This window comes from Triturus cristatus, chromosome 5_2 (assembly GCF_964204655.1).
Source record: "Triturus cristatus chromosome 5_2, aTriCri1.1, whole genome shotgun sequence".
Classification (NCBI taxonomy): domain Eukaryota; kingdom Metazoa; phylum Chordata; class Amphibia; order Caudata; family Salamandridae; genus Triturus; species Triturus cristatus.
Genome location: NC_140588.1, coordinates 347,560,594 through 347,632,682, shown reverse-complemented (window position 1 = coordinate 347,632,682; position 72,089 = coordinate 347,560,594). Strand labels below are relative to the sequence as shown.

Genomic DNA, 72,089 nt, shown 5'->3' with positions numbered 1-72,089 from the left:
CACAATCTCACATTCTACCATTATAGAATGAAAAGCGTAACAAAGATCACAATAATATATTCACCGGATTTTAATCTTAATTCCTGATAAAAAATATAGATTTACATTTTGGCATCATAAATATTGCGGAGTTACAGTCACATAGCAAGTGCGTCAGAAAATATCACACATTCCTTAGAAACATCAACCTTTCTAATTGCAAGAAAATCTTTTGTGTTCTAGCAATGCATTTGACATAAACCTAAAAAGCCGAAAACATGAATTCAGTAAGGCTTCTGACAAGTGCAGGCAGGGCATTTTTGTGAAAACCACTGTTGAATGTCAAACTTTGGTGTTTACAGAAAGACCCGAAGATCTAAGAAATATGTAGAAACTATAATTGCTGGAAAGTCAAGTTTTCTTTGATGTACTGATAACCTGTAATCAGTGGAAATTACTGACAAAATGTCAGTGATGGTGTTTGTACTGAAAATAGAAAATGTTCTGTTTGAAACGAAGGAATGGCTACACAAATATGTGCCACTTGGTATAGGGATTTGGAACAAGGTGAAATGTCATTGTGCCACTTTTATCTTGAAAGCATCTGCTTACTTCACAAAGATGGACCCACGGGCGGATATTAACACACAATAGGACAGCCAGTATTTGCCAAGGTAAAAACTGAGTTTAGTTAATTCATAATATCGTATTGTTGTTTATCGTGGTTTATAATCCTATCAAAGACAAAAAACATCAAAGGGAGCAATCAAAACATTGTTCTTTATGTTCCTAGTTGTGCATGAGATTGCTAAACATTTCCATAATCTATGTTTGCAATTTTGGCAATATGGAGTTCAATAAAAATGGTTCCCTTTAAATTGTTTTGCTGTCACCAGTGCAGCTTATATTACCTATCATTTTACTAACCCTAGCAATGAAGAGTGTTTTTAATCATACAAACTAGATGCAAAAATGATACATAGCATGGAGACACTTCATGCTGAGAATAAGCCCTTTCACATTCTGTACTGGGAACAGGACAGAAGGTTGCATGTCGAAATATGGAGCGCAAAAATAATGTGGTACCAGAATATTGGGTCCAAAATATTGATGACCAGAATATTGTGAAGGATAAGTGCATATAGGTAAGTAAAGATTTACTATTCTTACCTACACATCTAAATGCCTTGAAAGATAGGTCAACAAGGGACATATATATATTGAAGTGAGCAAGGGACCCACGTCTGGGCATACCCTGCCAACTTAGGGCAAAGAAAGCAAACACAAGGAGATAATGGACGGAGCGCTGAAACTTTTCAGACACTCACCCCCAGGGAAGACCTGGCTTGGCCGTTCGGGCTGGACTGTTCCCATAAGGAACAGGGTCAGGACTGATTTGCATATGGCTGGGTCTGAACTGAGGTGGTGAAGTAACCTAAAGAATGATGATGGATTAAACCCAGATCTGTGACTGAGGGTGAGTGTCTGAAAAGTTTCAGTGCTCCGTCCATCATCTCCTTGTGTTTGATATATATATATATGCATGTGTGTGCATATCTCTATTTATATATATACATATTTATGTGTGGGTTTATATAAGTATGTATGTATATATATGCTTCTATGTATACATATGTATGTATATATGTACATATATTTCCACACACTCTCCTGTGCGTATACCGCTGCCTGCTTCTCGAGGGTCGCGTCGCCTCTTTAGACCTCACAGGAGTAGGTCCCGTAACTTTACAACAATGATCCTTTACCCAAAAAGGATGACGCCTTGTGCAGCTGGCTCAAAACTTTTCTTTATTCCGGCCTTTTCTAACGCATTTCCGCTGACTTGCAGCCTTGCTCACCGATAATTAGAAGTAATGGGAGCCGCCATTTTAAACCATATTACATTGCGTGACACGTGAAAACTACAACAAAATAAACAGTGTAGACAGACTTGTAGTTCATCAAAGTGTTTCCCATATTCGCTTTTGCTCATATGCGTCTTCTTATTTATTTGTCAAAATTTTATAAACAATTCATTTTACAAGAGTAAACTAGATAACAAAAATTAATTTAAAATAATTTTTCATCGCGCATAATGCAATCATCATATTTACCGACCACCATAAGAGGTTGTGTCTAATTTAATTCCGATCTCTTCTGATGGCAAAATTACCCGTCACAATTATGTTGGGGTAGCGATTTCGGCATTATGGCCCAAGTGGTCAAGGTGTCCTGATTTCCAATTGAGCCCATGTGAGCTAGCTAGCTTTAATTGCATCATGTACATACTATAATTAGACCACATCCTTAATCTACAATCATGGAATACCTTAATCAACTACTCTGTCTATGAAGTGCATTAAAAACCATTAAACATCATCTTCATTTTACAGTCAAAATCGGCAGGATTCTGTCAATCATTATAACCATTGTTTCTTGATTTCAAATGCGTATACATGTCTTCTTCTACATAGAACCTTAGGGAACATCTAGTTAAAGCCTCTAGACCAACACCTCTTAAAGATGTAAGAGCTATGATGGGGTTGCCACCAGTACAGGGACATTTTAGATGTCAGAGCTGTGTGGTATGCCCGCAGACAAATGACTCCAAATTTACAACTATTGGAGATAAAAAACATGTGCAACTGACCTTCTCAAATTGCAACTCGAGGAATGTGATTTACTCAATTGAGTGTCCATGTAAAAAAACCTATATTGGCCAAACTACTCAAGCAGTTAAATTACGAATTCAGCAACACAAATCACGGATACGGTGTAAAATTCTCAGTGCCCCACTGGTCCAGCACTTTCTGGAACTGGGACACGAGGAAGACGAATTGAGGTGGACCGTCCTAACGGTCATGCGTCTCATGAATAAAGCTTTGTTACAAAACACCCTCAATCGCCTTGAAGCACGGTTGATTGAGAAGTATCGTACAGCTATTGATGGTTTAAATGACAGGGACGAAATATGGTCCTTGATACAATAAGGCCGGTAGAGTTGAAGATTTTCATGTAAGTTCAGGGAGGGTTAACTGACTCAGTCTGCCAATACCTGATTGGTGCAGTCACTGTGTAAATATGTACTTGTGTAAAAATTGTATATGTATAATTATATGTTCTGTTTAGAATGTGAGCCGCGATGTCTACAAGTTCTCTAACTCTGTTTTTCACATATGGGGTATAATGGTGGCGGTCCCCTTTATTATTTATAATTATTTTCTATTATTCATAATTATTTGGTTCCATTTAGAGTAGATTCGTTGTAGTTTGATTAGGCTTGCCGTTACGAACTAGCCACTTCACGCATTAGTTATTTATCGTTTCTAGTTAAGACCGTTGTTACATTTCGTTTAAGCATTTTTGCTCTTATTAATTTAATTTCATTTATTTTGCACATAATTGTTTTCACTTTTCATTTTCGTTTTTAATTGTCTAAATCGACTGACAGTGTTGTCCCTCACTAGGCAGAAAGCCATGTATATAACTTGTGGGCCTGTGCTCCCACTCCACTGTAAAATGGCCGACACTTTTCTCCCAATGGTGGGTGAACGCGTTAGTCCCTTGTCTTTGTCGATTGTTTGATATATGGCTCCGTGTACACTCCTGTGTACCTCGACTCGAAGTAGGACAGCGAATTTGGAGAGATGCCACGTAGACCGTAAAGAGAAAAAGAGAAGAGCCTTTAGGTAAGATAAGTTGGTGCCCAGGCACGTGTCGTGTAGATTTAGATTTAGTTCAGATTCATTGCTTTATCCCCGTGTGTTTATTTGTGCGTTTTTTCCTTATTGCAGCGTGCACATGACGGTGGATGTAATCCCCCACAGTGGACTCGACGTTAGTTTAGTGATATAACTTCTAAGCCAGGTACTCCTTTCGATTCTTTGGTCATTAGGTAGTCCTCAGCTGGAATTTATGTATTTCACTAGTTTAAGTGAGGTTCTCTTTACCTCTGTTTTCTTCTCCAGCAGTTATAGTCGGGCTAGGGGCAGACCTAAAAATAACCCCTCCATACTCCACCGCCTACTAGCAAGTTTATTCCATGCAGGATGTCCGGAGTAAAGGACAATAGCTAAGGTTGGTGTTGATCCTATCCGATTGCAGAATGAGAGAGCCTGTAGATTTAATACCTTTTTTATATATATGCTTTTGGGAAGCAGACACACGGGTGTAGAATAAGTTGTCCGTCTCATTGGGTGTACATACACACCTGCGTTAGTTGAGGAATTTGAATTTTTATTTTTTGTGTTATTCACGTCACTGCTGATTCGGTGTTTCTGTTGTGGTGGTGGAACTTTCTGCATGCTTCACAGGGAACGAGACCTGTATTTATACCGGCAAGGACAATCGTTTGGCCATATTGTATTGTATATGTCATTAGAGTTCATTATTATTTTTCTTCATGTAGAATGCTGCTGTTGTTTTTGTCCTGAAGAGGCCATAAGAAATATATCGGCTGAAACACGACCGTGTCGACAGTATCTTACAGAAGGACTGCAAATTAATTGAATTATTTGTGGATGTAACAGTCTCACATTGCTTCTTTTGAATTATTTGGAAAGTGATGTTCCTATACGCAATGTATGAACCTTCTGGGTAGTCCACACTATTTAAAGGTGGCTCCACAATAGGAAATATTTCATGGTGAACAGTAGCCTTAGTTTGCTTTTGTTTTAGAGATGTCATTTGTAAATATATGTTCCTTTTATATGCTCAATTATAAAATGGCTAAATAAGAAAATGTGAATATATACACATAAGACAGGATAATTAAAGGTATCCTTGTTAAAAATATTTCTCTATTGTTTCCTCCTTACCAATTTTTTCTAAATTGTGTTTCAGATACCCAGGTAATAGGAGGGTTATTGATGGGTATACCCCTAACCAATAGAATTCTTCTACATTGAGGTCTTCCGGTTGCTTAGTATTTAACTCAATAATATACCGGGATTCTAATGTTCGAGGCTTTTTTTTCTCGATTCCCACCTCGGTTCCCTTTTTCCACTGAATCTACCACATAGTAGGTAAAACCTGTTGTATCTTTGTTGTGAAACTTCTCAAAATGACGGGCCACCGGATAAGTCTGGTCCCCATTCTTGATTGCCCTCAGATGTTGAAGTATTCGTTTATGTACCTCCAAGATTGTGCTGCCTATGTACTGCAATCCACAAGGGCATTGCAGGACGTAGACAGCAAAATCTGTCTTACAGTTGAATTTTCCTCTGATCTTCCGCATTTCATGGGACAATTCTACTCCATAATGGTTGGTATTAGTTCCATGCCTACATGCCTTGCACTTGGTACACTTCAGGAACCCATCTTGCTTACTCAACCATCTTCCTTTCACTGTTTTTTTCTTCAGAGTGTTCTTTACCAAGGATTGCTTGAAAGATTCACACGTCTAAAGGTCACTACTGGTCTATGTGGAACTACCTTAACAAGTACTGGATCATTTTTTATTAAATGCCAACGGTGATTTAAAATACTCTTCAATTTATCTTGTTGCTTACCAAACGACACTGATTGTCTGTGTCCTTACTCTTTTCCTTTTTATTAAACAGGATATCCTCTCTTTTCTTTTTGGATGTTCTCAAAACTGCTGATTCTATCCATTCATCAGAATAACCTCTGCTTTTAAACCTTTTTACGAGGTTATCCAGTTCAGCTTTAGTTTCCACCTCTTCGCTACAATTTTGTTTAGTTCTTAAACATTCCCCAAAAGGAATAATTCTCTTTAAATTGGTGGGGTGGAAATTTGTTGCATGAAGCAACGTGTTTGCTGCAGTTGGTTTTCTGTAAAGCTTAGTTGCAATTTTCCCATCTTTGATGTACACTGTTAGATCTAAGAAATTAAGGCTGGTCTTGCATATCTCACTTGTGAAAGACAGGTTCAAAGCATTATTCTGGATTTGACTGAGAAACAACTTAACCTGTTCCTCCGACCCTTTCCATACTAGGAACAGGTCGTCTATCTAACGACTCCAGTGCATAATGTGCTCATCCCATTCTTTTTGATACTGCGTCCGGACCACCTGCGCCTCCCACCAGCCCATATGCGAATTCGCATAGCTGGGGGCGAAGCAGGTGCCCATGGCAGTACCTCATAGCTGGTGATAAAGATCTTCTCCAAACAAAAAATAATTGTTTGTTAGACATATTTCAACCATTTGTACAATCCTTTCTGTGTGTGCCCAGAGTCTTGTTGGTCTACTCGCCAGAAAATGTTTGATGGCTCTCAGCACATCTGTGTGCCTTACGCTGGTATATAAGGTGGTCACATCAATGGTGACCAACAGATAATCATGTTCCCAAGGGAGATCATAGATTCTCTTTAAGAAATCTCCTGTATCTGTCAAATAAGAGGATATTTATATATATATCTATATCTATATATATCTATATATATATATATATATATATATATATATATATATATATATATATATCCATATGTACGTTTCCCAACATTGGAGTGCGGCGCCTTCAATGTTGGGAAACGTACGTATGGATGTGTAGCGGCCTTCCCAGGTCGCGAAGGCACCCCTTCGCTGACCGAGCGTGTCCAGTGCTGTGATCAACATAGCACAGATGAAGCGTCTTGTCCGCTTTTGCATGGAAAATATAAAGCTGAGCACCAATATGCCAAGTCAATCAAACACCCAGTGGGGGATAGAATTTTATCAAAGGAGAACATGCGGCATCTACTAAAGTGTAAAATGAATGTAGAAAACTTCCAAGACCACAATGCACGCTTGGCATACGCCCTATTGGGCGGAACACAAAATACATCACAAGTGTAAGATTCACCATTGCTGCCTTTTCTTCACCAAAGCCAAAACCAGTGATCAAGGACGAACGTCGTCAGAAACGCGTATGGACTATTTTGGCAAATTCATCTATGATGTGACAGCGATTTTGTTTGCTCCGCTTTCCCTGCAAATAAAAAGGAAACTTACACGACTGTGTGCAGCGGCTTCAATGTTGGGAAACTTACGTATGGCTATATATATATATATATATATATACATATATATATATAAATTCTACTTTCTACAATTTTCACGGTTTTAGTTAGGGTGTCCTTAAGAGGAAAAACATAATTTTGCACGTTGCACATTTATACATTTTACACATTTAGCACTAGCAATTTTATGCAAAGGGGAGTTTTTAAGAAGAAGTAAAGACTTATGGTATATACCAATACTGTAACAATAACAACTACCTTTCACAATATTAATTAAATGATAGAATGATAATGACAATACAGGTATTTTAACCTGAACGTCAAAAAAGCTAGAGCAGTGAAGGGCTACAGTTTCCATTTTATTCAACAAAGGCGTTAGCAACTATCCTTCCCAACCATTACCTTACACTAGTAATCACAAGGTTCTTAGCATCGGAAAGGATAGTTACCGTACACTAAGATAGAAGACAATAGCGGACAAATCTTAGCTGCAACATCAGGCCAACCACTAGACAGTTGAAACAATCCCCAAACTGTCTTAGCCTGTTTACCATTGTCATGACAACAGTAATTTATCTGAGATTTAACTCTTGACTGGTAAATTTAGGATTGTACTGAAAGCGTAACCAAAAGGGTAACGATCAAACATTATCAAATGGTCCTTGATTGTATCTACATTTTGTTTTTTAAACAGAGGCTTTTAGGCTATGACAATTGGTTTTAACTATGAAATGCCACATTTGTTTTTAAACATCAATATATAATTATTTATTTATATATTATACCAACAATTCCAATGTTTACATGTAAAGGACAATTTTTTAACACGTCAAGTCTTTCTTCTGTGTCAATTTTTAAGAACACCCATGTATTGTCACTTTAAGAGAAAAACGGAAAGAGAGAAAAAAATGTATTTAAATCTACCTGTAACCTAAGAGCGCGTCATGTGATCAAGGCCTCAAGGGGTCGAAACGCGTCATGATGGTTGGTGTTGGAAGAGCTGAATAAACTTCAACTTTTGCACTACAACGTGGACTGTGCTCCGTTACCTAAACTGGTGGCAACAAGGATGCAAGCGGAGTGCTCCTGATATATATATATATATATATATATATATATATATATATATATATATATATATATATATATATATATATATATATATATATATATGTATATATAATTTTACAGAGACGTTATAGTTAAGCTCAGATTGAACTCGTACAAAAACTGTGCTATTCAGCAGTTATAGTTACCTTAGCTAACTATAAATCACGCCCCTACAATGCACTCCTTATGAGCTCACATATTACATCACTCATGACATGGTCAGTGATATCACTGGTGACATCACTGATGACATCATCCAATGATTGAGTGTTTTCTAGATGTTTTTGTATATATGCTAAGGTACTACAAAAGTTACATTAGTTTACTTTGTATACTACTGAGTGATTCCGAGTAGCTGTGTGGGTGACTTAGTAGCTGTGTGAGTGGCTGTATTGGTGAGTGAGTGGGTATGTCAATGGCTGTATGGGTGAGTGAGTGGGTGTGTCAGTGACTTTATGGGTCAGTGAGCGGGTGTCTGAATTACTGTATGAGTGAGTGACTGGGTGTGTAAGTGGCTGTATGGGTGAGTGAGTGGCTCTGTTGAGAGGCTGTATGGGTTAGTGAGTGGGTGAGTTGGTGGCTGTATTGGTGAATGCCTAGGTGTGTCAGAAGCTGTATGGGTGAGTGTGTGGCTGTGTGAATGGCTGTATGGGTGAGTGACTGGTTGTATAGCCTGGCTCTATGAAAGAGTGAGTGGGTGTGCGAGTGACTCTATGGATAAGTGAGTGGTTGTTTATGTACTTGTATGGGTCTGTGAATGGGTATGTGAGTGGTTGTGTGGGTGTGTTAGTGGGTGTATGAGAGGTTGTATGAGGTGTGAGTGGGTGTGTGAGTAGTTCTGTGGATGATGTCATCAGTGATGTCTTTTGAGAAGTCATCAGTGATGTCACTGCCCATGTCATGAGTGATTTAATAAACAGTGCATTGAGGGGCGTAACTTATAGTTAACCCAGGTAACCATAACTGCTGAATTTCACTGGCTTTGCACAAGTGAAATATGCGCCTAACAATAATGTCCTTGTAACCTTTGTTTTTTTCAGTGAATTTCTAAGGTTTTTTTATTCTATTTCCTAATTATAACATCCCGGTAACCTTTGGTTTTTGTTGTTGTGAATTTCTATGTTTTTTAAAGTTCTGTTTCCTAACTACAACATCCCTGTAACCTTTGTATTTTTTTAAGTGAATGTGTAAAGTTGTTTAATTTCATTTCCTAGCTGTAACCACTAACCTTTGACACAGAGTGTGTGAGTGAGTGAATGAGTGTCTGAGTGGGTGTATGAGTAGGTTTTTAAGTGGGTGTGAGGGAGTATGAGTGAGGCTGTAAGTGGGTATATCAGTGTCTGCGTGGGTCTGTGAGTTGGTGTGTGAGTCTCTGAGAGGGTCTGTGAGTCAGTGCATGAGTCTCTGAGTAGATCTGTGAGTGGGTGAGAGAGTATGATTGATTCTGTAAGTGGGTACATGAGTGTCTGACTGTGTCTGTGAGTGGGTGTACATGTCTGAGTTCATTTGTGAGGGAGTCATGTGTGAATGGGTCTGTGAGTGATTGTGAGAGTGTCTGAGTTGTTCTGTGAGTGGGTGCATAAGTGCCTGAGTGGGTTCTGCTTGTTTCCTGTAGTCCTGGGAGGAGCTCGTGGAGTTTCACTCTGCGGAATTCCACAGAGTTACCGAAAAACAACGCCAAGTTCCGCTGAGTTCCGTGAGGGGGCAGAGTATTACTCAGTTACCCCTAATGAAGTCCTATTGTTGCCTGTAGTAAGTCCCCCACAGTGGGATGGCTGAGACCTCGTCGGAAGCCTTGCCTCTATTCTCAACCACTCTGCAAAGAGGCCTTCTTGCGCCCCACTGGTTGGAGGATGAAATCCCCTTGGCTGCTAAGGGCCATTGAGGCCAAGAACCCCTATTTTAGCCAAAAGAAAGTCCCCCACAGTGGGATTGCTGAGACCTCGTCGAAAGCCCTGCCCCCTTTCTCAATCACTCTGCAAAACAGCCTCCTTGCACACTACTGGTTGGGGGATGAAGTCTAGGAGTGAGCAGGCCAGTAAACTCCGCTCCGCAGGCAGTTGATGGAGTTTTTTTAGAACTCCGCGTTCCAAGTGAACTGCGGAATGGCAAAACTCCACAAACTCTGCCAGTAGAGCTGAGTTTACCACCCACCCCTAGTTTTCTGCCTCTGTTCTGCTCATTTCTGACCTTTATTTTGCCTCTTTATGCTTGTTGCTGACCTTTATTTTCCTCTTTCTGCTAGTTTCTGACCTGTATTTTGACTCTTTATGCTTGTTTCTGACCTTTCTCTTGCCTCTTTATGCTTGTTTCTGTTCTTTATTTTGCTTCTTACTGCTCATTTCTGACCTTTATTCTGCCTCCTGGTGCTTGAATCTGACCTATATTCTGCCTATTTCTGCTAGTTTGTAACCTCTATTCTGCCTCTTTCTGCTTGTTTCTCACCTTTATCATGCCTCTTTCTACTCGTTTTTGACCTTTATTCTGCCTCTTTCTGCTCATTTCACACATTTATTTTGTTTTTTCTGCTCATTGCTGACCTTTATTCTGCCTCTTTCTGCTTGTTTCTGACCTTTATTTTGCCTCTTTTTGCTTGTTTCGCAACTTTATTTTGACTCTTTCTGCTCGTTGCTGACCTTTAATCTGCCTCTTTCCACTAATTTCTGACTTTTATTCTGCCTTTTTCTGCTCATTGCTGACCTTTATTCTGCCTTTTTCTGCTTGTTTCTGACCATTATTTTGCCTCTTTCTCATCTTTTTCCCCGGGACCATGGGAGAAGCCTTAAGGCCCTCGCAGTCTCAGACGGCTGCCCGCCTCCTGCAGGTGCCAGCATTGCTCTCACAGACAGGGAGCAGTCAAACATGCAGCTCCCTGTCTGTGAAAGCTATCCTTTCATCTGTTTCCCTGTCCTCTTGACACCGTGCAGGGAAACAGGTGAAAACTCCGCTCTCAGCAAGCGGGAATGGTTTCACAGCTCTCGCTTGCTGAGAGTGGAGTTTGTGTTTGCTCTGACTTGGCAAGAGCTGTCAAAGCTCCAGCTAAGTCAGAGCAAACAGCTATGCACCCCGGGACATAGCAGGAGCCAGCCCTGGTGAGGGAGTGGCGGACCCCAGGGCTATTATTGGCTCTAGGAGGGGCCCCATTCTTTGATCTACCTGGGCCGGCCCCAGGGAGGTAGTGGTCCGCAATGCCATATATGGCCTGGGAGGGGGGTTGCGTGGCCCCTCTCCCATTTAAAAAAAAGAAATATTTGGACCCAGGGAGATGGTGGCCTCCGAGCCTTAAAGGGGGTCTGCAGGGCCCCTCTATTAGGTGTTATCTAGCCTCAGGGAAGTGGTGGTCCCTGGGGCTTGGGGGGGTCTGTGTGGCCTCCCCATCAATCTTTCTTCAGACCGGGGTCTTATAAAGCCCATGGAGAGAGGCCACGTGCACCCCCCTCCTTTTTAGCAATAAAGCCAAGAGGTGATGGTCCCCAGGGCTCAATGATACTTAGGAGGAGCGCACATTGCCCTCTTCTTTTTTATTAAAATGCCCCCGTACCTGGCCCACCTGGAGGCTGTATTCAAAACAAGCGTGGGAGCCCACAATATTAATGTTAAAAGATGTTCTTGTGATTCTATTCTAATACTACTTGCCGCCGGGCCCAGACTTTCTGCACATCTCATCACACCAATTTAGAATAGGGACCCCCTAAAGTATTCTATTAGTTGACACTGCAGACAACATTTTCATTTTCTGATCAACCATGTTAAGCATATTAACACATGCAATAAACAATGCAAATATGATATAAGGTGTCAGAAAGCATTAAGCCTGTCCTCTAGATCCAACAGGAGAGTTGCAGACTTCCACCCCTCTTCGCATCCCTTATCAACCCCACACAGTAAAACTAAGTGGGCTAATAGTAAAAATGGGAAAAGAGGATTGGGATAAGACCAAAAACAGAGACACTGGATATCACCACTCTGACTTGTCACTCTGCTGGGAAATTACTTCTGCAGCTCAAATACAAACATGATAGCTATAATAGGCTGTCATTGAAGTGAGCATTTCACCTCAAGAGTAAATAAGATATACCACAAACATTTCACTAAATAAATATCTCTGTGTTCTTGAAGTAAAGATCATATTTCTGAAACTGAAGGATACCAAGATCCAGTACCTAACTAATGTTGAACAACCATCTGCCTCAACTCATAAGGGAACTTAAGATCCAGTTCCACACTAATGTTGAACAACCATCTGCCTCAACTGATAAGGGGACTACCATCTACTTCATTAACATGACTCTCCTGAAATGGTAGGGTTATGATTTAAATGGAATAGTTGAGCAACTGTAAAGCAATTAACTTTCATCAGTATTCTGTGATTCCCATATCTAGGAACATATATACATATCATCTGATAGACATCTTTTGTACCTTTCACATAATCATATAAACATATCAAGAATACTCAGATGTTCTTTGAGCAATTATACTTCCCGTTCCTTCACAAAAATGACTTCAGCTTATTTGTAAAACAGTCTCTGTTAAACCTATACTTGTAAAATCAAATTTTCAAAATAGTTCAAAGTTCACTTTCTTCCAACACTATTTGTTTTGAGAAACTCATCTCTGAATTTCAAACTGCCCTCAAGTAACTTTTGTGAATGCTGAGATCTTCAAAGAAAAACAAAATTCAAAGCTCAAGGTCCTGGATGCAGCAACATTGTAGCATTATCGCCTATAAAGAATATCATGAAACAGGAGAAAAGTTATACCCTATGATCTATAATGGCCGCTGCTATCCTCAATGCTGTGAGAGGTCAAAGATTCCTGGGAAATCTAGCTTCCTTGTCAGGTGCTGTCACACTGCGAGTTCAACACTGATGCAAAGCCTTTTGCCAGGCAGTGTCGACATTCAATGTCTATCAGGAGCCCTTTCTTCCTTGGAATGAACTCAGTGCAAGTATGTTTGGAGTGTTACACCCTTTCCCTTCTGAGCCTTAATTGTTAAGCTACGCATTGTTAGACCTGTTAGCCTTAGGGTGGTCTTCCGCCAAACCTTTTCCTGCATGCCTCTAATTTTGCTGAATTCATTTTTGTTGCCCTTAGTGCTCTGTGCGCTTTATCACACTGCTAACCAGTGCTAATGTGCTTGTGCTGTCTCCCCTAAACATGATTTGCTTATACCTAATTGGCCTAATTAATTTACTTGTAAGTCCCTTTATTGCAAAGTGGTATACCATATAACCAGGGCCTGTAGATTAAATGCTCCCAGTGAGCCTGCAGCACTTTATTGTGCCACCAACCTAAGTAGCGCTCTAACACTTATCTCAGGCCTATCGCAGCCTGAATGCAGCCTGAACGCAGTGTCAACTTTGCTGTGTCAATAAAAAGGCAGGACTTGTACTTTTAAAGTTTTACATGTACTGTTAGTGAAAAACTCCCAAATGTGTTCTTTAACTGTGAGGCCTACCCCTCTCATATGATAACATTGGGGATTCCTTATCACATTTATTAAGCTGTAATTTCTAACTGAGTGGAGATCGATCTGTCTTGTTTGGTACCTATGGACTTGTGTTGATAAATCCTCTTTAATGACGAAGTCGAATTTATTAATACAATTTCAAATATTCCACTTTTAGAAAGTTGGCATTTTTCAGTACAATTTTGAACCTGTGGATACTCTGTCAAGAAGAAGGACTGCTGTGCTGCTGAAGGGCTTTCACTTTGCTGGACTGCTGTTCTGGAAGAACTGCCTTCTTGCTGTGCTGACCTGCTGCACTCCTTGCCTGACTCAGAAGGACTAGACCTATGTTACTTGATCCCAGAACCCAGAGTGACTCTAAGGGCTAGCTGGTTGGCCTCCTGATCTGAAGTCTCAGGGACATAAAAGACTTACAAGTACCTGAACTCTGCCATCTGTTAGTTTGAACTGCCAAGTGGTGCCACCACAATCCTGGACCCTTGGAAGGAAGTCCTATGCTGGTGCTCCAGCAGAACCAATGCATCGTCGCTGCGGAGACAGAACCGGTGCATCGCCCCCACTGTGTGTGTTGAAACCAATGCATTCCCGATACTGGGAAGATCAGAACTGGTGCGGAGGAAGAGTGGTTGGTGCACTGTTGCATGGACCAGAACCGACACATTGCTGCAGCTGTGTGGCCCAGAGTGTCCACTCTGCCTTCGTCACTACCACTGCGCAACGCTCTACCAAGTCAAGTCCTTGCATCCCCAATGACAGCCTCGGCATCACTGCCAAGAACTCTGCATTGCAGCAACCCGCTCTACAGAGCTGACAGATAGTCGCTGTTGCTCTGCCAGGACCAATGCATTGCCGCCACTGTGTGGATCGATACCGGCTCATCACCTTTCTGCACTCTGCATCCTCGTCAGGATCTTCGACGTAACTCAGACTAAGGTACTTTTACTCAATGGGACAAACCTGGTCCCTGTAGCCTGCCCATGCTCCATCGCTGTTGACCTGAACTTTTGACTTTGTCCCAGTCCAGCATGACCAGATATCCCTTGCTGGCACTTTGTGCTTTTTGGCCCTATTTTCACTGACATCTTAAAAAATCAATATTTCTGGTTATACTTAATGGATTTTGGTTGTTTTGGTATCATATGATCTATTTAAAAAGAATCTTTTTTTCTAAATTGTTCTGAGAGGTTTCTTGTGTTGTGTTTTCACTTTAGTACTGTTTGTGTGCTGCATAAATACTTTACACATTCCCTCTAAGTTAAGCCTGACTGCTTGTGTGCCAAACAAACCAGGATAAGTATTGGTTAATTTAGTTTCTTTTTGTGGCTTAGCCTGCAAGGGATTGTGGCTGTTCATTGACCAGGACCCACACCCCAGTCAACTACAAGCCAATTTCACACACACATCAATACAGAAGGACACATATGGTGCTGGATAGACTTCAACTAACTTTTTAGAAGTGGTTTGTGGATATTACTGAATGTCTGAGAGAAATTCATGAATGTTTGTGAATTTTACTAGAGGCGGCTCCTCCGCAATGGCAGAGGAGCATCACCCCACTGGCTCAGGGCCGGCAGATGAAAAATAAAAAGTTATTTTATTATTGTTTACTTTTTCATCTGCTGACTGGGATAGCGTTTGAAGAGAGGGGCTGGCTGGGCTGGGGCATGGGAGGGGGGAGGAAGAGTGGTTGGTGCACTTTTAAGTGCACATGTCAGTTTTGCTGGTCATCTCAGGCCAGTCAGACTGACATGTGCATTTAGGTTTCTCCAACCCAGCTGTATTGCACAGCGGGGTTCGAGAAACAGCACAGACTCCCTGTGCCTGAGCTGCGTTAATCCAGCCCACTCAGGCCAATCCCCATGCTGCCCTCATGCTTGAGAGCAGCGCAGCGATTGAATGGAGAGTCCATGATGCTGGCCCAGGGCCTGCTGGGACCAGGAACAGAGGAGCACGAGGCGGACGGCAGCATCAGGTAAGTCTTTTATTTTTTACATTTATTTTTTACCCCCTGCTGCGTGCTCCCCCTGCGCACTCTCCCCAGCCTCCTCCACCCACCCTACCACGAACTGTGTCAGCTGCCACTGGGTTTTACTGAACTGGTCTTGTTGCCCAGATCTCCTGGAGTCTTTTTCCTGGATCATGAGTCTCAAACGGAAGTTCCAGAACTTTGAGCAGGTTCCAATTTTAGAACAGATACTATTATAGAAGAAAATCAAACAATAACATCACAATGGAGAAGAGGAAGAAAGTACAGTGGGCTGTAGTGGAATCAGTGGGGTGGTGGTAATTCTCTTTTGCAAGAATAAATATAGTATAGTGCATCAGTTTGTTATCCAGATAAGAGGGTACATTGACATTTATAGTAATATAGCTCAGTAGACTAATGCCCCTGCTGCAAATATCTCATTGGAACTTGTAGCTCAGATGTTTGCATTTTGCAAATATGACTCAGTCTTTCATCCTTTTGATGACTAGAAAATAAGTAATTTATAAATACATAACTCCGAGATCATATGATAGGATGATAAGATCTGTCAATCTTTATGTCTGGGGCATAATCAGCTCATGGTGCAGCCTTTCATCTTACTGAGCTAACTAACCTATGAAACAAGGAGGCTTGCGATGTTGCAGTGGGGAAGATCTCATGGCTAGCATGTATATCCAAAAAGCATAACTGTAATGTGTCGTAGGTCACGTGTGGCACATTCAGCCAGACCTGGTCTTTTAGCCTACAGTATTTCTCAAGCTAAGATTTATAAATTCATATTTTAAATGGCAAATGGGAAACTGCAAGCACCGGAATGCAACAGGTAAATAGCAAATGGACTACCTGCAGTTCCAACACCATATTACTGTTGTCTCTAGTTTGATTGGAGTTTGTGTTGATGATTTTTAATTGAAACCAGGGAGTTACATTCTCTCACAAAAAAAGTGCAACAGCAGCTGAAAGCAGCGAACGACAATTGACAATTATTTTCCCTGTGAAATGCTGGATACATGGAGTTTCAAGCCCACTGGTCACAGTTATCACAACCTTCATTTTTCCAAAGGCCAAGAAGCTTGCTGTGTACGCTCGCGCACTAGTCAGAATTTCACCGCAATTTAGGTGTTAACGACGTATTTTTGGAATTCAAGCCTAAATATTTATGAACAACACCATTGCTAAAGCTAAATTACTAGTGCTTAGTGATCAGTGAAACCAGGAATAAGGACACACTTGTTGATGGAAATATAAATGAGTTTATTGCACTCACTGTTAGTTCATATGGTAGTTATCTGCCAAAACACTCAGCTTACCCCACATTTCTGCTAATAAATGTCTGGCTTTACTCTCTATATTAAAGAAAGGGCAAAGAATTGCTAAGTAATGGTGCGTGGTAATTGCCCGTATGTAGATGTCTGCATAGAAAATTTGTGGAGCCAAGAGTCTGCTAGAGCACTGACGACTGGCAATTACTGCAACCTTTGCTTTATGCAAGCATTGTCAAAGAAAAGATATCAGGCCTTGACAAGATGGTGCGTTATTTTTTTTGAAAGCCCATACCACAAAATAGAATAAAAAAAATGCAGCTGCCTATCCAAACAAAGGAGGTACCATTTTTTTCAGGAGACTTAGGGGAATGCTGGGAGGAAGGAAGTTTGTGGCTCCCTGCAGATTCCATACCTTTCCATCACGGAAATGTGAGGAAAATGTGCTTTTTAGTCTAAGTTTGAGGTTTGCAAGGGATTATGGGTACAACAACCTGGTGAGAGCCATGCAAGTCACCGGACTCTGGATTCCCCTAGGTGTCTAGTTTTAAAAAATGTACAGGTTTGCTATGTTTCCCTCGTTGCCGGCTGAGCTTGGACCCAAAATCGACAGCTACCCACTTTGCAAAGAAAGAGTCAGTTATGAGTGGAAAAATGTGATGTATCCATGTTGCGTTTTCGGCTGTTCCCTGTTGGGGTACTAGACCTACTCGCAAAGTGAGGTACCATTTTTGTCAGGAAACTTAGGGGAATGCTGGGTGGAAGGAAGTTTGTGGCTCCCCGTAGATTCCAGAAATTTTCATCACAGTATGTGAGGAAAATGTGTTTTTTAGTCAAAGGTTTAGGTTTGCAAGGGATTCTGAGTACAAAAACCTGGTTAAAGCCACGCAAGTCACCCCACCATGGTTTCCCCCAGGCATCTAGTTGTCAAAAAAGTGCAATTTTGCTACGTTTCTTGAGCTAGGTTCCAAAATCCACAGCAACCCACTTTGCAAACCAAATGTTCAGTTATGAGTAGAAAAATGTGATGTATCCATGTTGCTGTTTTAGGCCATTTCCTGTTGCAGGCGCTATGCCTACCCACAAACGTCAGGTACTATTTTGATCGGGAGACTTAGGGAAATGCCGGGTGGAAGAAAGATTGTGGCCTCCTGCACATTCCAGAACTTTGCATCACAGAAATGTGAGGAAAATGTCTTTTTTTAGTCAAAGTTTGTGGTTTGTAAGGGATTCTGAGTAAAATAATACCTGGTGAGATCCACACAAGCCATCCCCACCTCCACACTAGATTCCCCAGATATCTAGTTTTTAAAAATGTGCAAGTGTGCTAGGTTTCCCTAGATGGCAGCTCAGCTTGGTCCCAAAATCCACAGCTACCCACTTTGCAAAAAAAGGGTCAGTTATGAGTGGAAAAATGTGATGTATCCATGTTGTGTTTTGGGCCGTTTCCTGTTGCAGGCACTAAGCCTACCACACAAATGAGGTACCATTTTTATCAAGAAACTTATGTGAATGCTGGGTAGTAGGAAGTTTCTGGCTCCCCACAGATTCCAGAACTTCCCATCACAGAAATGTGAGGAAAATATGTTTTCTTAGTCAAAGTTTGAGGTTTGCAACGTATTCTGGGTACAAAAACATGGTGATAGCCGCACAAGTCACAACACCATGGATTCCCCCAGTTGTCTAGCTTTAAAACATTTACAGGTTTGCTAGATTTTCGTAGGCTGAGCTAGGGTTCAAAATCCATAGCTACCCACATTGGAAAAAAGGGTCAGTTTTCAGTGGAAAATGTGATCCGTCCATGTTGCATTTTGGCCCGTTTCCTGTCGCGAGCACTAGGTCTACCCACACAAGTGAGGTACCATTTTATTAGAAGACATGTGGGAACATAGAATAGTTGAACATATATTATTACTAATTGGATTTCTCTGCCTTTGTGCCTTCCAATGTAAGCCAGCATGTAAGAAGAAATCATATGCTAGTACGGGTACCTACAAATTCAGAGATGTACATATTAGCACTGCTCCTGAACCCCATATCTTTTGCCCATTCCGGAAATACATAAGCTTCTTTGAAACCCTTTATTCACTCAGCACATTTCAGCATATGAATTGGTCTATACCGCGTACACGTTGAAAAACCATTGTACTAAACAGCTCAGTTGTTGGCTCTGGGTTACTTGGGTTTGTGGCAAACCTACAAACCATATAAACCCCACAACCAGAGGGGCCTAGCACACATAATGAAATCATGCTTTTGTAATTGGCCATCGTGATAAAAAGTTAAAGATGAAAACGTTGTCACAAATGGCCGTTTTTTCCTACTCATTACCAATGATTCTTTATTTCAACAGTTAATTTCTTTGGGAAAACCTTGAGGGATCTACACATATAACCCCGTACTGATTTTCTTTTCGTCTACTTTTCAGAAATCTATAGCTGTCTTGGATCATTCATGGGTTTCATGTTGTTTTTCAGCACAACATGAGAGTAGGTTGAGAAACACAAAAAAAAAAGATAATGAGCAACCTCATTGAATAATGCCAGAACTGTGGTAAAAATGAATAGATTTGTTATTCAGCTCTGCATGTTCCTGAAATCTAGGAAAATGGTGACAGCAACCCATTCATTATGGGAAAAAACATACACTTTTATCCAGAGCACCTTTTGACTATTTTCCCACAAATCCTCAAAATTTTGCTAGATTTGCCTATTTTCTCGGTCCCCTCTGGCGGAATCCACAAACCATGGGCTCCTTTAGAAACCCACAGAATTTTAGAAAGAATGATGCATATTTGGTGTGGATAAATTATGTGGAAAAAAGTTATGGAGCTCTAAGCGCAAACTACCCCAAATAGCCAAAACAAAGGCTCAGTACTGAGGGGAAAGGGCCCAGCAGTTAAGGGGTTAATTCCAATGCGGCAATATGTTTTTACACAATAAATGAGAGACAATATTTATGTCAGACAATATTTGGCAACAATATGCAGGTACTATGTCAATGATGTATTCATAAGTGATCAAGAGATGTAGGAATTACCATATAAGCATCACAATAACAATGTTAGTTCCCAGGCAGCACTTGGTCACCTCTTTTCTTAAGCCAATAAAATGTAATTGTGAGAAGTTGGGTTGCTGTTGGACTAGGGGGTAAACCCTGGTCAAGCCACAACCACTATCCTTGTCATGTTAACCCCTTCCATGCGGGGCGGATTCCCCCGCTGTGCTGACCGTTACCTGCGCGGGCGTGGTCATGACGGAACGGTTCCGTCATGAGCACAGCTCAACCGACGCTCATGACGGAACCGTTCCGTCATGAGCGTCGAAGGGGTTAAGGCACAAGCAAATACCAAATTAACCTGTGCTCAACCCCTTAGTAGCTTGGCAGAGAGCAGTCAGGCTTAACTCTGAGGCAATGTGTAAACTATTTGTTCAAAACTTCAAACAGGAAAACAGTGAAAACACATCAAAAAAGGAGCCCACAACAGATTTAGAAAAATAAAGTAATTTTTTTATAAATAAAACAAGACTAAAAAAACAAAAATCTGATCAGTGAAAATAGCGCCAAAAAGCACAAAGCCCCAATAGGGAATATCTGGTCATACCACACTGGGACAAATTTACAAGTTAAGGCTGACAGCGATGGGACGTGGGCCAGCTATAGGGACTCAGTTAGGCCCCCTGAACAAAGTATCTTATATCCTGGTTGCGGAGCAATGTGTGGATCCTGGTCAAAGATGTGCCGCGCAGCTAAAGTGATACATCGGTACCGAGATGCACGAGGCCGCGGAGTGAGATCCAGTTGCGGCAGCATCGATGATCCCGTCAACCGGACTTGTGATGCGAAGTCCTGATGTCAGGGTAGTGGTGTGCAGCTGGTGATGCGTGGCTTCTGAGGATGTGCGAGGCTGCAATGCGGAGTCCGTCATCGAGGCTGCTATTGACGAGAGATATGATGTCCTGAGCTATGGATGCGCCGCGCTGTCGGAGTGATGCATCGGTTCAGAGGACTGCAGGGGCGAGCAGGTCTTTGCAAAAAGGTCCAATCCATGCAGCAGCGGCTATATGTCGGTTCTGCTTGGGAATGCACCGCTCAGTCGAGAAGATGTGTTGGTTCGGCTGACAAGCACCTGAGGCCCACTTCCACTGGTCTAGGACTGGGCACCACTTGGCGGGGTTGACTCACAGATGACAGAGTCCAGGTGCAGGTGCAAGCTTGTTGGAAGCCTTTTATATCCCTGAGGCTTCAGATCTGGAGGCCAGTCAACAAGCCCTAAGATTCACTCTGGGTTCCAGATTCAAGTGATGCAGGTCCAGTCCTTTTCACCCAGGCAAAAGAGCAGCAGGCAGTAGGTCAGCACAGCAAAGCAGGAGTCCAGCAGAGTTGCAGTCCAGGCAGAGTAGCAGTCCTTCAGCAGTACAACAGATCCTTCTTTCTGGCAGAGTATCCACAGATCCATGAGTATACTAAAGTGGTGGTGTCTGAGGCCCTTCTTTTAAGCACAGTTGTGCCTTTGAAGTGGGGAGAAGCTTCAAGAGGTTTGCCTTTGGAGTTATCAGATGCTCTGCCTTCCCTGCCTTGGCTCCAGACTAACTACAGGGGGTATGCACCCCTTTGTGTGGAGATATGACACAGCCTATTCAGGTGTAAGTGAGACTGGGCCCAGCTCCTCCCTCCCATCCTGCCAGTGATTGCCCATTCAGTCGCACCTAAGCTCCGAATGTGTGGGTCTGTATAACCCAACTGCCAACCACGCCCAGTCATGTGACCAGAGATAGGATGCAGGCACAAAATGGCTAAGGCAAGAAAATGCCAACTTCCTAAAAGTGGCATTTTTAGAATAGTGATTTAAAATCCGACTTTATCATGTTAGGATTTTAAATTAGAACACCAAACATGAACTGGTCATCTCATCCCATTTGTATATAACACTTATAAAATGCAATAAGGCAACAATAATGTTATCCTATGGGAGAGATAGGCCTTGCAGTAGTGAAAAACGAATTCAAGAGTAAACTTCAAAGTACATATCCAAATTTTTAAATACAATACATCCTGCTCTCTGGTCAGTCCGGGGCCTAACCTAGGGGTGACCTATATGTATTAAAAAGTAAGGTTTGAGCCTGGCAAATGATTGATTTTGCCAGGTCTACATGATAGTTTAATCTGCACACACAGGCTCTGCAATGGCAGTCCGGAGACATATTTAAAGGGCTTCTTAAGTGAGTGGCACAATCAGTGCTGAAGGCCCATTAGTAGCATTTTATTTACAGGTCCTGGGCACAGGTAGTGCCACTTTACTAGAGACCTATTAGTAAATAAATATGCCAATTGTGTATGAGCCAATATTACCACATTTAGAGGAGAAAGCACATGCACTTTAGCACTGGTTACTAGCAGCAAAGTATGCAGAGTCCTAAAACCAACAAAAACAAATTCAGCAAAAAGCAGGCGGAAGAAGGCAAAAAGTTTGTTGATGACGCTGCAAAAAGGGCCATTTCCAAAAGTAATTATAGAGCCTCATTCTGGCTAGAAGAAAAGCCCTCACAGTTTGTTGCATTCATTAATACTATTATAAATTACCGCAATAATATGATGCATTTCTGCCACAAATATGCACGGCTGAGAAACTAAACTCAAAATTTAAGACCAGCACACACAATGCACTGTAGTTTCCAATATCCCTACATTTCAAAACAGTTGTTAGACAAAAACATTTGTAGTCAACTCTGTTTTACGGGAAGTCGATACCATAGTGATAATTTATCTAAAAAACTATCACAAAGTTCATATCTAGCTCAGAAGCATGCCTGAGCGTTTTCCAGCCGTACTTTCGCTGGAGTGCTTAATTTGCAAAAGTATATCTGCAGGGACCTAAAGTTTTGGTCACAAGCCTGTCGCTAGTGCTGCCGAATGATGGTGTTACAGATCATTAAGGCTGTCTAGTCTCTATTCCACGTCATGTTTCCCTCATCCACCACAACACAGTTGGTGTCCTTTTATTTCAGCCTTGCAGATTCTTTTCCATCACTGCTTTCTCCCCTTGTCACTGGTTTTTAATATTTCTGTTCTTCCTTCTTTCGCCATGTCCTCTCTTTTTCTGTACCACTGCGTTACAGTCTTATGATTAAAAATATGTCCAAGTCCCTAAAAATGAGTGCTGGTGCACACCTGCAGGACCTCACAAATTAAACAATGATCCACTGCTTAGAAAGAAAAGTGGGAAATCCTCTTGAGATATATACACAGTAGCTTTCCTTCTACAGGACTCTCAATGATGTCAATTCTCATTGGTGGATCTTTTAAGGAGCCACACAGAATGGAACAGCATCTGATTCCCTTCTCACAGCCATCTTTATAACCCCATCTTCGCAGGAATGCTTATCAGCAGCCAGCGTCATTGGACCTAGAACCTCAACATGTCAATAATCCTTCCCATATAGCAGTAGGCATTTAATGAACTATGAATTATAGGAATAATTCCTGGCTGCTGCGCTCTGTATAAACTCTCTGTGTTACTTAAGTTTTTACAGCACTAGCTCCCTGATGTGAGTCTGGAGCCTGCGGGACCGACTGGCGCCAGGATCGTGTAGCTGCACCACAGAGACTAAGGCTCGTAGTGGCCCAAGCGTTTCCACCACTGTGCCGAACCTTAGTTGGGACAATGGTGCTTATAGGATTGGTAAGGGTATTTGTGCTTGGTCTAACAGTAGATGACATATGACCATGGGCAGCTATTCAATAATAGGAATGTGGGCAGGGATGGACGAAATAAGGCTTCGGAGCTCAGAAATGGCCATTTTCGAATGGTAATTTTTATTCCTGTCACATAAACATAAGAAATTAACAATGTCTCTTGTTATTGACTTTTATTGACTTCTTAGCGCGTCATGAGTTTTAACCCATTTGTTTCTTTCCACCACTGAAAAATGCCCAGGTAAGTTTATGTTTCGTGGTGGAAGATTTATTTTCTCTATTTCTACTTGCTTTGCCTTTCCAACTCTTTTCTCTGCTTTTCCTCTTCTCTTTCACATCCTCATGTGTCACGCTGATCATGGTTCTCTCTGGTTTCTCTGGTGCTCTCTCTTAAAGGAGAAGAAAACCCTGTAAGTAGAAATTTGGAAACCAGTCGAGTAACCCAAAAGACCCACTGGGTGTATAATAGTGAAAAGAAACAGTTATTCTCTCATTTGCTACAGGTAATAACAAAATATTCTCCAATCTAACTCTATATGCTTCCTTTCAGGTATACTATTTAAGTTCTTGGAGCCCAAAAACCATCAAGGAGAAGGAAAGACTTGATGGACAGTCATCCGTGTAATTTGTCGACACCGTAAAGGAAACTGAGAGGGAACGGAAAGAAGAAAGACAAAAAAATAAAATTGCGCGCAAACTTCTGTTAGACTAAATTGTCTGGCAAACAATCAGTCACCCGGGATGATGCAGTTCTCCTGAACTGCGGGGATATAAAACTTAGGTGGGTGGTGACAAATGCATCAAGCATTGGCATAGCCAATAGGTCTTGCTTTTGGGACCGCATAAGTGTTTAGCCTTGCAGCACATTATGGACAGAGCTAGCATTCTCCTTGCTAAATGAGGTAATCACTCTTCCTTAAGGGCAAAACTCACTGCCTGCCTTAGACTGTGGAAGGACCGATTGTCCTCCCCCTTGCTGAAGTACTCTCCACGCGCAGTAACTCCAAGACAGAAGCTTGCACTGAGCTAGAAGCACCCGGATGCCTACCTCCTTGTAGTCCTTAAACACTTCCTTCATCTGTTGAGGCCCCCAGTGGTCTGGCGGAAGAAAAGCAAGTGGGAGAAAGCAGGCAAGAAAAGGCAGTATAGTCAGCACAGGAGAAAGGATAGCGGTGAAAAGGTGAAAAAAAGAGACAAAGGGCCATATGTAGGTAGCTAAATACCGGTCGGTAACGGCCGAAAATCGTTAAATTTCCCGTTACCGACCGGTATTTAGGCAATTGAGATGTAGGAGGCTGGATTTAAGGATTCGATAATTTACCGAATCGTTATTTTAAGGAATCGGTAAAATACTGAATCGGTAAATTACCGAATCCTTAAATCCTATGTAGGGAGCACTCAAGTGAGTGCATTTTGGTTTTAAGGAACTACAGGTTGGTGGTAAATACCGAATACCTTTTAAAAAGCAATTTTGTGCTTTTCTAGAAATGCCATGTGGCAGACATACATGCCCTTAGGGCATGTATGTGCGCCACATGTGCACACATGCACGATTCAGGGGTGCAACAGGGTGTCAATGTGACACCCTGCCACCCTTGAATATGCTCCCCCTTTTACTGAATCGGTATTTACCGAATCGGTAATTGTGAATGGCTTCCCATTCATTCCTATGGGCCTGCAGGCCCATAGGAATGAATAGGAAGGTATTCCTTATTACCGATTCGGTAAATACCGAATCGGTAATAACGAATATTACCGAATCGGTAAAAGGTACCGATTTTTTACCTACATTCTATTTACCGATTCTTAAATACCGAATCGGTTAAATTTGGTATTTAGGAATCGGTAAATAGAAATTACCTACATATGGCCCTAAGTGCTAGAGATGTGATAGAGAAGAAAGGTGAAATAGAGAAAAAGGAAAAAAGCCAGCAAGAACTGAAGCAATGAAAAAACGATGGAAATACAGACACACGGAAGAAGGATATATGAAGAAGATGGGGTGCAGTATGGAGAAAGAGATGGAGAACTCTATTCAGGAGGGCAGAGAGAAAGTGTGAGCTCTGTAGTTAAATGATAGGAGGTAGGAGGAGTGTGAAGAACAAAGGAGTGCAAGAGGGAGAAAGGGAGAAGACAGAGGAAATGGAAGAATGAAAAGGAAAGGGTAAAAAGTAGAAAGCAGAAGGAAATGAAAGACGGGGATAGGAAATGCAAGCCAGAAAGGAAATAAAACAAGGCAACAAGAGATGGGGAAAGAAAAATAGGAGAAATAAGAGGTGATAAGAAAGAGAATTCAATATATAGTATGAAGCTTAGCTAGACGCAGAAATGAATAGGATAATGGAGCAGTTCAAAAGAGAAGAGATGGAATTAAAAATGTGAACGTGGGAGACAGACCGGAACAGTGACTAATTGCCGAGACTGAAACGGAGAAATGAGATGCGAGATGGAGGGAAATAGAGTCAAGAGAGGAAGGTCAAATAAGGAACTCTGAGAATTGTAGGTAGGGACATAGTCATTCTAAGTCCAGCAAGGACAAAGGCAGCAGTGCATGAATGAACGAGGGAACCACTATATCTCGACTACGGCTATATTTCATCAAATAAAGGCAAACTAAAAGGAAACTAAAGCATGTATGTCTGAACAGTACTGTACCTTCTCGTCTAACCACCCAATAAAAACAAAAACATACAACAATGTCAACAACAGTGCAAACTGAAGCGCCTCTATGGCAATCATGTTTGTACCACACTATAAACGGAACTTTGCGGCAAGCATTGACTGCAAAATCGCTGTAAAGATGCAAAAGAGGTCAGGGGCGGAAGTAAACGTATCCTGGAATAGTGGAGAGGTGGTTTCTCGAAGACGGATGTGCATGAAAAGGGAAGAGTAAAAAGTAGAAAGCAGAAGGAAATGAAAGATGGGGATAGGAGATGCGATCATGCACATTCGAGTGGCCCATGGAGGTCTGCCTATCCAACGCAATTTTAGCTGAATTGGATTATGACCTGACAGTGCACCCCCTGTTAGCCCACAAACAGGAGTGTCACTGGGATAGCCGTGCATGAGATGCACTGATCTTTGGCGTATGTGCTGGCAGTTGCACATGGGAGATTGCACAACTCCTCGTGTGCAGTGACCACATCGAGGCGTTCCCCTATTGGGCAGTGTTGCGGATAAGGGGAAACGGCGCGGACTGAGCACATCTGCCCGGACCAGTTAATGGATTGGCTCACACTGGTGTTCCTTGAACCCGACAACGACGTTCTATTGGAACACATTGCACATGAAGCTGCGCTGGCATTCATGGACAAGTAACTAAGTTCCTGCAGCCACATCGGATTGTCACCCACAGCACAGGTCCCAACAACTTGTTGCATCGTGGGGAATGCTCACATATCCCACCACAACAGAGGACATGTCTGCCTTCGCCTGGACTCTAAATGCATGTGCGTGGAACTACGTGTGTGTACACATACCTGTGCAAGGTGATGCTGTTCCATGGTCGGAGCCGCACAGCGTCGTTTGGCAACATTACCAATTCGGACACACTGCTGGGGGAGAGCATACACATGGCAATGTAGCACGACATGTGACCTAATTGGACCCTTTCACCTGATCACTGTCAGCAGAGCAGACAGTCGGCACAGTCCGGTGGCAGAGCACGACGCCATGGGCTATAAGTCGTGCCCCCTCACATGGGGCAATGGGCAGATGCCAAACAACACATGACTCATCCAGCAAGACACGGTGGGCTGAGAGTGTTGCCATCTGTAATGATTGGTGTTCATCTCTGTCTCCCCATTTTCTGCACCACGAAAGGTACCCATGCTGCGTGCAAGTGTCTTAAGCATGTCACTGTCTATTGTGGCCCTTGCCTTGTCCGTACTGACACGCACATGCCAATAAAGTCTACGCAACTTCACTGGTGTCTAACTGTGATGAGTGTTGATTAGATTGACCACTCGTGTGCCACAATGAGCATTGTCCCTACACAGGGAGGATCTGACTGACGCATGTACAATGGGGGTGGATCCCTTTTGACAGCTCCACGTCTGTGAGCCAGACCTTGTTTTGGTATAGTTGCTGGCAGACCAGAGCACTTACGTGTCTTCAGCAATGAGAGTATGGTGTCCAACCTCTGATCATGTGGAGCAATGTCATAAGTCAGAACAGAATGTGTCCACACAGATGTGTGTGAGTAGGAATGTGACTTGAAGTTCTGTTGTCACATGTGATGTAGGACACCACTCCTGGCCTGCTACCGATTTGATCATTCCTACACACAGCCCTATTCAATACATGGATGTGTGCCTACGTTGGGGGGTTGTGAGATTGCTGTTAATGTGCAATGGGGACACAGCTAGTACTCACCTTCACAGTCACCCAATTGGCCATGTGTCTCAGGGATAAACATGCGCATTGATGTTAGTCACCAGAGTGTACCTTTTTGTGCAATCATTGTCTCTACATCCAACCATACTTTCATACGAGTGAACATATTCATGACACATCTGTGTGATTTCGAATGTTTTATTCACATTCTGGTGAATGACGGAGCTGGAGCTGTACATGGCCATCCAAGATCACATAACATGGAAGCCTAGTGGTGGGCCAACCAGAGTCCTTTGGGATTGAAAAGTGATTGGGAAGAGGGAGAGTGCAGTCCGCAGCAGGATTGCTGTGTAATTGTCAAGCAGTGAAGATGTGGCAGTCCACGTTGGGGTCCGGGTGGATGTCGCAGAGTTTCCCGGGGGACAGCGGGAGGTGTTGTCCCTGGGCATGATGCATAGGGCTGAACCAGGCAGGAACAGGCCATCTGGCGGTGATGGATGCTACTACCTCCTTCCTCACACAGTAATTACCATCCACATCTTACTCCTGTGAAACTTCTTCTGTGTCTGGTGTGTCCGGTGTGTGTGGCGGTGTAATGGCTGCATCACTGGGTGCCACTGACACATCAGGGTGCGAAGGTGATGGGGCTGCATCACTGTGTGCCACTGACACATCAGGGGTCGGAGATGTGTGTGTCAAAGTTCCCGCTGCAGTTATCTGGGACTGGCTCAGTGGCAGCAATGGCAAGATGAAGAACTGCAGGGCATGGAAGATCCCAGCTACATCTCGCTGGTGTTCAGCCATGGCAGCCCTACTTCCAGCCTGTATCTGCTCCATGGTCTCCATTGTCCTCCCCATCTGTGCCAACTCTGTGGTGTAATCGCTGGTGCCTGTCTGACTGGACAGTTCCTGTATCCGAATAATGGCCGCAGTGAGGCCAGCCAAGGATTGTCGGTGAGCATGGTGTGGACAGGGGGTGCCCGTAAGGGACTGTATGTGGTCACTGATGTGACTCAGACACCCACGAATGGGCTCGAGTTTGGCTTCCATGAGCTCGAAACCCACCTGCAGCTGATTTGCCAACTCCACCTGGCAACCCAACACACGGCGTTGAAATTCCATGTATTGTTTGTGGGGGTCCTGAGAGACAGCATTGGTGGTGTGTGTTTCCTGCTGTGTGGTCTGTAAAGGTGGTGGGGTCACCTCGAGGCAGCTGGCCTACCCTGCTCCTGGGGGTGGGGTGCGGAGGCTGTCCATTATCTGTTGGAGGGTGCCTTGACATATGTGCAGGTTGTCCTCTTCATCATCACTGATGGGGTTTGTGGTCTGCTCTACAGTAAGTGTTGATTGTCCCTCTGCAATATTAAGGGGAGATGCAGGTTAACAGAGTTTCCCCTGTATGTTGACGCTTTGCAGATGTTTACATACAGACTGCATGACAATGCACATTGTGACTGTTTTGGTGGAGCTGGCTATTTGATGGCAGACAGTGGGATTTTCGACTACATGACAGATGTCTGGTAGTACCCGTACATTATCATCACACAGTGTCAGTCAATGCCAGATGTGAGTGGCCAGTTACTATGCACAAGCGGATCCTGTTGTGTCCTCTGTCCTGTGGTGTAGGTGTTGCACTTTAAACCACATTGCCGTCATTGCTGATGTTCTGTGATTGCTATGTGTGTGTGCTGCATTGTGGGGGAGTTGCCCCTGCAGCTCTGATCTTGTGTACCTTTATCCCTTTGAGGCGGTGTGCCTTTGAATTGTGTGCTTTTCGTGGGCAAAAATGTTTGCGACTTGGGTCATATGTGCTCTTGGACAGATTTTGTGGCCTTGTGCATTGTTCGTCTGCTGCATGTATTGGATGGCATGGGTTGTGGGTGCACGTGGATATGTCAGAGTGTGACCTGCTCCTTAAAAGATGTGATCCGCAGTGGGCCACCTCCATGTCGATTTGTGCACCATGTCATGTATTTTGGCTGATGCCATGCTATCGGGCATGCATTGTCACTTGCATTGTCAGTGTGGCTCACACAGCCACTGCTTTTCTGTATTCATCACATGCGCATGGCTCGGTTGTGTCGGTGGTGATTTGAAGGGGGCCCATATGTGCACATAGTGAAGGTGGGTCTACTTGGTGTTCCTATATGTGCTGCAGTGTGCCAAGGGTGTCAGGGACATGTTCCACTATCATTGTGGGTGTGCAGTGTGCTACACATAATTGTGTATGTGTGCCATTGTGCCCATCTCCCACCGTCCCCCAGTCCTGGTGGTTACTCATCCTGTTGCTGTTGGGTCAGGTCATTTCAAGCTGTGTCCACGACCCCAACTCCTGCCACCGTCTCCACACTGATGACTGTGACCACCATTTGCTCCAGCTCCTCCTGTGGTGCAGGAGGCCCACCTCCAGTCGCCCTTGCTGCCTTCCTGTTGGCAGCGAATTTCTCCATGGTTTGGCTGTGCACTTCATGCCAGCGCCTCTTGACCTCCTCCATTGACGTCCTTAACACTCCGACTGCATTGACTTTGGTGACGATGGACTGCCATATTTCCGTTTGGGTTGCCAGTGCCGCAGTGGAGAAGAGGAACAGTTGTTGAATGTGTTGTATCACCTCCGTGATGATGATCCAGTCTTCCTGAGCACTGAACCCCGTCTTCCTCTTCCTCTTCTCCTTGCCCTTCCCCGAACACGGGGTTCCTGGCTGATCCTCCGTGGGGCTTGTGGAGTTCGGCTTGTCCTCCGCACTCGGTCTGGGTGCATCCATGGTGCTACGCAGTTTGAATAGGTTTTGGTGTTTTTTTTTCTTTTGCTTTTATAGTGCATTTTCCCGCATGACGCATGGGAATTGCAGGCCTGCTGCTGGTTTTAGTTGATTTTGGTATTGCGCTTTGTGGCATCGCAACTTTTTGGGTGTTCATTTTCGCATTTTTTGTTTGGCGCGTTGGTTTTTACGCGGTCATTTGGTGCGTTATCCTGCTGCTATCGCATGGTGCCGCCGGGTTGGGAATTGGATGTTAAGGCGGTGTTATTTTCTCACGATGGACTGCGATATGCAAAGTAAATTTAAGTAAATTTGCAATGGTTATCATACGTTCTTGAGAATATGCCCCTTACTTGTCTTACTCATCATGCTTTTACCGTAAGTTCCACTTGAATTTCCTCTATGAAGGCATATGTGGTGTTACTATGTTCTGCTAAAGCCAGGAGTCCACATGACCAAATACTTTTAGTCACACAAGTCTGTCTAAAAAAATGGGAAAATCTAAGACCATATTTTTCTGAAGGATCCTTCCTCATTTAAAGCAGTCCTATTGGTGTTATGGATAGGTCAATATCAATTTTGAAAACTTGCAGACAATTCTAGGAGTACTGAGTGCTAAAACTAAAGAACAACTGAGAAAGCAAAAGAGTTTTTGGTTTTAAGCATGAAATACAGTCCTGTGTCTTTTCATTAACTGAACATGAAGAGTCAGGGCATTGTCCATTGATATGTCATACGAAGTACAAAGTACACAATTGTTTCCAATGTAATTGTTTTCATTTTGTCGGAATAGCGTTTACGACTCTCGCTATTAGGAAGGGGCATACCTTCCTAATAGTGAGTCACAATGGAATGTATCAGTGTTTTGTGACCGCATTTGCAAAACACTGGCAGTTTACCACCTACTTCAAGTAGGTGGTAAGCCACTCGCACACGGGAAGGGGTCCCCAGGGGACCCCATCCCCTTTGTGAGTGTGTGCGAAAATATTTTTTAAGAGCAGGCAGTGGTCCCAGGGACCACTGCCTGCTCTTACAAAATGAAACAGAAACGTTTTATTTTTCTTTTTTAAATGCAGTCTGTTTTCCTTTAAGGAAAACGGACTGCATTTTTTTTTAAAACTGCTTTATTAAAAAAGCAGTCACAGACATGGTGGTCTGTTGATCCCAGCAGGCCACCATCCCTGTGAGTGCCGGCCATTCCTAATGGGGTCGCATATAACACCGCCTCACGAACATTAATGAGGCAGGCAATTTATGACCCCATTAGGAATCGCTAACAGTGTCTGAGATACTGTTGTAAATTGCATTTTGCGAGTCGCAAATTGCGAGTCACAAAGCGGTGCAATTTGCGAGTCGCAAAATATAAGAGGAACATCCGGAACAATGAGGCCGGAGCCACGAGTTCAAGAACCCCGCAAGCTGAACAACGACTTGCCTGAACAACGACTTTGCCTTAACCACGCATGTGCGTGGTTAAGGCAAAGTCGGTCTAGTGTTCAGGATGGGCGGGGAGAGAGGAGTGTCAGAAAGAACAAGACAGGTAAGAGGGGTTGGGGTATTTTTTTGTGGGTGGGCATCAGGCTATTTTTAGGGGGTGGGGGATAGGGCTAGTTTGTAGGGGTAGTTTTTAGGTGGTGGGAGGGGTTAGGAGTAGTTTTTAGAGGGAGTGGGAGGTTTGGGGTAGTTTTTAGGGGGTAGGAAGGGATCGGGGTAGTTTTTAGGGGATGGGGGTTCAGGATACTTTTTAGGGAGTGGGGTGTTTGGGGTAGTTTTTAGGGAGTGGATGTTTCAGGGTAGTTTTAAGGGGGTGGGGGTTCGGGGTAGTTTTTAGGGGGTGGGGGTAGGAGTAGTTTTTAGGGAGTGTGGTGGTTAGGAGTAGCTTTTACGAAATGTGGGGGGTTCGAGGTAGTTTTTAGGAGCATGGGGTGCATTTAGGGCTCAGGGGAGAGGGAGGGGGTGGTAAGCTTAGCCACGGATAGCTGTTTATCATGCATGACTTTACCAGAAAAATTTGTTCAGTTGGCAAATTCAATTAACCAGTGCAGCCAAGTAAATCCAAAGATCAGAGGTTCAACATCCTATTTTTGACTCCTGATGATAGGCTGGAATTGCAACAGCTTGGCCTGTAACAGTCAGCCAATGTCAGTACTTATGTGTCGAGTGGCTGGGCCTTCAATCACCCTTTGACAAGCTCAATAGATCAAAATTCTATATAAGCAGAGTCTTCTTAAAATGAAACCTGATGTCAGCAAATAAATTATTCAAAGAAGTATCTTTAATTTTACTGTTGAGAGAAGTCACCTGAGAATCTTTGGTTTCTGTCAATAGTGCTCACTCATTAGAACCAATGAAAAAGCGGTTTAATGGGCTCAAGCCAATAAAAGACGAATATGAGAACAACCCTTATTTCTTCCAGTTGCAAAACAATCATAGAAGTAACTCTAACACTGTCAAAGTGACACTGATAGTACTAAAGTCAAGCAACGCCTGGTTAACTACCAGTAAGGTTCATTACTCTGAGTCTACGAACTCCCCGTCACAGTCCTTATGTCTATGAGCGTCAGCTCCTCCCCACAGCCTTAATCAAGCAAAACCAACGGACTGCTCCCGTCCCTTCCTTCTGGACCACACCCACATCCTGTGGGATAAAAAACCTCTGACCTCATATCCTGAAATCCTGTAATCCATAGTCAAATGAAGCCGAACACAGGGAGGAAGGGATGCGATGCAGGACTGTGACGGCGAGGTTGTATACTTAGAGTAATGAACCTTATCAGTAAGTAACAGGGCATTACCTCTTTCTCCGACCTCCCCGTCACAGTCCTTACATCTATGAGCAGATACCCAAGCAATAATTGGCTTAATACGATACTGGGGCAGAAACAGAAATTTATTACAAAAGCTGCTGAGCAGCACATTTGTAATTGTGAACAGAACTCAGTACTGCAGCACCAAATATTGTTGTAACCTCACCGCCCACCACCAATCTGTACTGTGACATAAAGGTTTGCAGTGAACTCTAAGTGGTGGACCTGCAAATATATGCTATTGAAGCTCCCTTCAAACTCACCCAAGAAGCAGCCATTACTCTTGTAGAGAGACCCTGAACAGAGCCCGGCACAGACTCACCCATGGACTCCTATGCCGCAACAATAACCCAGTTCAACCACAGAGTAGACATAGAAGGCATCAGACCCTATCCAGCTAAATGTTACAAAATGTGAATCCACCTTACAAAAAGGACGAAGACAATTCAGATACACATAAATGGCCCGCTTTACATCCAGACTGTGCAGAAGAGCTTCATCCTCTGTCTTATGGTAAGAACAACAACCATATAAAACCAACTCCTCTGAAAAATGGAAAGTTGAAGACACCTAAGGAACAAACTTAGGATATGGTCTCAGAACCACCCTATCCAGATAGCATTTAAAAAAGGTATTGAACACAGCAAGGAGCCTAACCCCCAACTCTTCTTGCTGACATAAAGCCACTAGACAAATCACCTTGTTAGTGAGAACCAAAGGGAAACCTCTTTCAAAGGTTCAAAAGGCACCAATTGCAATGCCTGAAACACCAGCTGCAAAACCCTACTAGGAGTCTGAGACTTCATCACCAGTTTCTTAAGAAAACAACTCCTCAAGAGTCTTGCCACCAATTGAACCATGCTCTCATATTCCGGATCTCTGAATGTCCTAACAGCCACCCACTGTGCAAGCAAAGAGGAAATTGCTAAGCCCAAATCAAAACCATCTTTAAGAATGTCCAATATTTTAATCTTGTCTACAGTTAAAGCAGACCAACTTTTACCAGAACACCATCTCTGAAAAGAAACTCAATGCCTGTCATAAGACTTTAGCATGGACGGTTTCCTGTATTGCTGAATAAAGAGAGCAACCTCTGGAGAACAGCCCACGGACACAAGGTTTAGCCTCTCAACAGTCAGCCTGGCAACTGTAACCTGGCTAGACACTCCTGAGACAGACTGGGACAGCTCAGTGGACATGGACACAGGGGAATCCTCCAACGTGGCAACACCACCAACTGCCACAATAGAGGAAACCAATGCCTCCTGCTCCAGCTCGGAACTACCAGAAACACAGATTCCTTGTCCTTTGTTTTATCAGAACCATGTGAATCACTGCAATTTGGAGGAAAGGCATACATCAACCCTTACCCCCAGTGAAATGACATTGCATCCACTCTCCAAACCCTGCAAGACTAGCTCAAAGAGCAACATTTGTCCCACAATGTTTTCTCTTGAGTCAGGAACAGATCCACTTCAGGAACCCCAAACATTTGCATCAGGACTCCAAACACTCCCTTCTCTAATGCCATCTCTGACAAGGAAGGAAAAATACTGCTCAAGCGATCAGCATTTGTGTTCAGCACGCCAGGAAAATGAACTGCCCTCAGAGACAACAGATTCAGGTCTGCCCCCTGGCAAATCTGCTGAGTTAACACATTCAAGGAAGCCACACTCGCACTCCCCTGATGATTTATATAGCACACCACCACTGTTTTGTCCGTCCTCAACAGGACTTCCTGTTGCAGCACCACCAGAAGAAAATGTACCAGCGCCAACTGCACCGCCTTCAATTCCTTCCAGTTGGAAGACCTCTGAGCTTGCTGGACTGGCCAGAATCCTTGAACTGAGTCTTGAACTAAGACTGCACCCCCACCCAACTAGTAGTGCAGAAGCCGCCTTTATAATGTGATACCAAATATCTACTTTAAAGGCCTTTAGAACGTTGACACAACATAATTAATTAAAAGTTACTGAAGCTGCTGAAAGTAAAGATGCTTTTGTAACGCCACTTTCAGACAGTACATGACGCTAGCTTACTGTATGTAGGAAAGACCAGGGATGTTGATAAATCCGGTATTCACGCTAGCCTCGTAGTGACCCAATATGTCGCTGGTACATTCCTCACATGGCTACACCCAAAAGCCATTGTAAAAGGAAAAGTTGTAGGTAGTTGGTGGAGGTTTGGACCCATAAAATCAGAAATAAAAGGGTAAAATCCTTGTTGTTTGGTTTCTTGATTTTATTTTGATTTTTCTTAGTTACACCTTGTAACTCTGAGAAAAGAAACAGAAAAAACAGCCTACACGTGTTTCGCCCGGTGGCCGATTGGCCGGGGGCTTTTTTCAAGGCAAAAGAAAGAAGTTACTTCTTTCCCAAGGTTCGCAGAGACCGCATCTGACATCCAACCACATCGTTACAGTTACTGTCAGCTTTCACAAACAATCCCAGTTACTTTTGCCTTGAAATAGCCCCCGGCCAATCGTCAAGTAGCCCATGGTTAATTTGTGCTACGTGTATTATTATGATGATGCATCCTCTTGTGGTCTGTGTCTATAAATGCTTGTGTTTTACTTCTGCTATTCGAGCACTCAGCCCCCATCTGAGGTTCCCATGCACGTTAAATAAATTCTATTTATTTTACTTAAGTGGTTGTGACAGAGTTATGATTTTGGCTTCTACAGATCTTTTCAGTTTCCACATTTGGTGAGAGAATGCGACTCCAGAATGCATGTCTTTTGCTGCGGCGGGCGGCTGCCTTCCCCTTCGAGCTGAGGTCCGACCACGACGCTTCCCTGCCTTCGAGGTCTCTCTCTCTCCCTCTGCTCTGGGTTGGATGCTGCAGCTGGCCGTGAGTAGTTGTCACATCTCTGGGCTGCTCTTGCTCCCTGTTTCCCCAGGTTCTCTCAGCACATAATGATGGCTTTGCTGATGGGAGTCTTGGCCCCTCCCTTTCTTGTGTCTTCGGGTTTGTCGCCACGCTGTCAATGACGGCTCTGTTGGTGACTGTGTCTCTCTGGTGTGCACTTCTGGCGCTGGGCCAGTGCTTCACCATCTTGTTGTCTCTAGCCTCTGGCATGCACAGTTGCCGTTTCCCTGCATGTTTCCTTTCGGTTGTACCTGGCGGTGGGCAAGTTACAAAGGGGAGGAGTATTTGTTTTGGTCTCAGTTTTGGGTTTCCTCTCATGTATATCCTCGGATTGTGATGTCCTCGGTTTTATTCCCTCTCGTTTTCCATCTGCCATTGTTGCCGATGGGCGACTGTTGGGTCACAGGCCCCATTGATTTTGCACTACTAGTACAGTTCTCTCCGTCTATGCTGCCTGACCATATTCACTCAGGTGCGTTTCAATTAGGATTTTACTTACTGAGCTGTTGCATTCAACCCTGGGCAGAGAGGACAAATATTCTGCATTTTCCATACCAGCAGTGAATCTCTGATTCTAAGCAGCCCTTTGACTGAAGGTGGGTCAGAGAGGGTGAAGTACAGCAGTTCCCTGTCTTGCCAGCAGAGACTCCCCAGCCAGGGGCCAAAGGCTTCAGCCGTGAGTAGCACAAGAGGTTGGTGGGCATCCCTGGACAGGACATCACTAGGTGAGTGCTGGAGGGTTTCCCCTCCTCAGAATTTGGGTGGTAGCAGGTATTGCTTCATGTTGTAGAGATAGCAGGTAGTGCTTCCCAGGTTTAGGGTTGATGCAGGAATTGCTCCGCGGATTGGCACTGGTATTGAGTGCCTGACGATATCGTAGGGGGTTAGCAGGTGGTTCGTCCCCCTGGTTGTTGCAACAGGTATTTTTGCGCTGGTTTTTGTGACATTGCTGGAGCTGGTAGCCACACTATAGTGTAGCCAGAGAGCGGTCGGCTCTGGTGCACTGCCTTCTGCTGGACACCAAGGGTGGTCTCCAGATGTGAATAGGTGTCCACCTGCTCACAACAAGGAGGGGGTTGATATTGCATTATATGCATTCATTTGAAGTACCGTTATTGTATTGTATGCCTTTATTTGAAGTGCGTTTATTTTTTGATATGCTGTCTTTGATTGTCACATAATGTATTGTGATTCATTGAGATTCTTGGTATTTTGCGACTGACCTTTCATATGCTAATTATATGTCAAATGACTGATTACCTGCCACCTTAATACAAATGTTACTTTGAAATGTCACAATATTGTGTTGATGCAAACTGTCGAATTGACTAACAGACCTCCTCCTGACTTTGTATTGGACAGATGACCCTCTGCCTGTGTGATCTTGAAAATGATCTCTGCCTAAACAGAACCTCAGAAACCTTTGTGATGCTTGGTGAACAGGCACATGAAAATATGTGTCCTTCAGATCCAGAGATACCAGAAAATCTCCTACCAACAGAAAGGGGAGAATCATTTGAACAGTCACCATCTTGAATGATTTTTGCGGGGTGCACAATTTCACTGATTTCAAATCCAACATGGCCTGTAATCCCCATTTGGTTTCCTCACCAAGAAAAGGATTGAATATGTCCCCTTGCCCTGTTGATTCACTGCGATTCTCACAATGGCTCTCTTTTCCAACAGGTTCCTCACTAGCCACCCTGGAACAGCAGTAGAACAGAACATTTCCAAGGGAGGATTCAAAAACTCTATCCGATACTCCAATCTGATAATTAGGAGCACTCAATGATCTCAAACTGGCAAACAATTCCTGAGGCAACCCCCAACTGGGCCCCCATCGTTAGTCAAAGGATAGTCATGGCTTAGCCTGACCGGCAGTATCGGTACCTCCCTGCTGGCCCCGGGACTTATTAAAGGAAGGAACTCCCCAGCCTCGTCCCCTACCATGAAAGGGCTGAGTGGCCATTTTGTTCTTAAATGCCTGCTCAAAAGCCCTTTTATAGTGAGAAAACAAACTTCAATTTCTAAGGCTGACAAACTGGAGCCAACAGTTTTGTGTGCTCCACCGTTTTCTTTATCATCATCTCCAATGGTTTTCTAGACAGCTTAAAACTCACAAAGGGAATTTTCATGTGAACATTTTTCTGTGCCTCTTCCACCTTCCATGGCTTAAACCACAACTGCCTTTTTGCAGCAATGGATGCACCATCAGCCACTGCCAAAGCACTTAGAGAATCGTAAGAAAGGTCGGACAAAAAGCGCCACTGCTGCTCCAACGTAGCCAAGGACTTGGTGGGATCATCATACTGAAGCATTTGCTCTGTAATACTCTGACAGTCCTTCAGCATTGACTGTACCATATAGCTGGTATATGCAGCTGATCTGATGGCAAAATTAGAAGCAGCAAATGACCTCTTCAGAGCCCCTTTAATCCGCTTATTACCTGGGTCTGAAGACACTGCCTCCTCAGAAACAATCATGCCCTGAGATCTTAGCCCAGCCATTAGCATATCCATCTTCACCACAGTCGGGAATTCCTCCGCAAATCCCTGAAGTGGATATCTCTTAGCCAGGAATCTTGTAAAAGCATGTTTGCTCTCATCCTTCGATTGTTTTTCCAGAACATTCCAGACAGATTTATGCATAGGAAGATACTCATGCTCCTTCCTGTGGTAGTTTGCAAAAAAATCTTCTGATTCCTCTTCCACCTGGGGATCTGGGAAAAGTCAAATTGTCTTGCACATGTTGCAAGGTAATCTTAAACTCTGATCACCTGAATAAACCTTCCCTTCACCTACTCCTCAGAAAGACAGTCAAGATCTGGTGGTTCAGGGAAATCCAACTTCTGTTTCTTAGGGGCCACAGAAGCTCTAGCTTGAGAAGCAGCAGAAGCTGCAGCCTCAATCATTTTTTGCACATCTGCAAACGAAGGGGCAGCCTGAGGAATAGAAATCACCTCCACTTCAATATTCTTCTTCTTTCCTCCCTCCATGATCGTGGATAAAGGAAAGAATAAAAAGGAAATGACCATTCATGCCTATCCAGAACAAGCCTGGGTCAATGAAAAAGCCCCAAATCAACAATGTTCCTGCTTCCTTCAACAACCGTTGCTAGGAAGCTAATCACTAATGGGAATGCCCCAAACTCACATGCAGGCCAATACCACCAATCAAGCAACGAACAGAAACATAATATGGCCCAATCAGCATGTAGCGCGTCGGTCCAAAAAGAAGCACACTAATGAGATGTACGCTAGCCAATCACCGCACAGCCTCTCCAAAACAAGTAATAACCAATGCCGGAGACTCGGGCTGCAGAATCATACCCAGACATGAGTCTTCCAATCAATTGGCTCGTATAGTGCGGCCTTCCAAACTCTTACCCCAGTCAGAGATGCACCTACTGACCACAACCAGGTGCTTCCTGCCCCCCCACCCAGAACAGAGACCCTCAGGCTTCATTTCACAAAGCTCTTGTACCAACAATACAGGACAGGAGCTAGTCCCACTAAAGCAGGGACGTTAATGGCCTGTTCTACCCGAATTTAATAAAAAAAAGTCGCTAATGCAGAGCTTACCTGCACATCCCGGAGACATGCCGTCGAACGATCCTGCTTGACAACGAACCTGCCGAAAAATGCAACCGGATTTCCGGATATAGGATCAGAGGTTTCCTATCCCACAGGATGTGGATGTGGATGTGGCCAGAGGGAAGGGATGGGAGCTGTATGAGTGTTTTTTGGATTTGCTTGATTAAGGCTGCAGGAAGGAGCTGATGCTCATAGATGTAAGGACAGTGACAGGGAGGTCGGACGAGGAGGTAATGCTTGATAAATCAGATTCAAAGGTGCATATGGCGCTTACTCAGGAAATTCATTGTTTACCATTCAGAAATATTTGTAGATTGTACTGAGAATAATATACTGGAAAATCCGGATTTCTGGGAGTTAGAACATATTTCAGTGGCAACCTGTTCGGGCATGGAGCTGAAGCACTGAGGAGTGTTGTTTACTGCTAAATCTTCCGTGGGTGCTTTGCTTGGTTTACCAGTTTCTCAAGTCCCTTCAAACCTAGTGTTATTGCAGGCATAATGCACCTTTAAAAAAAACACACGTATTCTCAAAGCTCAATGCAGATCCTAATATCCACAAGTATGCTTAAAAATGTCACAGTCATTCAAAAGTCTGGACTAAACTGTTTGCCCACAAACGAAACCAACACACAAAGCCACGTAGGCAAACTCATCTAAAATATTAAATTTTCATAAATAGATCATAAACAACAAGTTACTAATCTGTTTTTGACAGCCATACAAGGACATACCTTAGACAGTGATTGAGTAAGAGATCTGTATAAATCTGACTGTCAGTGCTGGAGTGTCAGAGTCATGAAGCATGGTAAAATCAACAAAGAAAAAACAGCTAAAAAAACAGAGAAAACATCAGCGTGATAAAGTCTGAACAGCATTTGAACGAGAAATAAGGCACTTTCTGAATGATTTAAAAGTATTTGTAGAATTGGAACATTTTTCCAAATATCTGTCCTAGTAACTGAGAAGGTCTATGCCAAGCCAAGCCACATGACTGAAACGAGAATGTAAAGTCTGACTACACAGTTCACATCACAGACATAAGCCACTTAAAAGGGATATCAGTAAAACAAAAAGCCACTTATAAGATGACTTCCTGTTCCACCAAAACCAACAATGTGACAATATGTTACTAGTGAGACAGGCACAAAGCAGTGGCGGCTCGCAGAGGTAACGCTATGGGGCGGTGAGGCTGGGCGACGGCGGGGCAGGGTGGGGCTGGGTGGGGGGGTAGTGGAGTCCGACATACAACGGCAAAGGTGAACGTAAATAAATAAAAAATATCTGCCATCAGATGTCAGACTCCACTATCCCCCTACCCAGCCCCGTCCCGCCTCACCACCCCGCAGCATTACCTCTGTGAGCCGCCACTGGCACAAAGGATCACAGCATTTTGAAAATACAAGAATATAGCTTAAGATTTGAAAATTCAGCGATTATCACCAAACACACACACACATCACCTTTACCCACAGAACTAAAACACACACACACACGCACACATACCTCTTTAAATGTTTTGGTGTGAAATGCTCAATAAACCTATTTATCCCAAGTGACTGGGACAATAAATATTTTACTTGGGCTATGTTTGTCTAGCAGTCATGTGCACTTTTGAGGTACACGCTTGCACACACTGCAAAGAGCCATGCTGTCTGTTTTATGGATGTGTAGTTGTCTACATTCACCTCGGTGATGGAAGGTGAATCCTAAATCACTTTGGGAACATATAAAAACATTTCCCACTTTAAAATGGCAAACCTGTATTCCTAAAAAGTCTGAATTCTTTGACTACTGCATCAATGAATTGAGATGTCTGTGCCAGAATATGAGGGTAGATGAGCTTTAAATGAAAGCAAAATAATGTTGTGGCCTTGAAGAAAGTAAGGGACACACTATTGTCTTTGATCTATCTGCTGTACATAGGCTCCACTGCCAGAGTCAGAATGAATAGAGATCTGTTCGAATCATTTAACATAGGGAGGGGCAACAGACTGTGCTGGCCTCTGTGCCTACCACTAGATGCACCGGAAATGAAGCTCTAGGCATATGTGTGAGCATCACTCTCATGGGGTAGAAGGTTTATAAGCTACCACAGCACGTTCTCATTCTATGCCAATGACTTTGCACTATATGCAAGCATTTAGTATGGTAGTATGAAGGAACCATGCATGCTGTTATAGCACATGCCTAACAATTCGGTCATTTACAACGACCGCATCTTTACCACTAATGCCTTTAAAACAAAGGCCTTTACTATGCATATGCCCTTACCATGCTTGCCTTTACAACAAAAAAAGTAAGTATTTAGCAGGTAAGTATAAAGCTTTTTTAAAACATATATATATATATATGTGTGTCAGGAAGTCCCTGTCGTGAAAGGGAATATGTCGAGGACTTCATCTCGTCTCATGTCTCTCCCAACCTTTGTTTGCAGCCTATATGGAGTGCAGTCGTTGACGAGCCAACACTCAACTCCAAAAACGAGGGCAATAGATGCGGGCCCTTTAAGGACATCTCAGAGGTGGCCCATGTAGGAGGTCACGTGGGCTACAAGGAAGCGTAATTGGAGGAGGAAGGAGGAGAAAAGGGGGAGTTCCTCACTCGGAAGAAGGAAGACGGAGTCTGGGAGAGAGAAACGGGAGCGCGACCTGACGGAGCAGACGGAGATATCCGGTCGTCCCAGAACAGAGCAGAAGACTCCTGCCACGGCCCTGGTGGGTCGCGGCTCACCCAGGTGCGTGGGCGTCTACAGGGCTTTTTACACGGAGCAGCGGGAGGCGGGTGGAAGGGAAAAGGGGAACAAGGGGAAAAGGCACAAGGGTGATTACGGGTGTATGTGAAGCATGCTCTGACACCTTTCTGTTTCTGCCTTCCTCTACCTAGCCCATTTCCCTCAGCTCCTCCCTTCACCTTTGGCTAACTTACACCATTTATTACTCTCCAATTGGTTTGGTGGTCCCCAACTCCTTTTCCCCAAAATACGTACTAAAGAAATAAATGATAAAAACACTTACCTGAGCCTTTCTTCTCTCCGAGGGATGTCGATGGCCAGATAGACTCCACCCAAGGGACTGACATAGAAGACCCTGAAAAGAAGACGGAGACGTGAAGGGAAAAGCTCTAGCACTTTACTGTGGCACATAAATACTCTAAATAAAGCAAACAAAGCACCCTTATTCCACTGTATAAGTTATTACTTTCTCACCACACTTCATGAATTGTAATTACACGTTGATTGCAAGTTGATTAGATATGTATTGGCTTATATGTTGTTTTACCCATTATAAGATGGCCGCCACTGTGATGTATTAACCAGAATGTAATTAGCAACCATCCTTGCTGTCGATGAACTTAACCTTTTTTAATTTCTGTTGAATTTTGTTTAAAATGGCAACCTCAACAGTAAGCAAACTGACAGTGAGAAAGGCGACGTGCCGAAACGGGTTGGCAGTGCTTGGAGGCTTGCACAGTAAAGTTTTACTTTGATTCAATACCCGTGAGTGCACTTGTTTTTGATTGACGAAGGACTTTTCATCCTTGTGGTTTTACGTGTCGCGGCACACCACCGCTGGAGTAATGCACCCGGGCCGTGAGGTGCGGCGGTGGTGAACTTTAAAGTGTGGAGAATATCACACCATTTTAAGACAAAATTGCTCATGAACTAATAACTGTAAGAACTTGAGATGCATTATGGAACTTGCAGTCATCGTGAGAGACATTTCCTACTGAAATATCAGACCTTCGGTGGGAACAAGCATTGAGAAAGGAAAATTCATGTTGAAACGCGTCTCCTTGGCACAATTAAAGGTCTTTGGAATCTGCTGTGTGGTCCTGAATGTTCCTATTGAAGCGTTGTTCTTGGAAATGCTAATTGTGTGCAGCCACTTGCACGCCAAAGGAGGCACCCGATCTGAAAAGTGTTTGCCGGTCATAAGAGTGGCATTTGGTGAAATGTTGAAATGGAGACTGTCAGAACCGTCGCTTCACTAAAAGGAAAGTCATACCTATGGACACTGAGTTCCCATTACGAAATGGTAAGCGTGAGTTACTAAACAAACGTCTAAGGGTGTGATACCTTGGATGTGATAATTGCGGCTGATTGAGGAGGTCAGAGAATATCACACCATTTTAAGACAAAACTGCTCATGAACTAATAATTGTAAGAACTTGAGATGCATTGTGAAACTTGCATTCATCTTGAGAGACATTTCCTACTGAAGTTATTTTTACAATCCATAGGCACTGCAATTGGATTGTTATTAGACCTGGCAACCAATGTGGGTGACTTTTGTTATATATATGAAAGAACTGATAATATCAGACCCTCGGTGGAGACAAGCACTGAGAAAGGCAAATTCTCACCGAAACGTGTCTGCTTGGCACAATAAAAGGTGTTTGGAATCTGCTGTGTGCTCCTGAATGTTCCTATTGGAACATTGTTGTTGGAAATGCTAATTGTGTGCAGCCACTTGCAGGCCAAAGGAGGCACCCGATCTGAAAAGTGTTCGGCGGTCATATAAGAGCGGTATTTGGTGATATGTTGAAATGGAGACTGCCAGAACCGTCTCTTCACTAAAAGGAAGGTCATAACTATGGACACTGATTTCCCATTACAAAATGGTAAGCATGAGTTACTAAACTAACGATTAAGGGTGTGATACCTTGGATGTGATAATTGCGGCTAATCGAGGGGGTCAGAGAATATCACTCCATTTTAAGACAAAACTGCTCATGAACTAATAACTGCAAGAACTTGAGATGCATTTTGGAACTTGCAGTCATTGTGAGAGACATTTCCTACTGAAGGTGTTTTTTTCAATCCACAGGCACTGCGATTGGAGGGTTATAAGACCTGGCAACCAATGTGAGCGAGTTTTGTTACATATATGAAAGAATTGATGATATCAGACCCTCGGTGGAGACAAGCAGAATGTTCTAATTGGAGCGTTGTTGTTGGAAATGCTAATTGTGTACAGCAACTTGCATGCCAAAGAGGCACCCGATCTGAAAAGTGTTCGGCGGTCATAAGAGTGGCATTTGGTAAAATATATGTGTCCATGCCTGCTTTCCATGGAGTTTCTGTGAGAGAGGGTTGCTTGGTTCATATATCTATATATATCTCTATCTATCTATCTATCTATCTATCTATCTATCTATCTATCTATCTATCTATCTATCTATCTATCTATCTATCTATCTATCTATCTATCTATCTATCTATCTATCTATCTATCTATCTATCTATCTATCTATCTATCTATCTATCTATCTATCTATCTATCTAGCTATATATATATATATATATATATATATATATATATATAGTTCACCAAAACGCCCTGAAGCTTTTCAAGAGGGCACTCAACAGCGTGCCTCTCCAATCAGTGCACCCTTCAAACTCTCCACCAGCCTCCGGTAAATTGTGATAAAAGCTGCCGCGTTTCGAGACCAACTGTCTCTTCTTCCAGGGCTGCTCAACACAACAGTGGTGATTCCTCGCTCATATCCGGTTTAACCAGCATGCCTTTTATTATTAGTATAATGGCCCCCAGGTGGGCTGCACTCAGTGCGGATTTTATTCAGTTGCATACTGGGACATTGAGTCCCCAATGTGAGCATGAGTCTTACTCTCAGTGGGTTCACTACACAATCGTGATTTGTAAGAGTAATTTTATCCTTTGATAAGGTCCAGAGAGAGGTTAGGAGAGTATTATTTTCAATCTGGCCCGCTGTGCTGTTTCCGATGTAGAATAGTTCCACGTCTCAGCCTCTATTCTTTTGCAGATGGTGCTCCTCTTCACGGCCAGGCTGCCATGTTATTTATTGTTCACCAAAATGCCCTGAAGCTTTTCAAGAGGGCACTCGACAGCGACACTGAGGGTAAGACTCATGCTCACAATGGGGACTCAATGTCCCAGTATGCAACTGAATAAAATCCGCACTGAGCGCGGCCCACCTGGGGGCCATTATACTAATAATAAAAGGGATGCTGGTTAAACCGGATATGAGCGAGGAATCATCACTGTTGTGTTGGCAGCCCTGGAAGAAGAGACAGTTGGTCTCGAAACGCGTCGGCTTTTAACACAATTTACCAGAGGCTGGTGGAGAGTTTGAAGGGTGCACTGATTGGAGAGGCACGCTGTTGAGCCTGGCCCCAGGGAATGGGGTCCCGGGGGCTGAAAACGGCCCAAGCAAAGGGAGGCCACGTGGACCCCTTCCCATAAAAATAAAATAAAAAATAGGAAAAAACCCTCCTGCAAGTCACTGGAGGCCCCACCCCCTTTCACCATCATTTTGAAAACACGTCTCCTGATGCACAACTGGTTGGGGGATGTAGTCCCCTTGGCTGCAGAGCGTCCTTGGGGTTCAACAAGCTATCCTGGTACCTCGAGTAAGTCCCACACAGTGGGATTGCTGAGAGGTTGTCGGAGGCCATGCTCCCTTTCTCCACCACTCTGCAAACTTGCCTCCTGGTGCACTCCTGGTTGGGGGATGAAGTCTCCTCTGCTCCAGAGGATCTCTGGAGTTCAAATACCCCTCCTGTTACCTCAAGTAAGTCCCACTGAGCGCGATTGTGGTGAGGACTTCAAAGGCCATGCCCCCTTTTTCCATCCCTTTGCAAAAGTGTCTGCTGGCACACTACTGGGATTCCCTTTACAGTGGGATTCCTGAGAGCTGATCGAAGGTCCTACCCCCTTTCTCCTCCACTCTGCAGATGCAACTACTAGTTAAAAAAACATAGAAATTCACTTAAAGAACCAAAGGTTACAGGTACGTTATAGTTAGGAAATCAAATTTTAAAAAACCTTAGAAATTCACTTAAAAACAGAGGTTACAGGGACATTATAGTTAGGAAACAGAATTTTTAAAAAACGTTAGAAATTCACTGAAAAAACAAAGGTTGCAGGGACGTTATAGTTAGGCTCAGATTTCACTCGTACAAAACCAGTGAAATTCAGCAGTTATAGTCACTTGAGGTTACTATAACTCACGCCCCCGCAATGCACTGGATATGACCTCTCATATTACATTCCTCATGACATGGTCACTGATGACACCTCAAATGAGGCTATCTAGAACATCCCTATAAACTTTGGTGTTTTCAGTGAAAATACAGATATAATAGCAGCTCTTTTACATAGATAAAAATAAGACAAAGCAAAGTTGTGTCTGCGCCCAATTTCCGGAGAAGTTATGGGGGTGCTTATGTGTGTATTCACTGAAAAACCATAGGTTTCAGGGGTGTTATAGTTAGTTGGACATTTCACTCGTACAAAACCATTGAAATTCCCCCGTTATAGTTAGTTCAGCTGACTATAACTCGCGCGCCCGCAATGCACTGCTGATGACGTCACATATTACATCACTCATGACATGGTCAGTGACATCACTCATGACATCACTGACCATTATGCACTTTTAAGACCCCTTACATTTTGGGTAAGGCTATGGTCAACCCCAGAATTAATACATTACAGGTCTAGTTTAGAGGAGATTATGGAGTTGGATCAGAATAGATGTATTTTGTGGACATGTTTTTTATGGTTTAGAAAGTTGGGCCTGTCCCAGTTTGGGGACGACCTAACAGCATTGTCCTCAGGTTCTACGAAATTGATAAAATCTACTTTCTGGGCATATATCCAAAGTAGTGTGTTACATGGCTCATCTAACGGACCGCTAACAAATAGATTTCTTTTGTTTAAGGACACAGCAAATTTTGAGCCTTTTCTTGATGAAGTGTGTCCTCAACTTGCAAAAACCTTATACATGAAATTTAGATACGGTGTATTGAACACAAATGTAATTAAATCACACTGGGCCGATAATCTTGATGGAACAGACAATGATTTGTGCACTTTATGCCCAGATAAAGTTAAAGAAAATTATTTGAACGTTTTATTCTTTTGTCCTGCATATGTTAAGCCTAGGAAAATATGTATTATACACATTTGTAAAAACCTAGGAATACGATCTAGCAAAGAAGCAGAAAGAATATTAAAGACTGATACAGCTCAAGCAATTGTCTTTAGTATAAGTAAATTCTTACTAGCTGTAAGCTTTGTAAGGGCTAAAGTAGGACTGAAGTTATAGTGAACCTGATCAAGTACTTTGGAGAAATCATTGATGAATCCACTTTGTGTATGTTGAAGGGAATAACGGATCTTCATTATTGTAATAAGGTATTAATTTAGAATAACCATTGAATTGTGTTTTCTTCTCTTTTATCTCACATATGGAAGAACAATCAAATGGACGATGTAATAGGGTTTGCTAACTCATGATATCCTCATTTTTATTTCTTGATGCCTTTTTAACATATTTAAAATTATATTTATATTCTTAATCATAGGGCGATAGGTCATCATAAGCCTCTTTTTTCTACATTTTTATTTATAATTAGCTGAAATGGCATTGATGCACTATTTGTATTAAGTGCTGTATGTACTGTTGCATCTTTTATGGTTTAAAGGAACCAAAATAAAGATTTTCTGATTCTGATTCTGATTCTGATTCTGATTCTGAAGTCCCGTTGAATCCTGAGGGTCCTTTGGGTCCAAGTAGCCCACTAGGTACCTCCAGTAAGTGACACAGAGCTGCGTTGCAGATATGTATAAAAAGGGGCACGGCATAGACCACCTCGCTGCAACGCAGTGCAGTGACGCTTACTGGAAGCACCTGGTGGGCTAGTTGGCCCCCAGGGGCCCTCACAATTGAAGGGGAATTATTTCCCCAACTTGAAAGGCGCCACAGGGCGTGTTTGCACACGTCACCTCAAGCCCTGTCCCCTCCCTTCCCCACTGTGTAAACGCGCCCTGTGCCCGTTTTAATTTGGGTGATTAAGACCACTTGAATCCTGAGGGTCCCTAGGGTCTAAGTAGCCCACTAGGTACCTCCAGTAAGTGCCACAGAGCTGCGTTGCAGAGAGATGTAAAAAGTGGCACGGCCTAGACCACCTCTCGGCAACGCAGCGCAGTGGCACTTACTGGAAGCACCTGGTGGGCTAGTTGGCCCCCCGGAGCCCTCAGGATTGAAGGGGAATTATTTCCCCAACTTAAAACGTGCCATAGGGCGTGTTTGCACACTTGTCACGTCAGGCCCCGCCCCTTCCCTTCACCACTGTGCAAACACACCCCGTGGCGCGTTTTAAGTTGGGGGATTAAGTCCCCTTGAATACTGAGGGTCCCTGGGGTGCAACTAGCCCACCAGCTACCTCCATTAAGCGCCAAAGAGCTGCGTTGCAGAGAGGTGTAAAAAGGGGCGTGGCCTCAGAACACATCTCTGCAACGCAGCCCCCTGGCGCATACTGGAGGTTCCTGGTGGGCTAGTTGGCCCCCAGGGACCCCCAGTATTCAAGGGGAATTTGTTCCCCATCTGCAAACGCGCCAGGAGGGGGGCCGTTTGGCCCCCCTCCTGGACCACTAATAGCCCGGGGCTGGCCCTCTCTGTTGGGGCCCGAGGGGAGGTCCCCAATCCCCCCACGGTCCCGCCGGCTCCGCGCATCCTGCGGGAGTCGGCATTGCTTTTCCACATGGGGAGCTGGTTTCCCTGCTCTCTCTTTCAAAATCCAAACCAAGTTTGCTATGGCGGGGCGGGAGCCGCGAGGCTCCCGCCCTGCCATAGCAAACTACAGTGTCCCGGGGTGGGCACCCTGGGACACTGCAGGAGCCGGCCCTGGGGTGTGGCGGTCCCCAGGGCCATGACAAGGCTCCAGGACGGGGCCCCCTCCCACAATTTACAAAGTCCCGGGGGGTGGTGGTCCCCTGGGCTGGGGGGGCTTAAGCCCCCCTACACAGGTTATTTTTTTTTTTTAAATAGCCCCGGGGGTGGCGGTCCCTGGGGCTGCGGGGGGGCAGTGTGCGCCCCGCAATAACAATTAAGTAGAGCCCCGGGGGATGGCGGTCCCCGGGGCTTGGGGGGGCCTTAGAGGCCCCCACAACATTAAACTAAGAAGCTCCGGGGGGTGGTGGTCCCTGGGGCTGGGAGGCCCAGAGGGGTCCCCCCATTACATAAAAATATTTTGGCCCCGGGACTTGCCCCCCGGGGGCTAAATAGTATCGGGTTTTTTTTCACGCCTGGATCGATTTTCCCGTTTTAAAAAAATTTATAAAAAAAACATTTGCCCTGGCCTAGGGGGTCAGGGTGTTTCTACCCTGCCCCCTTTTTGCGTTTTGCGCACTTGTATGACTGTTTTCTTGTGCCTCTGTTCTACCGAGGCACAAGATGGCTGCCAACACTTCCTGGTTTGGAGTGTTGACAGCCAATTATCATACAGCTCGTGATCGGGAGGGTGCGCGGATCCTCCGCGGCCATAGATAAATATGTGTTTTTACTTTGATTTACTCAGAAACTACTGAACGGATTTACACCATTTAACAAAAAGGGTTCTTTTTGAACCAAGAACTACCTCTTTGCCAAATTTGGTGTAATTCCGTTCAGCAGTTCGGGCTGTAGCCGTGTCTAAAGTTTACTATGGAAAATTGCATGGGGAAAACGCGTTTTGGGACCCCCCTTTTTTCTCAGCCCCTGCTTGCCGAATCACCCTGAAACTTTCAGGATAGGAGCGCCCCACGAGTTTTGAAAATTTCGCGAAGATTCATCAACCGGCGCCAAAGTTATTGGAAATAGAATGTTGTGAATTTCCTATGGAAAATAGGTCCTTACTATAACTATCTACAGTCTGTGAAATACTTACATTTTCTTTGAATAGACATGCATGGAAAAGGCATATGCATTTAAAAAATATATATTTATATGTATTTTTATACACACATACATATATGTATGTATGTGTGTATATATTTTTACATATACATATATAAGTGTGTGTGTGTGATACATGTGTTTATATGTAATAACATTTATAAATATATATATATTTTTCCTCAACAACCCTCAACCCTTAATGCCATACCCACCCAAAACCCTAAAAGTTCCTTTCCTACCCAATATCCCATACCCACCCTACACCCTAAAAAATCACTTACCATCCAAAAGCCCATTCTCACACTAAACCCTAAAAAATCCCATGTCACTCAAAAACCCTTACCTACCCTAAACCCTAAAAATTGCCTTGCCACCCAAAAACCCATACCCACCCTAAACCCTAAAAATTCCCTTGCCACCCAAAAACCCTTACCCACCCTAAACCATAAAAATTCCCTTGCCACCCAAAAACCCTTACCCACACTAAACCCTAAAAATTCCTTGTCACCCAAAATCCCACACTCACCCTAAACCCTAAAAATTCCCATCTCAACCAAAAAAACAACACCCATCCTATACCTTAAAAACACCCTTCCCCTAACATATATACATATATGCATATACTTACATTTTTTGTGGTAATAGCATGCGTTGTAAGGGCAGGTCGTGGTAAAAATCTGTATGGTAAAGTCGCATGCTTTGTAATGCTTGCGTTGTAATGGCATGCATGGTTTACACGGAGTTGTAATTGCTGTTTCCCATTTACTATGGATGTAGACCTCATCCTTCAAGAAATTCAGATCTTTGGTGGCATATTCGGCTTCAAGTTGAACTGGGGCAAATCCCTTTTTGTTTCCCGTGACTGAAATACACATCACTGGGAGAAGGAGTTTCCCCTACAGTTCTAAAAGGAGTTAGTCTGATATTTGGTTGTTAGGGTACCCCAAGAGGTTGAGGAGGTGTGGTTGCATTCGATTCTGAACAGGTTGAACAATGGATTAGGCTACCCAGCTCACTGTCTTCTCTGAGACTCTTTACTGCCTTGGCTCTTTTATCAGCAAAACAGAGGCCTACTCCCAACTAGGGCGGTTTAGTATTAAGAAACAGATTTTTTGTAATGTCTCCTTAGATAACACTTTTTCTTGCCACATCATGACTGACTGACACCTGTCCCCACTGAGGTTGTCCTGCTAACCAGGGAACTGGGATTGTGGGTTCTGCTTGGCCAAGATCTGGTTGGCTCTGCTGCCTATAGGTATCATGCGCACTTTAGATACTGCGTGTTCCATATTGGGCTGTTCCCAGGCTACTGATGCTTCTGATACTTTCATATATATTCCTGCATGTGTTGGATGATTGTGTTGGTGGGGCTGTGATAGTAAACCTATATCTACAATATATGTACAGCACCCTGCCTTTCCAGTGCATTTGCTGCCACTGGTCTAACCCCATTCATTATTTCACTGTGTCATGTCAGTGCAATCAACCATATGTTTTGATGTACTTCTTTAAACTAATAAAGTTTACAATAATTAATATTGAGGCTCATAAGAAGAATGTGGTGGAGCTTACATGACTTTGGCTCACAGGGTAGAAAATCCCTGTATTCCTATTCCCCTTAAAATAGTAGGTATTAAGCTAGCAGTGAATGTTGTATTCTCTGAAATTATTGGGGTCACACTGGATGGCTTCCTAAGCTTCAAAAGGAAACTGTGATCTTTCTTGGATAAAATTAAAACGAACAGGTGTCTCTCACCCCTCCCAGTGTTTTATGCTCATGTGGGTAGAGATTTTAGGAGTCAAACAATCCTGTCAGAGCACACCCTGAAATCAAAACACACACACAAGTATTCATATTTTACAACAGGCAAATATGTATGTGTGTTATTCTACTACAAATAATATGAATATGAATGATAACCATACTACTTAATAACTCTGTGAACAAAATGGATAGAGGGGTGAATGATAAATACACCACAATCATAGTGTATCACACATAACTTAACAAGTTGTTTAAACACTTTCTGTGTTACGATTAGTGAATATATTGATCAACTATAACTGTATGTTTTAGGCATCATGTGAAGCTCCTGCATATCATTACACCATTAGGCTTAATGTTGGAGTCCCTTTCTCAGCATCCCTCTAGCAACTGAGGGAAGTGCCATGAAGCCTGTCTACCGGCCGAGAGAGGAAATGAGCATGCCTGGACTCTCAGGAGGAATTGCTGTGAAGGAAAAGAAGTCCATGCATGAGGAAAACCCAGAAAAAGATTACTATCACAGAGTTCAAAGACAGGAGTGACCATTACAAGGAAGGGACACAGTCTCTCTTAACATTCATTGTGTGAGCTGAATGAAGACTTTTCAAGACCATGTTCCACTGTGTTGCCCTTACATTCACTATAGTCTTCAGAGACTGGTGCTCCTGCAGCCTATGATGGGAATGAAGCTGTGTCACCGCTGGAACAAAAAGTCATGATTGTTCCAAAGGCCTCTACTGCTGAAGACAGACACCACCATGGACAACTCAACTCACAGGCTGCATTTAGTTTTGCTGAATCGCAGCACCTGTCTGCAAATGGCAGGGAAGGCTGCCACTGCCAAAGGCAAGTGCTGCTGCACTGGCTGCCAGTTTGGGAGCACAACCCACATCTGCTGCACCACCAGTAAGGCAGCGATCACCAGGAGGTAGAAACCTAGCCAGGGTTTATCCTACATAACCTTGACGCTTTAGGAAAGATAGCACAAGGGGTAAAACACATCAGATTAAGTTGTGCAATTGATCGCTGAGTGCATTTGATGCCATCTACACCTATACCTATGATGACTATGCTCATAGTAAGTTAGAGACTGTAGTCACGGGTTCCTGTCCATAGCGGAGAGAGAGTACCAGGAAGAGGGATTGTAGCGCATCACTGATAGACAAGTAAAAATGTTGTACTGCATTATTTTTTAACTGTGTAGAAATGGGCTGGACAATACATTAATGCGTTTGTTGATTGACATTTGAGACTGGAGCTCTTGTCCCACACACTACCTAAATTAGAAACCTGTGACTGCTCGCCCTGACTACCCTGAGAGTCATGTGTGGAAAGGGTTATATTCGGTTCAGTTTACAAAGTAAAAGTCAGTACACAAGTGGCAAATAACCTCAACCACCACATTCAGGTCCCAGTAGCCCCTGTGTGCCCTATAGTCTCCTAAACAGCCTCCATTAGAGGGAGAAAGATACAAAGTCCTAATATCTGAAATGCAAAGATTATAAAATAAGTGGAATATCTTGTCCTGAGTGAGAAAGATGTTGACGGTGGACACACTTCACACTGTTTTATTATGACCAACAAACGTATCTACTTAGACACTAACCTGACAACAGGCTGTCATACCATTTAGAGTCCAAGGAAAACTTGCCTACATTGTTTTATGTATATCAAATCTAACCCTTCGCCAACCGTGCAAATGAGGCACCATCCTACACAGACAAATATTCAAGCCATTTAATATTGCTGTGTCGAATGTATGTTCATTCAAGTTATCGTGAAACATTGGCATCCTTTTGGCAATTTACATAACAACCATCCTATAGAGGTTGACTAACCAACTAGACTCACATACAAACAGAATGGCATCCAACAACATAATGGACAAGAATGCCTTGAACCATAACAATCCTCCAAAACAAAGCAATGGACAGGCATACACCTTAGAAAACTGAAAAAAACAAGGTCCTTCTCCACACACATCCATGTACACAATGTTTCACACAGACCAGCTGCATAATATATCTGGCCACTATCCCATATGTTACTGAACAATACTTTAGTCTACTCCAAACTTACTCAACCAGTATCCAATATGACACACCTCTAAACAATATGAAAAACAACCAAATACAAGATCAAGAGACCACTGACTCTTATTGATATCAATATCAGAACTGTAAAGGGTGTTCAACTTTAAAAAGGACTTGGGACTATACAAATCGTGGGAATGCCCTAACATTTATCATTGTTAAATACATCTGCCATGTTTGATCACATTTTGGATCTTTATTTAAAAATGGCAGTGCTAGTTTGTGTGTTTTTGTTATTTTTATAATAATTTTAAAATTTCACAAATTGAATTGTGCTTTGTTAATTAACATGTAGTCCGCACTTGTAGTGTTAGTAATTGAGGGATAAATTGTATATGTAAATCACAAAAACAACACAATCAAAGACCGGTATGGAAAAAAAAGAGCATCATATCAATCTACAGCCCCTAGAAATACACACACAGTTCTCTGGTGATGATGCTTGCATCTACTTGTTTCAGTTACTATAACATTCAATATGCACATATGGATTTTGTTTTGTTTATGTTATGCTGTGAGCCACTCAATCGCGAATTCAGAGTTTGCACTGATGGAAATGTGGAGTACTAATAACATCCTAAGGAGGAAAACATATACAATAGTACAGTGCATAAAATGGCCAAATTCCAATTATTGTTTAATCCTAGATAAAGTAAGGTTTTTATATTTTTTCTAATATATTAAGAGGTTTTTCTGCACTGATTAGTGTCTCTACAATACCATTCCAGAGAGCTGGGCTCATCACTTCCAGTTTCATCAACTCAAACTACAGCTTCTCACTTTCAGGTATCACCCCATAAAACCATTCACTCGTTGGAATGCTTCCCGTCTAATAGGAAAGTAAGAGTTGTGCAAAAAACATTATTGTGATACATGAAGCGCCACCTCAATTGGGCCTCTCCATAATACTCTCCATAGTACTCTTTAATGGATATGTCCAACCGCTGATGCTATTTGATATTGAATTATGAAAATTTGCTGATGATAAACAATTGGTGTTCCATTCATCGCAAGACCCACCCAGTTACAGGGCAAGAGTGGCCAAAGGTTTTCCTAAAATCCAGACTGAATGAATGAAAGATAGCTGAGCTTTAGTGAATCGGTGACAGAGTTCTTCCGCGCCAGGCAGTTAGCAATAATGAAAAAGAACATCTCCAACTACAGCACCTTCATTGTTAAAGAAACAGAAATTGATGCAGACTCTTATGTCACTTTACAAAGTGCCATCTTTGATTCCATATTTTCTGTGAACAGATAGGTAAATAAGATCTTCTCAATTTCCAATTCTGAAGTCTGAAGAAATATAAAAAAACTCCCTATCTCCTTGAAGTGGTGGACAGGGTAACGATTGCAGGAGCAAGCAAAGACTGACCGTGGAAACTTCTTGCTAGCAGGCACATCAAATGTTAAAAACCTACTGGTGCTCCAGAAATGGGCTGCTAATGCCACACATTTTGTAGCTAATTGTGACTTCGAAAGTAAAATAAAGGCTATGACAATTATTCATCAATTTTTGTTTAGCAAATTACTATCAAACAGATTTTTTCTACTGCCCTAGAATGGTCTTACAATCAATGTATTCATTTATTTTTTAACAGTTTTATATAGTGGTCATTCACTGTGAAATCTATTCATGCTTTACAATAAACAGCAGTGGCGGCTGGCAGGGAAATGGGAGGGAGGGCAGGTGGGGGGCACACAATATTTAAAAACAAAAAAGCAAACCATTACCTCCTCGTGCCCCGGCTGCCTCCATCTCTTCATCCTCATTGCTGAAGAGTCCATAAGCGCACAGGCTCCCCTGAGCCAATCGCAGCGCTGCAGTTTAGCGTTGTGATGGGCTCCCCATAGCAAATCACAATGCTGCAATGGTTCAGCGCTCAGATTGGGACAGGGAGCCTGTGCATGTTCCCTACCAAGGCTGTAATGCAGCCTAGGTGGGGAACATGCAAAGTGCACAGGACTGTTTGGCCAGCCTGAGACGGCCAGCCAGCAGTCCTGTGCACTTAATGTGCACAGTCCACTCCTCCTCCCTGAGCCACCTGCCCTGCTCACCATAACCCAGCCCCACAGAAATGAAAAATAAAATAATAATAACCTTTTTATAATTGTATTTTTCCCTTTTCCACTGCTCTGAGAGCAGTGGGGCAATGCTCCTTCGCCTTTGCGGAGGAGCCGCCCCTGATAAACAGTCACTGTTTCATTGAAAAACGTATCACTCTTGAAATGGGTCAGATATTTGAACAAAGGTAATAGGCATATATTAATCACAGCTCAGTACAAGGTATGAAAGTCCAATTAGCAATAGATCAGAAGTAAAAATTAGTAGCAACAGTAAGGATTGTAGACTGGGTGAGGCATTTGAGGGCATTGACACTGTCTCTCTCTACAACCTCGTCTCAAGGCTACATCACACCAGAATACAAGGACCAGCTCTAAACTGGAAAGGCTCCTTCCTAACAGGCAGAGCACAGAGAGTCAGGCTCCCGCCATATGCTATGTTATTTTGCCTGAACTTATAAAGCGCAAACAAATACTAGAAGGCATCAAGGTGCTGGCACTGAGGAAGTGGAAACCAAGGATACCTGGTATTGATTACTTAGGGAAGAGCCAAGTTTTTAAGGCTTTTCTGAAATTAAGTAGGTTAGGTATGGATCTGATGTGGGGCAGAAGCAAATTCCATTCCTTGGCTGTGGTGTTGACAAAACTTCTGCCTCCCCAGCTTGTCCATTTATACCTCTGGACTACGAGTTGCCTGGAGCCACTGGACCTGAGGTTCCTGCCTGGAAGGTACAACTTGAAAGATCTTTGCAGACAATCTGGGCTAATCATATAGAGAGCCTTATGAACCAGCCGGAGTGCTTTGAATTTGATCCTTTGCCTGACAGGAAGCCAGTGAAGCTGTTTGACAGCAAGGGCAACATAATTCTGTCTTGGTATCCTAGTATGGGCTCTGGCTGCTGCATTTTTAAATACCTAAAGTTTGTTGAAATGTTGTTCCTGCATGTCAAGGTATAAAGCATTGCAGTAATCTATTTTGGGCAGTACAAGCGTAGAGATAACTGTTGTCTGGGCACAGACTAGAATGACGGGAAAGATCTTTTTAAGCATGTGCAGGACAAAGATAGCAGATGAGGTGGCTGCCTTGACCTGTCAGGTTAGTGTCCAAAACCCTAGACAGATTTCAGACCTTCTTTACTGTAGCAGGAAGGTAACCCATTTCTTGAGGCCACCAAGATAGGGCCCATACAGTTGGGTTATTCCCAAACAAGATAACTTCAATTTCCCTGAGTTAAGTTTTAGACAATTTTGGCTCATCCAGTGACCAATTGCTACCATGCAATTATTAAAATGTACACTGGTGTGATTATTTTCTGGAGACATTGCAACCACAATTTGAGTGTCATTGGTGTAGGAGGTCAGGTCAAGACCAAAGGATCTGATCAATGCTGCCTGAGGTTTAACATAAACGTTAAACAACGTGAGGCTAAGGGGGAACCCCACAAGACAGACTAAACGGTTTTGATACAAAGGGGTCAAGGGCTAACATCTGTTTCCTTTCTCAAAGAAAAGATCCTGAAATTTTGAGAACTGACCCCTCGATACTGACAGCCCCTGGGAGGGTCGATCAAGGTCTTGTGGTCGACAGTATCAAAAACTGCCGATACGTCAAGGAGCACCATACATCTCATAACCTAAAAAACTTATCTGTGGAGTCCCAACATTATCATATCTCAGCCCAACACTGATCGACATCTACATGGCACTCCTCAAAGGCATCCTCAGAGCCCATAGATTCGACATCATATCCTATGCCAACGACACGCAGCTCATCATGTCCCTGACAGACAACACCAACACCACCAGAAAAATCTTCCTAAACTGCATGGCCAATGTGGCAGCCTGGATGAAACAGAACTGCCTGTAGCTACACACATACAAAATGGGAAGTACTGATCTGCGGAAACAAGAGCTCACCCTAGGACTGCTCCCTCTGGCCAGCAGAACCAGAACCTATGCCACTCCCATTAGAACATGCCAAAAACCTTGGGCTTATCCTGGGCAATAAACGCACCATGGGTCCTCCGGTAAACTTTGTCACCACCTCTTGACTCCTCATCCTACAAATGCTACGTAAGATCTTCAAGTGGCTACCTCAAACAACCAGATGCACCATCACTCAAGCCCTCATCACAAGCAGGATGAACTACAGCAATGCACTTTACGCCGGAATCTCAACCCACCTCACATAGAGACTCCAGATCATTCAGAGCACTGCTGCTAAATTCATCATCGGCCTCCCTCGCTGCACCCATTTCTCACCTCACCTCAGAGAGCTCCACTGGCTCCCCATCCAGAAACACTGCCAATTCAAGCTGCTCACCTACCCATTTAAGGCATTCCACCACATTGATTTGCCTACCTCAACAACCACCTACACTTCTACCAACCTACCAGACAGCTGCGATCGATGTCTCTCTCTCTTGCACATATCCCACGCATCCACAGAAGAAGTGCTGGAGGTCACACTTTTTCCTACATTGCCACCTGGAACGACCTCTCCCAACACATCAGAACCTCTTCTTCACTACTCGACTCCCGCAAGGAGCTGAAGACCAGGCCCTTGAATTAACCCCATGGATCACTTTCAGATGACCCACTTCTACTCTCGCTCGACCTACACACCTGTTCAGGTGCCTGGATACCCTCACGATGGACAAGTGCGCACAACAAATCTACTTAACATAATATCACATAACATAACGTAACATTGAATCTAAGTTAAGAACCATTGCTAAATGCTGGAGAAATTGCTTAATAATAAATAGTAACTGCAAATGACATTGAATGTGCATCACTAAAGAATGATTTCAGGTATTGAACAACAGTAAAAGGTGTAAAATAGTCAACAGTTCAATCCAAGTTGTGACCAGTGGTGCAACAATGGGCCCCAGCCCTCGCGGTGCGGGGAGCCTCAAACTCCAGGAGGCCCCATGCCTCCCTGTGCACAGACGATGGGGCCCCTGGCCCTAAAGCTCCTGACTGGGTCCAGAGAGTGAGGGCAAAGTTCAGGTTCCACCACTGGTTGTCACAGTCCTATTAGCAGTAGATCGGACCGCGTTACTAGCACAATAGTTTTGCCTTCCACAAGATCTAAAAGCGGCTTCAGCAATTGACTTAAATTGTGCTAAAATGTGTAAATGTATAATTAGATTATAAAACTCATAGCTTATGTACACATCTGCCCTACCAACGTGTTTAGAGTGCTAGGTTCTGGTTATATAAGTCGCAACTGCTCACGTAAAACAAGGATTCTCATTCATAAAAGCACATTTTATAGCTTTTTGTGACTTTCCAGAAAGGAGAATCACAAAAATGTGACGCCAAGGTGTTGGGACCCGGATGCCAGTGTACATTTCTGCGCCGACTGCGCCATGTGAGATGTCAATGAATACCCTTCAACTCAGGAGACACGCGCGTCCAGCCCTAGTTAACTCGTTGAACCACGTCATGCTATCCACTGCGTCGAGCACTTACCGTGTATGTAAATAGTGCACTGCGGTGGCATTGTTAAGATGTCAACGAGTTCCCCTGAGTATGTGTTGAGAGAGCCTCGCATTACTAAAACAAGCAAGAATGCGAAAAATGCGTGTGGTTGCGTGGTGGGCCCCGCCCTCCCTAAGAAAGGTTTGTTTAGGGAGTGACGCGCAGGTGGTGGCTTAAGGGACGCCAAGGAGAGACCGAGGGGGGTTTCAACTGTGCAGCAACTGCGAGGAATCCCAAACTGTTTTTGTTATTTGAAGGCTCAGCAAACACCCGGGACATGGCACTTGTGTGGGAGCAATTAATCAACTCAGCAGGCCTAATCTGTTAACAAACTCTTTTACTTGTACTCTGCTTGTCTCCTCCCGTTGGCGTGTTTCCTGCTGCTGCTTCGAATAACAGCAGTCAAACACACTTGAGTAGGTAGGTCAAAAGCTTTTGCTGCGAATCCAGCCTCGAGCTCCAAAGCTGTTGACACTTGCTTTTGTTTCGAGCCTGTTGAGGATTGTGCGTTGCTTTTCTAGTGGGGCATGCTGCCGTGATTGACTTTGTGCGTGTTGTTGGTTCGGTTCCTGCTTGCAGTAAAATCATTTTTGGATATGTAAACTAAAAGGAAATAAATCAGTCTCAGTGCCACAGAGTCACAGATTTCAAATGCAGCGGAACGCTTCAAACAAGCCTACTAAAAACACATAAAATAAACTCAAAGAGAAGAAGGAAATCTGCACAGGGGGCCTGGATTTAATCATTTGCTTCATGATCACTATGGGGGTGAGGCTGGGATCTGAATGTACTTCATTAATGACTCATCTGAACCACTGGACTTTTATATTTTCGAGTCACTGATTGGTTTTAGCAGCCCACGTCAGCATTGGAGCTGTCTTCCTCCATGTTTAAAGGAGAGAGCGCAAGCACCTTAGCCCTGGTTAGCAGTGGTAAGAGTCCTAAGGCCAGCAAACACTAGATCAGCAAAAATATAATGGGTAAGGGCAAAAAGTTTGGGGAAAGACCACTCTAAGACTGACAGGTCTAACACTCAGCAGGACACTTATAAATGGGGTACATACAGCATTTTAAAGGGGAAAAAAAGTTCAAACCGTCCTCTTCATTCCATCTCAGTCAGTCTCTGAATCTGTTGGAGGACCTTAGGTCAATACCTTATTATTCTTAAGTTCTACGCAGTAATTTTCCTCTCCTTGATACAATAGTTTCCCATTGTTACTTTTAGGCAAATTGTATGTAAAAATCCATTGATTGGCCAACAGCTGAAATGAAATGTCTAAAGGTGACAGGCGCCTCACCAGCGAAGGGCAGAGTTCAGAGTGGTCACTCAGAAGCTTAGAGAAGAGAATGTCAAATATTGCTAGACATATCCTTTTGGTCTTACATTTGAATAAAGGGTAAAGGGGCAAACACGATCATATCATACATTGGCAGAAGGCTTTGTGCCTATGGGCTGTTCCTGAACCCAATAGCTCCCTAGATCTTCACAGCTGAAGGGTGGTTCTGGCCCAATGCAATAGAGGCATGATAAATCCGTCTGGAGCCGCCTGAGGCACCACGCTGCAAACCAGTGAGGTTCAGGGGATGAAGAAAGGTTCTAGCCAGTGGTATGTTCCAGCTTCGGCCACTCCACAGCGATCAGATGTCTCTCTTGGATGACAGACTTTCCTTCGGTGTCCCATCCCCCTTTTTACTCACTCAAACCTCACTGCTCCTGGCCGGGTATCACCGCTATAGTCGATGGTGACAGAATGGTGCCCTCACTAATAGTGTGCCCTTGTTGTCCGTTGCATAGTTCAAGACAAGAGGCAACATATGTACACTTCATATTCCATGTCGGGCTGGGGCGGTGAAGGGATCCAATTGACCTGCTCTGGATCCGGCGACTTCTCCAAAAGGAGATTTCCCCCATCCTCTCTAACATACAGCAGTGGGGGTGGCAGGCAGCCATGTGCGTTTACTACACAGGAGGTTTGGACTTTTTCAGATTATTCTAGTTTAATTATTTTTGGAAGGTTTTGTTCAACTCACGGAATGGAGACTCATTTATGTTCTTTACCTGTATTTTTGGTCAACCCAACTATATGTCTGCTTATGGCTTCTCTCTTACACTTGATGAATAGTAGTGGAGCACTCCTGTCTAGACCCTATGAACAATGATCCTCTTAACTCTTGCGTGCTACATTGGAAGGCATTATGTCTAACATGCCCTGAAAACATCAAAATCATATAATCAAGTACTTGTACTTGTTCCAATGTGCAGTTTTGCAAAAAACAAATACCTGCAATCTTTTACTTTTTCCACAAAAATAATTTGTATTCAAATGAGATATTTTCACCTCACGTTTTCATAAAACATATACAAATGCAAGATTTTTAAACATGTACATTGAATACAGCTGTCTGTTCTGTTCACGTCACAGAATTATACATTTAAGCTTTCAGCATACATATAGGGCCTGATTCACAGAAATAACTTAAGACAAAATCCTAACTTACTACCATTTTGATATTCACAGAAGGCACTTACTCGTTTTGGTATTCACAGAAGGCACTTACTCATTGATGAGTAAGTGCCTTCTGTAAATACCAAAAATGATAGTAAGTTTAGGATTTTGTCTTAAGTTAGTTCTGTGAATCGGGCCTGTATTCTTTTTTTTCCATGCTCAATGCATTTCGGGGCATGAGTCCCTTCATAAGGGGCCAAATCTGTAACAATAAAAATGATTATGGGATACCATATTGTGGCTGAAGCAATTAATAGGATGAAGAAAGAAGAAAGGAATACACACTTAAAGAAACAAACTAAAATCAAATCTCAAAGACAAGTTTTTGTCTCCAAATACTCAACTCGTTCGGCAGAACTAAGGAAGATAATAAACATGAGATGGGATCTATTCCAGAATTAACCAGATTTTAAAGACATATTTAAAGAAAAACCATTACATGAGTATAGGAGATCTAAGAATCTTAAAGAACTACTAATGACACCAAAGTATGAGAAGCTATCAGCACCACAGGGGACGAAGAGATGCTAAAACTGTACACACTGTAGTAATGTCATGGTACCAAAATCACGCATCCTAGACTGGAGAAAATATTGAGTTAACTCACACAAAAGACTGTAATTCAAAAAACCTTATTTACAGCATCAAGTGTCCATGTGGACTACTTTATGTTGGTAAGACTGAGAGAAAAATTAAGACACGTGTCTCAGAGCACAAGAGCACCGTACGAACAGCAAATAAAACTTCCAGTTTAGCAGTACATTGGTCCACAGAAAGACACTATATCCCAACTACGATTTCAGGTAATAGAAACTTTGGGGCTCATTAAGATGGCGGAAGGACCACCACCGCCGGGCCGGCGGTGGCGGTCCTGCTGCCATCATACAGAAAATTCCCACCTCCAAATTAGGATGGCGGTGGGAATCCCAATGCTTTTGCAGCGGACAGAAAGTGCGTCTGCCATGGTTCAGCAAGGCGGTCCTTTTTCGCCTGCCTTGCGGAACCTGGAACCAGGGCAACATTGCAACTGTGCCGTGCAGGCACCGCCGTAGGGATTACGGTATCCCTTTCCGCCTGTCTTTTTGCGGTGGATATCCCGCCCCAAAAAGAAAGACGGAGACTGGCTTTGTGGGCCTCCCCTGTGTGTGGGGGGGGTGCACTGGGGGGTACCCATGGTACCCCCCTGCAGTTCCATTCATCAAGTGGCAGGCATCGCGGGGTGCCTGCCACGTGGTGCAGGAAAATGTAGTGCAAGCACCTTTAACATTACAGACGGTGCTGCAGCCAGCAGCACTGCCCGCAATGTTAACCCCTTCTATGCACAAGTTCTAGTGTGCTCATGACGGAACCATTCCGGCATGAGCACATGCTCAGGAAATCCCTCTGCTGCGGACAGCAGAGGGTTTTCCCTTTTTTTTTTCCTGGGGAGGTGGGGAAGAGCTTCCCCAACCTCCCCAAGCCTATTTTTGTATTTCACTGTAATGACGATCACGCGCATTGCGCGATCGTCATTACAACGAAATCGAAACTAGTTTCAGTTTCTCAGTTTCGGTGCTTGTGGTGCTCTCTCAGCCCCCCGAGCACCCAAAAAGATGGGAGAGGTATTGTTGGAAAGGGGAGAATCTCCCCTTTCCAATGGTACCCTTCCCTAGTGGATCCCTGCTTGGGGATCACCCCAGGAGGCCGATCCCCAAGCAGGGATCCACCCACTAGCACCAGGGAGGGGGGAGCGGCCCTTGGGCAAGGGCCTTTGCTCCCCATTGCGTTTTGGGCACACCAGTCTTTCTGCCCCCCTGGGCGCAAATGGATGCAGTAGCCCCCAATCTGCCCCCTCAAGGGGGCAAAAAGCTGACTAGCGCCAGGGATTTTTTAATGAAAAAATGTACTTAGGCTGGGTGCTGCCCAAAAACGACAGTAGCCCCCAATCTGCCCCCCCCCGGGGGGGCAAAAAGCCCACTAGACGCAAGGGATTTATTTTGGGCAAATAAAATTAGGGTGGGGGCTGCCCAAAACTGGCATGCCAATGCCCCCACCACCCCCAAAAAACAATTACAGTCTTTCTGCCCCCCCCGGATGGCAGTAGCCCACAATCTGCCCCCGAGGGGGCAGAAAGCTCCCTAGCGTCAGGGATTTCTTTTCCGCAATTTTACTTGTGGGCTGCCCAAAACGGGAATACCAATGCCCCAACCCCCACCCCACCAAAATTACAGCCTTTCAGCCTTTCTGGAGGGCAGATGGGGGCAGTAGCCCCCAATCTGCCCTGCTGGGGGGGCAAAAAGCCCACTAGATGCCAAGGATTTATTTTGGGCAATTGAAATTAGGGTGGGGGCTGCACAAAATGGGCATGTCAATGCCCCACCCCCAAAAAAGAATTACAGTCTTTCTGCCCCCCTGGGGAGCAGATGGGGGACATTAGCCCCCAATCTGCCCCCCCGGAGGGGCAGAAAGCCCTCTGGATGACAGGGATTTTTGGGGGGCAATTTTACTTAGGGTGGGGTCTGCCCAAAACGGGCATGCCAATGCCCCCACCCCACCCACCAAAATTACAGGCTTTCTGCCCCCCAGAGCCCACTAGACGCCAGGGATTTATTTTGGGCAATTGAAAATTACAGTCTTTCTGCCCCCCCCCCTGGGGGGAAGATGGGGACAGTAGCCCCCAATCTGCCCCCCAGGGGGCAGAAAGCCCACTAGAAACCAGTGATTTTTTTGTATTCATGTAGGGGTGGGGGCTGCCCAAAATGGGCATGACAATACCCCCACCCCCCTCCCCAGAGAAATTCCAGTCTTTCTGCCCCCCCAGGCAATTTTTATGTCGCCTCAATATGTTTTTGGCCATTGTCTGTCGCGGGTGGTTGGGCCTCCCACACAAGTGAGGCACCATTTTTATAGGGAGACTGGGGGTACGCTGGGTGGCAGGAAATTTGTGTCAGCCCGGTGATGCCACAACTTTCCCACACATAAATGTGTGGAAAAAATGATTTTTTTTCAGCTAAATTTTAGGTTTGCAGGGATTCTGGGTAAGAAAACGTTGGGGGATCCACACAAGTCATACCTCCCTGGATTCCCCCGGGTGTCTAGCTTTCAGAAGTGTGTGGGTTTGGTAGGTTTCCCTAGCTGGCCACCGAGCACCGGGCCAAAACCCCAAGTGACTCCCCCCTTACAAAACCAGGTCGTTTTGTGATAGGCAATTTTGATGTCACCTCAATACGTTTTGAGCCCTTGCCTGTCACGGGTACTTGGGCCTCCCCCACGAGTGAGGCACCATTTGTATCGGGATACCTGGGGGAACGCTGGGTGGTAGGAAATGTGTGTCAGCCCGGTGATACCACAACTTTCCCACACAAACATGTGTGGGAAAAGTAATTTTCAGCTAAATTTGAGGTTTGCAGGGGATTCTGGGTAAGAAAACGTTGGGGGATCCACGCAAGCCATATCTCCCTGGAATCCCTGTGTGTCTAGTTTTCAGAAATGTGTGAGTTTGGTAGGTTTCCCTAGCTGGCTGCCGAGCACGGGGCCAAAAACCCAGGTGACCCCCCTTGCAAAACCAGGTAGTTTTGTGAAAGGCAATTTTGATGTCGCCTCAATATGTTTTGGGCCCTTGCCTGTCGCGGGTACTCGGGCCTCCCACACGAGTGAGGCACCATTTTTATCAGGAGACCTGGGGGAACGCTGGGTGGTAGGAAATTTGTGTCAGCCCGGTGATGTCACAACTTTCCCACACAAAAATGTGTGGAAAAAAAGATTTTTTCAGCTACATTTAAGGTTTGCAGGGGATTCTGGGTAAGAAAAAGTTGGTGGGTCCATGCAAGCCATACCTCCCTGGAATCCCCCAGGTGTCTAGTTTTCAGAAATGTGTGTGTTTGGAGGTTTCCCTAGCTGGCTGCCGAGCACCGGGCCAAAAACCCAGGTGACCCCCCTAGCAAAACCAGGTCTTTTTGTGATAGGCCACTTTGATGTCGCCTCAATATGTTTTGGGCCCTTGCCTGTCGCGGGTACTTGGGCCTCCCACACGAGTGAGGCATCATTTTTATCAGGAGACCTGGGGAAACGCTGGGTGGTAGGAAATTTGTGTCAGCCGGTGATGCCACAACTTTCCCACACAAAAATGTGTATAAAAAGTGATTTTTTCAGCTAAATTTGAGGTTTGTAGGGGATTCTGGGTAAGAAAACGTTGGGGATCCACGCAAGCCATACCTCTCTGGAATCCCCCAGGTGTCTAGTTTACAAAAAGGTATAGTTTTGCTAGGATTCCCTAGGTGCCGGCAGAGCTAGGGTTTAAAATCTACAGCTAGGCACTTTGCAAAAAAAGGATCAGTTTTCACTGTGAAAATGTGATGTGTCCATGTTGCGTTTTGGGCCGTTTTCTTACTCGGGCACTAGGCATACCCACACAAGTAAGGTACCATTTTTCTCTGAAGACTTTGGGGAACGCGGGGTGGGTGGAATTTTGTGGATCCAGAACTTTTCACCACAGAAATGTGAGGATTTTTTTTTTTTTTAATACATTTTGAGGTTTGCAAGGGAATCTGGGTAACAGAACATGGTGAGAGTCAGTCAGGTCACCCCATCCTGGATTTCCCTGTGTGTCTAATTTTAAAATATGTATAGGTTTTCTAGGTTTCCCTAGGTGCCGGCAGAGCAACATCTACAGCTAGGCACTTTGCAAAAAAAGGGTCAGTTTTCAGTGTGAAAATGTGGTGTGTCCACGTTGCGTTTTGGACCGTTTCCTGTTTCGGGCACTAGGCCTACCCACAAAAGTGAGGTACCATTTTTATCGGGAGACTTAGGGTAACACAGAATTGTAGAGCAACTGTTATTACCTATTGACTTTTGATGCATTTCTGCCTTCCAAATGAAAGACAATGTGTAAAAAGAAGTCATTTAGAAAAATTATCTAAAAGTCTCATGCTAGTATGGGTACTCACAATTTTGGAAATGTGCAAATATCTACTGTTTCTAAACTCTATATTTTGTTCCAATTTCAGAAATACATGGGTGTCTTTCATGCCTATTTTTCCATGTATATATTTTCCCAAATGAATTGCTATATACCTGGGAACAGAATGAAAAACCATTGTAAGGTGTTGCTCAGTTATTGGCTCTAGGTTCGTCAGGTTCTTGGTGAACCTAAAAAGTCCTATATATCCCCACAACCAGAAAGGTCTAGTGGATGTAACGGTATATTGCTTTAAAACAGTTGTCACAATTAGAAGAAGTTACAGGTGAAAACATTGCCACAAATGACTGTTTTTTTCAACTAATTTTCAATTTTCCTTTATTTTAAGGATCTACACAATGACCCCTTGCTGAATTCAGAATTGTGTCTACTTTTCTAAAATGTATAGCTTTCCAGGATCCATTATTGCTTTCATACCCATTTCTGCCATTAACTGGAAGGAGGTTGAAAGCATAATAAATTGCAATAATAGGCTTTGTCCCTGAAAAATACCTAAACTGTGTAAAAAAAATGTGGTTTTCTGACAAAAGTCTGCTTGTCCCTGAAAGCTGGGAAGATGGTGATTTCATCAGCACAACCCCTTCTTTGATACCATTTGCAGGGAAAAAAACGACGTCTTTTTTTCCAATTGTTCTAAAAAAACTAAAACTTAGCTGTATTTTGGCTAATTTCTGGGTCCCCTTCAGGGGAATCCACAAACCATGGGTACCTTTAGAATCCCCATGATGCTGGAAACAAAGGACGCAAATTTGGCGTGGATACCTTATGTGGTCAAAAAGTTACAGGTGCCTAAGCGCGAACTACCCCAAATAGCCAAAAAAATACTTAGAACAGGGGGGGGGAAAGGCCTAGCAGCGAAGGGGTTAAGGGCCCAGGATCCGCCCCCCTGTATGGCGGGCACTTCCTAATCGTAGTGGTGGGACTGCCGCATGTCTGGGGGGTGGTGCCAATCACCGCTACGGTGGCGGGAAGACCAAGTCCACCCACCATCATATTCACCCCCATAATTATCCATTCCGGGGAAAGATCTAACTAGATCTTTATTGTAAAGAGAGATTTTCTGGGGTTAAAATACTGGATATACAGCAGCCCAGAGGGCTCAACGAAAAGATAGTTATGATTTGATTTCTGTAATCACACAATAAATAAAAGAGTGAATATCTGGGTTTATGATCCAACACCATTCTCACTTACATATTAGAAGGAAACTGCTTTTAACCTTCAGACGCTTTAACAACTTGCATGCTGGGATAAGTACTAACCACCATTTGAACATAGCACTGAACAGGAGTGAATGTTTTTTTCCGATTTTTAGTTTCTTACCTTGTTATAGTAGTCTGTGTCATGTGGGTCACTGTCTATGCACCTTCTGGTTATGAATTTGAAGAGTTGAGCTCCCAAAACTCAGAACCACTGCCGCTAATTGGTAACTCTTAGTTCCACATAGACGTGCATTAGTTCATTTCTAGTAATCATTGTATGATCTTTGGTAGGACCCCTATTGGACGGCACTTTGTTGAGGTACGCTAGTGAGATTGTTTTCTCATTTTTACATTGCTTGAAATACACGGCATTCATTTACTCATATTTCATTCCCCTTTAGAAGATGGTAGCTAAAATTGAGGAGATCTAACATTGACACGTTGTAGTCTCTCGTTGAATCCACTCGTGCTGGATTGTTTAAAATAGAGAGTTTTTCGTTTCTGGTTCGTACGAACGGCTGGAGCGTTTGAATTCCGTTGAAATCTTGCAACATATTGATTGAGGTAAGCGCACGGTGGGATATTACTTAAATATCCGAATTCATTGAAAAGCTGTTACAGTAGTTGTTGTTTGCTTATATAGCGGTGATGAGTTGTACCTTTTGGTATTTCAGATATGAGCGGTGGCTTCTTCAATTGTGCGTTACAGAATTGGAGTAGCATACAGCTTTCAGGTTAGTTGACAGCAATGTTTCATAGGATTTGGTAACAGTGAGTTTTGTGCACCTAGAAAAAAATGGGTTGTTGTTTTTTAATTCATAGATCGTTTGTATTTCATCACAAACTGGAGTTCCAGTGTCATTTCTAATATCGAGTGAATTTTTGTGTGATCACGGACAACTAAATGCAAGCACGAATGGGGAGAGGTGGAATTAATCGCATATATTCTTAGAGTTCACGCATCTCTAAACACAATGCATGATACAGGAGTATCATACACTGGTTGGACACAAAAAAACATGGTGTTTGTAATTTAATGCAAATAAGACCACTTGACATTAACTATCATTACCATCATACACAATATCTAATTGTTTGACAACAATGAACAACAGTTCTATGTTTAAAAAGATCATGAATGTTTTACCATGCACATTGTCATATTTGTTTTTATTGTTACAGATTTGGCCCTGATGAAGGGACATATGTCCCAAAATGCATTGGGCATGGAAAAAAAGAATATATGTATGCTAAAAGCTTAAATGTATAATTCTGTGATGTGAACATAACAGACAGATGTATTCAATGTACCTGTTAAATAATCTTGCATTTGTATATATATGTTTTATGAAAAGTTGAGATGAAAATATCCCATTTGAATACAAATTATTTTGTGGAAAAAGTAAAAGATTGTAGGCACTTGTTTTTTGCAAAAGTGCACATTGGAACAAGTACAAGTACTTAATTGTATGATTTCTCTATTACACTGACAAAATGACGATCCTTACCACCTTGAAAATCAAGGGCCTCAATGCCCCCAATAAGAGAGGCGCTATTTGAAAAAACGTCCAAAATCAGCAGCCTGTTTATAGCAGACCCTCTCATTGAAAAAAAGAATCAGGGGAAGATTAGGCACATTATACCCAAGGAATTCTGTGCTGATGCGCACACTAAACAGAGACTAGTTGTTCTTCTCAGACACAACTTCACCTTTATAAATTCAGAAGCCTGGTTCCTAATTCTGATTGGGACGCTGCAGGGTAGTTTGGTTACACTATTTACAGTATATGGCTCCAACAACTCCCAAGATACATATCTCTTACATTTTCTCTCTGTCCTGTTGGGGATGGTAGGTGGAATGATTATCCACTCTGGGGGCCTTCTATGAGGTGTGGAATCCCAAAAGGATAGAGAGATGGGACGACTTGGATGTACTGGAGCATTTTCTAAAATATAAATAAATGCACTATCGTAGCTGGGCCTCTGGGACACATCTGAAACAGGTAATACATATTACTTGCATGTACAGCGGATGCATTCCCGAAGTGATTATGAATTAGTCAGTGTAAGAAATTGGATTACTGGTCGGGGGGTAAAATGTGTGTTTTCTACATAGTCAACAGATAGAGGGAGAGTGCAAAAGACAGTTGTTTACTAACGTCTATTTTTAATATCCTCAGTGCAAACATATGCTCTCTAACCTACAAATTCCAACAAAGTGGTATTGCACTTCTGAACAACGATGTGAAATTGTATACTAAAATCCTAGCTACCTGCCTAAATGACATCCTCCCCTCCCTGGTTCTCCCAGAGCAGAGTAGTTTCATACAGGGACTACAGTTGCATATTAACTTCAGGGTCACAATCTACATAGTTGAAAAGACTTCACTCAAGAATATTTCTGCTAGAACAGCAATGGGTTACACTAGGATTTACACTAATCAAACACAGTATAGCCATACAGTGGGGCTGGAGCACGACACCAACAGTGAAGGGACGGGCGAATGACATGGATAAATGTATGGTCGCAGCAAAAGATGTTTTCAAAAGCAGAGGTTGCCCCAAAAAATGGGGAAAATGGAGTACCTACAGAGGAGAGATCTGTATCTCCCCAATGACGGAACTGACTGGGGACGGCAGGGGAAAGGGTCAGCCAAGACAAGAAGCTGTGTATTGGATTGAATCACGAGTGAAAGTGTCTGCATTGATATGTGAAATGATATACCATTTAAATCTGTAAGAGATTAATATGTCCTGTTTATTTCATAATTGAAATGTTAATAAAAAGAATAAAAAAACCAATATTTCTGCGATTCTGCTGTCGCTTGACACTGAAAAAGCTTTTGAATGGCTGAATTAGTCTTTCTTGAGACTTGTTCTCAGCGGAATTGGAATTGGTACCCCTCTTCCGATACATGATCATCTCTAACTATGCAGGTCCTACTGCTAGGGAGGCACTTAGTGGCCAAACTTCACATGCCTTCAAGTTGCAAAAAGGCACCAGGCAGAGATGCTCTTTGTCCCCCCATCTCTTATTTGCTCTCTTCAGAGTGCCCCTCGCCTGCAGGATTCTACAATGGGAAGATGTGGTGGGAATTAAATATTGCCCCTGGGATTATAACCTTTCCCACTATGCAGACAAGGTGTTACTGGCTTTGGGATCCCTGCATTTCTCTCTACCTGACACCCCTCCTCTGGTCTTTTGAATTGATGTACAGCTATAAAATCAATTACGAAAAATCTAAGGGGCATATTATCAAGCCAGGCGATAGAATTATTGCCGCTTTAGCGGCAGAAAACTGCAGCTAAAACGGCGATAATGGGCTTGATAATATGCTCTATGAAATTTCAATTGAAGCCCATGTTAAATGTGAAGGACGCCTAACATGAGCTTCAATTGGAATTCCATAGAGCATATTATCAAGCCCATTATCGCAACTGCCGCTAAAGCGGCAATAATTTTATCGCCTGGCTTGA

At 43.6% G+C, this 72,089-nt stretch overlaps 1 long non-coding RNA gene across 1 annotated transcript; it reads right to left on the bottom strand.

Annotated features, from left to right (window-relative positions):
- Nucleotides 1–23,802: 23,802 nt before the first annotated feature.
- On the bottom strand, nt 23,803–60,011 carry LOC146822979 (uncharacterized). Its single transcript, XR_014961865.1, has 3 exons — nt 59,938–60,011; nt 42,852–42,923; nt 23,803–23,879 (listed from the first exon to the last, which is right to left on the bottom strand). It is a non-coding gene; the product is annotated as an uncharacterized LOC146822979 (long non-coding RNA).
- Between the last annotated feature and the right edge of the window lie 12,078 nt (nt 60,012–72,089).